Here is a 63,274-nt window from a genome sequence, read left to right as displayed (position 1 = left end):
CCAGACACATGGTTCATCAGGTGATATTCAAGGTGTGCTAGTCTTCAGTGCTGTAGAGTCTCATGTCAAGATCTCCTCCCACGCAGTAAAACTCAGGATCTCAGGATAGGATCCCCACAGGATGCAATAGAACAGTACCCATAGGAGCCAGCACATTACACGGGAACCCTCTTAAGCTACATGGTCACCATGACACGGTATATGGTTTTGGCACTGCTTTGTAAAGAAAATTGAAAGCCTGCACGGGTCATGACCATCACCTCTGTGCAGCACCAAATGAACCAGAACTCCCTCGAGAGCACCCCAGCCTTCTAACATCCCTCTAGCACAAGCCAGTGCATAACCACTCCGCATGTTTATGACTGAACATCCTGACACCTGATGGGAAGTGCTTTGAGGCCTACCAAGCATGGACTACAGAGCTCATAGCTGGCAAAGACTGCAGGAGTTGGAGTTGTTGGAGTAGGCAGGCTCCAGTACAATGAAAACTAGAAGGGGAGAGAGATGTAAACAGTGCAGAAAGCACATTCATCACACGCCAAACATTCCTGTGCAAGCCCTACCCCCACAGGCACCATCTCTATCAGTCTTCCCCTCACAGCTGCTCACAGAACTGCTGTGCTGTGGTGAGTGGGACTTCCTACCAGTGGGATGCAGCACCTTGCACAGGACCAGGACTTCCTCCCTCTATTCCTGTTTAAAATTTTACCTTCAAGGATGGCAAAACAAAGTTACTAGGGGCACAGTAAGGTAGCATGGATGGGAGCAATGAGGTCAAGCTGCTTAATCTGCATATTTTTGCAGGGACAGACGTGAGATTTGGCTGCTTGCAACATGTTCATGGCAGGTAACTGGCCAAGGAGAACAGGAAAAGGGAGGGGAATGTGAAATTTGGTTTCAGTTACTAATCCTCAGCAGCAATGATACAGAAACAGGCAGGGTCTTGCCAAGACAAGACATGTCTGCAGAGGTGTTTGCAGCACACACACCTTCTTGATGTGCAGTGAGTCTTCAGGGGAGCAAGCAATGCTGTGTTCAGAAGGCCTCCTTCTGCAGGTAGGGCTTTGCTTACACCCACTGTGAAGCTCCATGTTCAGCTGAAGGAACTGGCCACCACAAACTCTGAACCAACCAACTCTGATAATCAGGTTTTGACACTCCTAACCATTACTAACCACTTAAACTTCAGCTGAGCACCTCCTGTCCCTCTGCACAAATCCCAAAACAGAGATCAAAACCCAGAAAGGGAAAAAATTTTGCCATCCACGAAGGGCTTCTTTCAGGTCTACTGATCTTGTAGAAGAAGCCTTCTTATCTGTAGTCTGAGTTCCACAGCAGGACTCAGTTTACCAGTCTGCCTCAAATAGAGGTGACAGTTTTGATGGTAAAATTACATATCAAACCCCTCTAGGCTTTGTAATACAAAAAATCAAATTTCATAGCCTCCTCTTACATTGGACATTGCAGCTATAGGTCAGAGAGCAAATGCCTTTGGTCCATTATTCCTAGTTTTATAAAGAGGGAAATGCAAAAGACTTGAGGAGAGGGGATCATTGTGTCAAGGTCCCCTGGCTAGTAACAGTGGTAAGAAGAAAAGAGCAGTTTCCTGGGTGCCAGCCCTTTGCACTGACACAGTTCCACATATGCAAAAGGCTCCCTTGAGGCCTCAGCAGCTAAAATACTGTGAATTTGTAATTAAGAGCTAAAAGGAAAACAACCTGGCTGATCCCACTTCTGGGTCAAGAGTTCATTGTTTTCCAAGCTGTTGTTCTTTGTTTCCATCTGAATCAGAGTAAGCTCGCTTCTGCCCACGTCTGAAAGAAACAATGCAAGTGGTTAAAACTCTTCCAAAGCCAGAGTTGCCTTTCTACTGAGCAAACCCTCTGAACACCGTGCTAGTTCAGTAACTAAAGGATAACTAAAAGTTATCACAGTGGTTAACAGAACTCACTGCTGGCTGGTACTAGCTACAACCCTCTTAGGTAGGAAAACGTGTTACATTCATGTGCCATCTTTGGAGGTAGTGGAAATTGATCCTATGGCTGACCTTCTTTTCAATGAGTTTGAGGACTGCACTACTGAGATGTTCCTGGAAAGGAACCTGAATTGTGTTTTAACTTCGTCAGAATGGCATATAGCTGTTTTACTCTTCTTCCTTGTACTCCTGGTTTGGAGACTTGAGATAAATTAGGAGATTCTGTGCTTTCACACCAGTCGCTCTATTTCTTACAGCCCTGTTTATGAAAAGTACTTAGCTGCATCTTGAAGCTTTCAGTAACTGAAATTTTAAATCCAGATGGATCACATCTAATTTAATCTCCTCTTTGGAACAAAACTATTGATTGAACAAATATTGATAAAGAACTAAATCAGAAAAAAACTTATAGAACAATATGGGTACCAACTCCTGATGTTATTGCTAAAAGTCACAGCTGCAGCTGGCTCTTACAGAGAGGGGTGCACCTTCACTCCACCATGACTGACAACTTCACTGGTTTCTTGTTCCACATCTACACCAAGAAGACAGAGGGAAAGTGAGCAGGGCCAAAGCCAGAGCCACAGGGGTGCATGGACAGCCAGTTTTTCAGAGTCTGAGCACTGCGCTACTGAGACTCCTCTCAGTTAGACTGGGTCACCATCACTAAGGAAAGGATAAAATTAACTTAGCTATTAGAGATGTTTGGCTAATAAATAAAACAGTGGAACAGTTCTGCGTAACAGTGGATGCAACCGTAGACAGAGGTATGTTCTGGCTGCTTGCCTGGATGTAAATACTGCATGACTAAAATTATTTGCTTTGCCCAAGCTCAAAAACAATCAATTCAATAGAAACAAGAGAGATTCCATGGAGCTGAGCGTGTATTCAAAGCTGTGAGTCCAGGAAGCCTGAACTGTGTGTGTCTTGAGGCACCATTCCTTCCTCCAGCACCCTCCTTCCCCAGGTCCCTGAGTCCCTTTTGGTTGACATCACATCTCATGTTGAAAAAGCACTGGGATCTCAGTGGAGAGCCGTGTGCATCGGGAAGCAGACAGGGAAAAACACAATAAACAGAAGACTTATCCAAAACCAGCATGTCAGGCCTGCAGCACTGGTCCAGCTCGTTTAATGTCTGGCAAAGGAACCACAGTCTGTGGTGTCTGATGAATGTCATGACTGCCTTGGGTAGGATCCAGATCAGGTCCTCATCCTGTGTCTTTTTTTTGCAGAGAATTACTGCTGACTCCTGGGATTTTCCCTCTGTGGTGAATAGGTCACAATGTCTCTGTTACTGCAAAGTAGGAGTTCATAGCTGCTCAATCCACCCAGAACTGGAGCACTGAAGGCACAAAAACAAACAGCAGCCCAGGGGATGAGATGGAGCACAGAAGCAGAAAGTTGGAGAGACAATGCAGTGGGAGGTGTCAGGGAAGAGGTTAAGGGCCAGGATGACTTCGTCAGCAAAGAGAAGCAGCAGTAAAAGGTTTTTACTGTCCCATGGCAGCAGGGAAGGTGTGACGGAGAGCTAAAGAGCCAAGATGGCCTCATCGGAAAGCAACCCCTGCTGACTCACTGACTGAGTCACAGCCTTGCCCAGCCTCTGTTCTTTTTCCAATCAAGGAAACAGCAACTTCCCACAAACTTCTTTAAAGGCTGCCATTTGCTGAGCATTCCCGCACCAAGCTTCCACTCTTGAACAATCCCCTGTGCCCTTCCATGTCTGTTACCCAGCAGGAGGCACAGTCCTTCAAAGTACACAGCGTCCTGAGGGAGGAAATGGTGATGTGGCCTCTCCAAAGCAGAAAAGGGATTTTCTTCTGATCAGCCCATGCAAGCTGTGCCTCAGATGGCAAAAGACAGGCTCTCACAGGAAGGGAGGCAAGGGGAAAATTCAAGCTGGGAGATTTCCATTCTGACACTGAACCTCTGCCCTGCTGGGGAAAATGCTCACCTTCACAGTACCACATTGCTTTGAAAGAGGAGATTGCACACCCTGCTGCTGTTCTTTTAGGGTGGGCAGAAGATGGCCTACAGTAAGAGACACAAAAACTCAGGAATGAAAGTTGCCTCAAATAAATTCCTGTCTGGATTCAGAAAAAAATCTGTGAAAATCAACAAGTAAGAGTAATGTTACAGATGGAAGGGGAGCCAGACAGCAAAGACTACACATGAGAAGATTTCAAGAATAGGAAAATGACACAGGAAATAGGGAAAAATCTCTACACTGGCAAGGCTAAAAGGGAGTTTTTAAAGTCCATTAGGAACATAAGCAATCTTCATTACACTACAGGCCAAGAAGTAGATGAGAAAAACATTATTAAGGCTCCTAAGAGGCATGAGATCTTTATAAATGTTTTTGTTCTCTTTTAGTACGCAATGTCTTTTGGGATCTTGCCATAATCTCAGAGAATGACCAGCACTTAGGTGAGATCAACACCCTAGAGCACTAGGATAACCAAAGAATGTCAGTCTCCTGGTACAATCCACAAGCAGCTATAAAATTGCACTGAGAATATGTGTGGGTACCATAAAGAATATGGGACCATAACTAAGAGGCTATGCCAGTGACACCAGCAAGGGATTTATTTTTGAGACAGAAGCCTTTAACACAGCCAAATATGTTTGTCTCAGCTCAAAAACTACCTGGAATTTTCTAATCCAGAAAACAACAACCCTGAGAAGGACTCAAGGGTCACCATGGACATGTGTCTGGACTCAAGTACCCAAGGTAGTGGTGTGGGTAAAAATGCCAGTGTGGTCCTCAGACAAACAACCATGTAGAAAGCTGGGGGAGAAAAGCGGTTCTATCTCTCTAGTTCATGTTGATGGAGAAGATGCCGAAACTGTTCTTATATTTTTGTTGCTCATAAATTGGATAGGGAGCAAGAAAAAGCCCTCAAATAATTGGTTGGAGGAAGGAAACAATCATAAGACTAGAAGAACCCAGGCTGCCTACCTTATCCAAAGGCAGTGGCAAGCCTAGATTACAAAGTATGTCTGATGAGAAAACAGGCTTTTAAAATTGCCACAGAAAGGCATAACAGGCACCTATGGTTGGAAACGCAAAAATAAGGTGCAGTTTTAAACTGTGAGGGTAATTAATCACTGGAGGAAATGATCAAAGGAAGTGACTTCTTCTGCTTTTCATGTTTTCCATGCAGTACACAATACCTTTCTAGGGGCTGCTACAGCCAAATTGCTCAGCAAAGATTAGAGCAGACATGGGAAGAGGGATTTGTTATTGTCTGGTTGTTTACACTGTCTGATGACATTTTAATGCATCATCTGGAATACGGGAATTCACATTTGCCATCTTTGCCATTGAACTTGAGTGGTGTTCCCTTCTACATCCATGCTCTTTTTCTTGATGGATCTTTAATCCCTTCCCTTATGCTTGGCTAATCAACTTCAAAAACACAGGGAGAACATCCCTAAATGGCAAAGCAGCCTGGAGCTGGCCAGCCTGGTGGGGCAATAATTACCCACATGCGGAATCAGCCCTGCTTGGGAAAGAGCTACAGGATGTGCCCTGTAGGGACTGAGAGACTGATGGTGACATCGAAGAGTGCAGACATGATCTGAGAATCATTGCTGGATGAAGGCTCCCTGAGCACCTGAGTGGGAAAGAGATCTGTTAGGCCCCAGAGAAAGCATGATGCTAAACTTCTTAGACCTAAACTGAGTCCAAACAAGTTAAAGATTGGGCAAAAATCTGTATGTTCAGAGATCTTTAAACCCAAAAGTTGTGGGCCTGTGAAGGTTAGGTGCCTCTGCAACAAGACTTTCAGGAGTTAGGTCTCAGGCACCTCCACTCTACCAATATCCAACAACTACTTGTACTTCAGAGTGATACACACAAGGTGGGGGAAGGAAAGCTGCTTGGGGAACAATTTTGGCCAAAAACACTAGGCCGTTCCTTTGCTATTTAAAGAATCTTCCAATCTGTTCAGAGCAGGGACTGTGCCAGTTTTTAGCACACACAGAATGTTTGCCTTTTCTTCTAACACAACAGCAAGAGAAGTCCCTTTGTTTCTTGAGGTCTGTAATAGAGACTTGATACCTTCTTCCAGATAGCTGTTACAACTGAACAGTAGGCACTGCCTTCAGGACATGTTACTGAGAAAAATACAACATTCTGCAGTCAAATTAGTGAAACAGCTCCTCCACAGATTTGTAGTCTAGGAATAACACCCACTATCATAGGATGATGCACTGATTTCAGGCTTCTGTGATCTATAGCCCAACAGTACCAAATTCCCAAAGCCAGACTTCTCTGTGATCTTGTGTCTAAACTGCCTGTAGTGGAAGAAATCATAAACCCGTTTCACGGGGTGCAGATTGAGGCTTGCAGATGAGAAAGTGCGATGGTGGATACTTGGTTACTGACAGGGGTAGCTATTAGGAAATGACACCGTTGTTATTGTTACTATTTACCCGACTTCGGAGTGAAGCTAAACATTTTCGAAAAACTGCTTAAAATAATTGGTTTCTTTCTATGTTAAAGGCCCACTTCTTCCAAGTGCTTTCTCTGATGGCTTGCTGACCCAAAGGGTGCGCTTTCCACCGTTGCTGCTTTCCACCAGCTCCCGGGATGGCAATATCTGTGGGACCTCTTGTGGGCTCTGTTCTAAATTGCACGTTGGCTGCAGAGCGCTAGGGAAAAATGTTACCGTGTTAATTTGTAGACACATCAAAGAGCCTTTTACTTCACGTACCTTCGTGTGGATTCGCAGAAGTTTGATGGTAAAGTGCAATCTACAGGGAACGGTAAAAACAAGGAAGGAATTGCATTTTAAAGGGGAAATTTAATCCCCGACTGAAGCTCGTTCATGCTTTGGCTTCTTTACTGAGACAGCAGTGAATATAAAATCAAAGAATGGTTAAGGTTGGAAGGGGTTTTACAGACGGCCTAGTTTTTTCAAAAGGCCCCCTCCAAGCCCCCTTCCCAAGCCCTCCTGCCAGCGGGCAAAGTGGACACTCCCACTAGTGCAAGTCGCTCAGATGCCGCCATGGGGACGCGCTCCGGCCCTCTCTATGGCATCACTCACCGGCCCTCATCTATGGTCCGCTCCCCGCCGCGGTGCATTGTGGGCTCGTGGGGAACTAATGGCGCGGTGTAGGGGCTGGTGCGCAGCCGGGCGGAGGCGGCCGCGCTGTGAATGCCGAGGGAGGGTGGTGGGTGGGCGGCTCTGGGGGGGCTGGCGGGGAGCCGCTGAGGGGGGAAAGGTGTCCGTGAGGCAGGAGGTGCAGGGGGGAACTCCCCCAGCGAGGGGACGGGCTGCGGCCCGGCGCTGCGATTCGACCCCCACCCCCCGGGAGGGCGCAGCCCGGCGAGGCCGAGGCAGTTCAACTTCACTCTCTCTTGGCCCATAACTCCTGGTAGCGCTAAAGAGACTTTTTCAGGCCCGCGTTTCTGAAACCTCAGAGGTCGGTGTGGCCGTTCCCGAGTGGTTTCAGGTGGGGTTTGAGTCCTTTTAGGGCAAGGTGAACACAGACTGACTTAGTCCTACGAGGAGCGGCTGAGGGAGCTGGGGATGTTTAGCCTGGATTAAAGGTGGCTTAGGGGGATCCTTCTCACTGTCTGCAACCACCTGAAAGGAGGTTATAGCCAGGTGGGGGTCTTCTCCGAGGCAATTAGTGACAGGACGAGAGAACACAGTCTTAAGCCACAACAGCGGAGATTCAAGTTGGACATTAGGAGGAATTTCTTCACAGAAAGAGTGAGTAGACATTGAAGTGGGCTGCCCAGGGAGGTGGTGGAGTCACTGTCCCTGGAGATGTTTAAGGAAAGACTGAACATGGCATTTAGTGCCATGATTTGGTTGGCAAGGTGGTGATCAGTTGTGGCTTGGACTCCATGATCTCAGAGGTCATTTCCAACCTAATTGATTCTGTGATATAAGCGAACCAGGGGCACTTGCCAGACAATTTGTTAATGCTTCATGAAACTAATGCAGCCACATTGGATCCCATTCTTCACCTGAATTCATGGATCCATTGTGTTACATATAGTTAGCATAGATAAGTTACAAGAGCAAGTGACTTTCTTGCATCATGGGTCTGGCAGAGTGTGTACCAAGGCAGAGCTAAAATGTCTCGCTGAGCTTCAGCTGACTTGCAAAGCATCAGTGAAATGTATCAGCCATCCTTGATTAACAAGTCAAGCCTAGTTACCGTCTCACTTCTTTTTGAAGGTGTTTCCTTCTGCTAATTTTGTTTTCTCAGTGTGTGACCCACTCAGTGGGTCAGTGGCAGTAACTGTGTTCTACCTGATGGGATGTTACTTTCAGCCACAGGTTCTATTGTAATTTTGACACTGAAGTTGTGTGCTTTGTGCTCTCGTTAAGAGTGACTAAATAACAAATAATGTAAGTAGAGCATAAATATTTGTATACCACAAAAGCATACAAAGCAATGTCATGGGTTTTTTCTTTGCTTTTTAATATTTTTAGTAGGTTCTCTTGTCACCCTTCAATGTTCAACATTCTGGTTGGTAGGACTAGTGCCTTTATATTCTCTGCAGGTTTCTGTGTCCTAAATATCTTTAGGCTGTGGTTAGTGGATGTGTGTGTCTTGGTGAAGCAGAAATGAGAATCATTTCAGATAGATTTAAGATCACAGAATTATAGAATAACCCAAGTTGGAAGGGACCCACCCTCATCGAAGTCCATCTCCTGGCCCTGCTCAGGACAGCCCCAAGAGTCACACCATGTGCCTCAGAGCTTTGTCCAAATACTTCTTGAACTCTGTCAGGCTTGGTGCTGTGACCACTTCCCTGGGGAGCCTGTCCCAGTGCCCACCCACCCTCTGGGTGAAGAACATTTTCCTGATATCCAATGCAAACCTCCCCTGTCACACCTTCATGCTGTTACCTTAGTCCTGATGGTGCTGGTTGATCACACAGGGTTTTCTGGCATTGGTTAACCCCCTCCAACTCTTGGCTGGCATAGTGGTTTGGGATTACAGGGCCTCTGGGTCCCCTCCAGCAGCACTGAACACAGTGAGTGCTGACAGGGTGTCTGCATGGCTGAGGCTGGCTGAGTCTGTTTCACTCCTTTACCACAGAATAATTGATAGGAGCAATTTTGCAGCATCAGCCTGGTTGTTTTTTAGGACATGCTGGCAATATGTGAGTTCCTGCAGTTTCTCAGGGAGAGCTGGTTACAACTTCTCCATTTGCCCAAGCTTTTTTATTTACCTTTTGTTTACTAAGGGCGAAGTTGTCAGCCTTGTGCCACCAGGAAAACATTGACCCCAGCCCTTCAGAAGGTGCTGCTGGCCAGCTGGAGCTCTGCACAGGTTGGTCCCAAAGGACTGTGCCCCAGCATTCATACCAGGGTTGTGCCTGCACTGGAAAATGGAGCAGGGCCATGGCCAGGGCTGGAGCGCTCAGGTTGCGTGATCTTCATCAGTGTTTAACAACCAGCACCATCCTGGGCGTGCTGTGCTATGTGTCCACCAACATTTCTGGTGATGGTAACTAGATATGGTTTGTGGAATAATGAAGGGATCATTCCCTGCAGGCAGTCATTTTTGACTGCAATTTTTCAGGAGGAGAAAGAGTTCAGTTGCAAGACTGAGCCTCTTGTTTTAAGAATTGGAGACCAGCTCCTGGGCAGTTTTATTTACTTTACAAAGGTGTCTTCATATTCTTGTTAGAATCTGTGTGTTGTCTTTCAAGCACGTTGGCAAAGATTTTATTTTGAAAATCTAGATAAATTCTGTTCAATAAAAAGCTCCTTAAATTTCAAGGATCAGGAGTCAAGCGATAGCTGGTGTTCTGTGGTGGGACTTGTTACTGCTTTTATAGTTTAGGAGCAAAGTAGCTTCTGATGAATGTCTTTCACTACATGTTTAGTAACAACTGGGTTTATCCCTTGATTGTTTAGGAGTTAAAATGACGACAGCAGCAAGGCCAACGTTTGAACCTGCAAGAGGAGGAAGAGGAAAAGGTGAAGGAGATTTAAGCCAGCTATCCAAACAATATTCCAGCAGAGATCTTCCTTCTCATACTAAAATCAAATACAGGTCAGTATTGGTGTTTTGGGTCTTAGGGCAAAGCAGGCTGGGAAAGATATTTTTGTTATGAGTGGTACCTGAAATGTTCATGGTAGATGTTGATGTGTTCGACAGTGAGCAGGGTCCAGAGCTTGTGCAGCAATGCTGAACAAGTGGGCTGAAAGTGAAAGTCTCAAAAGCAGACCTAGGAGATCAAATGCAGTGCAGGTGATTGGAGAAGTTTAGTTTTAGTGGTATTTGTTACTGCTTGTGGGCGTGAAACATCAGAAGGAGAATATGAGCGTTGGAGACTGAGCACTTTGGGCAGTGGAGTGGAAAGGAAGCCACCGAAAGTGCTGTCACTTGCAGAGCAAGATGGGATGGGAGAAACCAGGTTGAGCATGTCTTAAAAGTGGGAAAACCACGTCATGTTCTTGGCAAAAGACCACTTGGTAATGGCATTAAGAGGAGGCAGGAAAATCACAGAATAGCACTCAGGCAGTAGTATGTATTGGAAGAGCTGATGTTAAACACTGCAGGTGATTCATGCAGGTCCTGTGAGAGGAAATTGCTTTAGCCACCGAGAAAGATAATGTGATCTTAGGAATATTTTCCTCTGTATGCATTGAAATGCATAAAAATCTTTGCTATCTTTTTGAAAGATTAAATAAAATCTGGAGTCAATGTGATACATACAATTTCTATTAAATGTGACAACCTAAAAATGTTTGTTTTATCTAACTGATGTTACTCTTTTCCATGAAATTACTGTTCTGTGCTTTTTTGTGTAGATGTTTATCCTGTCACCTCTTCCTTCCTGGCCCTTTGGTTTTTAAGAATACATATTCATAAGGGAGTTGGAGTGTTTTGGAGAATTCCAAAATCAACAGCACAAAAAGTCCTGTCAAATGTGTTTTACTGGTGCTTTGTTTTTTAAACAAAAATAGGATTTGGAACACCAGTCTGTTGCTTTGAAAGAAGTGTGTAGGGACAGGTATGTACAGAAATAAACAATGTGTGTTTTAACAAATCTATCTGTGTGAGAGGGAGAGATGGAGGGAGCATTAAGTGTCTTCTGTTCTTTCTTCCAAATACCTAATACAAAGTTGTCTTTGTTAAATTGCCAGGCCTGCATCATTGCAGGAAAAGTTCAGAGTTTCAGTCCCACTCATGTTCGCCTGAATGACACAGGGTTTGGGGGGATTTTGCAGCTCTAACAGGAATTCCAAGTTCAGGTTTTTAATTACAAAAGCAAATTAAATACTTCATCATAAAGACAGACTGTGCACACAATGTGTTTATAATGGCTCAAGTCTGGGTTTCATCCAGGCACTCTTATTTCCAGCACTAGGTTCACAGGGAGGTGAAAGGAATTGCTGCTTGTTTTTATCCCTTAGTTCTTTTCAAGATTTCCACAGTAATTTCAGCACTCTCTAGGTGGAACTTGGTGTGACTCAGATATACATAGTTCATTGCTTTTGGTCAATGTGTTATATAAAAGAGGGACAAACATGTTTCAAGACGTTTCACTAAAGCTCGTGTTTTACTTGTTCTCCCAACCTTTTTTTTAGTGGTCATGGTCTATGAAGGTTTATGAAAAGGATGTTCTAGTCTTGGTCTTGTCTGTAAGCTTCAGAGACTGGATTTGCAGCAGCAACTTCGGGGAAGAAAATGATGAAGAAAGGTCACCGTAGTGCTGTTCACCCCAGGATTTATTGGCCTCCTTGGAAAAATTGCTCCCAGATGCAGACTGTCAAAATTCAGACTTTCTTTCCCCCTTGTTTGTTATTTTAGACAGACCACTCAGGATGCTCCTGAAGAGGTGCGTAACCGTGATTTCAGAAGGGAGCTGGAGGAGAGAGAACGTGTCGCTGCAAGAGAGAAGAACAGAGACAGACCAACCAGAGGTAAAAAGAGAGAAACAAAAATCTGAAAGGCTTTGTGTGACACTGCTCTTGCATGAAGCTTAGTGTTGTAAGAAGTTTGCAGGTTACAGACAGCATGTCATGGGAGTAGAATTTAGGGTATTGGTCTGATAGTTCAGAGCTGTTGACCTGCAAGGGAATGTCTGCTGGCTTTTATTCTGGCTTCATGCTAGCAGGAATCTAGGCCAGCCAGTAGAAAAGCCTAGGCCATCATGCAGGCCAGCTGATACAGTGTGGTTGTAATGAATTGGCAACAAGTGTGTACAGCTAATAAAGGGCTTTTTCTTGTACTTGGACAAGCGAGACGGGAAGGAGAAGGGGGAGTGACTCATCTTCTGGTGTTCACAGCACCAGCGTAACAATAAATCTGTTTTGAAAGTACACAGTTCTGTTCAGATACAGGGAAGTAATAATTAAAATCAAAGAGCATCTTGAGAAATACTCATTTTTAGCACTAAGCTTGGCATACTTTAAGCACTTTAGGTGTAAAAGTATTGCACGGCTTTCAAATTTCAAGTTTTGGTTTGGGCAAAAGTAGCCAAGAGTAATGCTTTGGGGTGATCCTAAATGGGAATCCTCCAGTTGGATATATAGAATAAGGATATTTTTTCCACAGCTATTTCTTCTGCTATTCTTTCTGTCTCAAATAATGACTTAAAAAAATTCTGGAGGCCAGATTGTAAGTTTGGGATGTTATCACTTCTCTTGAGGATATCTACAGGGGAGGAATTAGCATGGGCATTAAGACTGAGAAGTGAGGGAAAAGTGAGCATAAGCTTGTTTCTCTTACTGTAATGCAAGACAAATATTTTGTGAAGATTTTTGCTTTCTGACATTAGATGCTGTTAAATGAAGTGACTTACTTTAAACTCTTCTGCCACAGAACATACAACATCATCTTCTGTGTCTAAGAAGCCTCGACTAGACCAGATTCCTGCAGCAAATCTTGATGCAGATGATCCACTCACAGATGTGTGTATCTTTTGTTTGTCTTCTTTCCTTTTATTGTCCTGCCTTCAGGATTTGCTCTTAATGGAATATGTAGTTTTACGTTTGCTAAAGATTTCAGACAGGTTCCGACGTATCTTCCTTTTACAGTTTTTGTACTGTGGTGAAAGTCCAGAGCGGTTCAGAGGATTCTGGTCCGTGCTGTTCTTGGAAAGCACACAAAAACTGGGGAACTGAAAATACCACTTAAAGTGTGGGTAATGGGTGACTTTTTTGTCCACTGCTGGGTTAGTTAGAATTCCTCAAAGGTAGAACTGCAAATGACTGTCTACATGAGCAAAAGATGCTTACCCTTGGCTCCTTTCCTCATGCTGACATCTAGGACCTAGGTCAAAGGTTTGACAATAAGCTCAGGGTTTTTTAATCCTGTGATCCTGGGTCCCAGCAGTATTGGACTGAGTATTCAGGCACAATGTTGTAATGACTGATGTCACAGGGATTAGAAAGTGTTTGAGGACGACCATTCTCTAGGGTCTGTCAGTTACACTGCATTTTTAATTGCAGTCATCCTGAAAGCACAAGCATATTTTTGTCTTGACTTTACTATACAAGAGCAAACACACCATTTGTGTTGTGTTTTCTGCTACTACAAGCATCCACGTGCTTCAGAAATCAGCAAATAACAGCCTTAGCTGGGCAGACCAGGATTGTTTTTATTAAATGAAATGAATGAGCTGATTCTTACTTCTATTTGTTGCTATTAGGAAGATGATGAAGATGAGGACTTGGAAGACAGTGATGATGATGACACTGCAGCTCTTTTGGCTGAACTGGAAAAAATCAAGAAAGAACGAGCTGAGGAACAGGCTCGAAAGGTAAAATCTCACCTGTTTAAGAGCACCTGTTTTTTTTTGCAAACTGGTGTTTATTAAAACTGGTGTGCCTTAAGTACTTAGGGCAACTAAGAACTGCTAAACACAGTGCCGTTCAAGTATGATGTATTTGTTCTTCTATCTAATAATTGTCAAGAATATAGATATACTGAATGTTTTACTCACTGAAATATTTTATTCTCTTCTCCTACAGTTTGTAGAGGCAGTCAGTCAAGATAATCTTGCTTTTCATATGCAAGTCATCTGAAGACAGCTATCCTGCCAAATTGTATAGGTGGCATTAGTGAGCTGCATACTATCCAGTGTAATTTAATTTGTTAATTAGCTTTTATGAAACAAAGAAGTTATTTCTGAAATAAAGATATGTGCTTTTTGATGCTGCTTCTTATGGCTGCAGGTTTTATATAGTAGTTGTTTTTCACAGAATTGGTGCTGTGTTGCCTTGACAAGGAGCACCAGTTTTAACTGTAAGACTGAAACTATTTCCATGTGGTTATACACAGGCAAATTCATTTGAAAAATGTCTCTGCAAAAACGAACAATAATACAGCAGTCTTTTCAGAACTGGGAAACTCAATGCACATGTAGCTTTCACACCTCCCTATAATCTCTGCCTACAGACAGAAACACCGTTTTCTGCCCTTTGAAGGGGAGTGAAGTCCCTGTAGTTACAGATGTTTTCCTGTGAGTGGGATTAAAACCTTTGCTTTTGGCTCCTTTGTGTAAGAGAGACTGTTGGGCTGGAGTGCATTAGCAAAATCCCTGATTGATTAATGGACTTCCTGGGACTGTTTCTGGGGATAGTCTGTGTTGTCAAATTGATCAGGATTTAGAATTGTATTGGGTACTGGCTATAACATTGTATTGCAATAGAGTTTAGAGTCCAGGTATTTAAACTTCACTGCTGAAACACTCTGTCTTTGGGGGTGCAACAGAAGTGGATACATGTAGCATTCCCTCATCTACTTTTACCAAGTGCTTTCTTTTTTTGAACAGGGCTTAAATCATCTTAGTGTATTTGTAAAATGTTACTTCCTTCAGCTGGAGTAGTTTTGTCCATTTTTTTAAGTATATTCTCCTTTAGAGTAAACCAAAATGAAACAAAGACCCCAAAGCAAACAAACAAAAAAAAAATCTGTCAGAAAACCTGCCACCTGTCACCTTTTTATAAAGTAATCTGAGATGTTTTTTAGAACATGCTGAATAAACACATTAAATGCTGAACAGGAGGCTAATCAAAGGCTGCTCTGTCAACTTAATGTTCTGAAGCCACTGAACTACCCCTGACCTTTCCTGTAGCTTAACACACATATTCATAGTTTAGTGTTTTTCATGAGTGCTTAGTTGGCAGTGAACAGGCATAGCTTCTAGCAGACACTAGAAAGAGCTAGGAGAGAATAATGTTTTAATTGCTGTAGGCAGCAATTAAAAATATAGAAATGTACCTTTAGAATCAACAAGGCCTGTAAAAACCAGTGCGCTCTGCAATTTTGGAGTTAAGTAGTACGGAAGGCTAAAAGCTGTACCATGCTGCTTCAGTGCAGAAATTTTGCTGTAGAAGACTGTTGATACTTGATTCTCCATCTGGCCTCTGAGTGGTCTCATGCATTAATGTCTGAAGACATGTCTCGTCTCTTTATCTGGGCATTTGAGGCACATCACGCAGAAATGAAATTGTCTTTTGCGGTAACAACATGGTGAAAATGACTTAAAAACACTGGTAACAATTCTTCCATGTATTCCTGTGTGAAATGTACAAAACTGCAAATAAGGTGTATCCATGTGTAGGGAAGACTTTGACTTCAGCTGTCCTTGCACAGTGCTTAAAATGAAAGCTTAGGTCCGTGTGGGTTTTTCATTTTGCCTGATAGTTGAAATTATATATCTCGATTAAACAGCATAACTTGTCACATTTCAATGTAGAGAACTTGCATTAGAAACATAATGGTAGTAAATTGCAGCTCAGACAACCAAGTGCGTGCTTCTCTTTTCATGTGTGGAAAGTAAGAATCAACATGAAATTCTAATTTTGTCACTAGAGGGTGCTAAAAGCCATGAAGTGTTTAGGATAGCACTTGTTTTATTTTCCTTTCTTAACTGGTATTATGTTTTACCATCATGGACATTCTCCTTCCCCCAGAAGCAGAGTTTGTAATGTCCAATGCTATGTGCTTACTCAATATTTGCATGTTTACATGAAATGAACATTTGTTTCTTCCTAAAAAGTACTATGTTATTTATTTGCAATAGTGCCCACTATTGCACACTCACTGTCTAGACCTACACTATTCATCCTTTCACTGGTTGGTGGCAGGTAGACTCTCTTTAAAACTGGCATCTTCAGTAAATAAAGGATGCTCTACAGATTCTTAGAATTTTATTTTATTGGGGTTTTTTGAGAGTAGGAAACTCTATGTTGATGAAAAAAGTAAAAACCAGGGTGGGGCTCAGTCTTGGAAAGAGTCTTTTAAAGGTAAGTAAGGGTCTCCTTCAGAAAGATTGCTTATGTGTGTTGGCTTTAAGTGGTACAGTCTCTTTAGATTATGCCTTGTTTTCCATGGCATTGAAATAAGGTGATATTGGCAAAGGATTTTATAGTAAAAATATATATATATAAGTATTGCCCATATGTTATGTAAATATTATTTACTATACTGATTTATTTAATACTATTTATATATTTATATATAAATATATATATAAATTCATTTTCCATTCAGATATGGGGGATTTCATACAGCTATGTATTGCAAGCCATAATTTAAACATAATTTTGTAAGTAACCTTGTATTAATCAGTCAGCTGACGTCAGGATAACATCTCATGTGAAGTCTTAATTGTGTACTTGCTGTTAATCCTAATCCATGTACAGGAATGCTTTATCTGCTGAAATGCTGCTGTCCATAACAGGCAGTGTGGGTAAACCGGTGTCCAAGCAGAGGGAAACTGCAGAATGAATGCCTGTTCTCTCTTCATTCTGCAGGTCATTCTTGAATCTCGTTGTTATATGGACAGATTAATGTATCTTTTCTTCTCATCTTCTTGGACCATTCCAGGGTCTTAATAAGATTAAGTGGGTAAAATAAGTAATATATCCCGAACCTGTGCGATATGTCATTTTCCCCAGATACTTTAGTTATTTTGATTTATTAAAATGCTAGTCCAGTTATTTCTGAGACTTCAGTTAAGAGTAAACTGTATTTTTGTTGACTCTTTTCACTCGTCACTTTGGTGTCCATTACTTACACTGCCGTGAAAGGAGGACTGCTCCTTTCAAAATGCATATCTGGTGAGACAGCAGTTAAAAAGAAAATATGAGAATCTGCTTTTTTCAGGTCATTGTGTTCTGTGTTAACTGCCCTTATGTGGTAATACCAATTTCCGTAGAAATCCTCTAAATCTAATTTTGACAATGTTAGTTGTAAGAGGTTGTAATAGTTTGCCAGCCAAAAAAGCAATTCTTCTCAAAGCTTGTTAACTTCTCAAAATGCTTAAATTCTCTTGTATTACGTAGAATCATTAAACAAATACCATGAATGTTTTTTAAAAACTGAGCATGGGAGTCCTGACTTTTTTCACACCATCCACAATTGTAATCTAAGGTTGTTTCTAGTAGACACTAAACTAACCAGGAAATTCTAGTTTTGAAAGCCTTTTCTGTGGAATAATTCTAGGTCTTTATAAAACTGTACAAATGCTGGGTCTGTGTCTGTGTTAACCGTCCATGGATAGGCTTCATGTAAGCATTTCAGTGTTCTAAATTCAGCTTTACAACACTCTTGATTTTCAATTTGCAAGTGCTTCCTTAAAAGGTAAATTGAAATAATTAAAAACAAACTTCAAATCAGTGAGCAGCTGAAGGTACAAGTGCAGTTCCAGCAAAGCTGTTTGAACATCCAGTCATTTTTTGCCTAGTTGAAGGCAGACTTAAAGTTTTTGATATGTTTTCTTAACAGTTTTATTTCACTAAATGTTTCTCTGTAACTAAATATATCACTTTACCAGTGGTCACAGTAGATCTTAGCTCTGCCCTGTGTCTTAACCATGTCACAGGCATTGGAATAAAACATCAGAAAATGAGTCTTGATAAATATTAACCTTTTCTCTTAAATCTTAAGGGTCTGACTAAAACTAGAGTATCAAATTGGTGATATAAGACAGAATTTCAGTAAAGAGGCAAAAGCAGTTTCATTCAGTTATTTGAATCGCTGTGTTGCACAGAGTTAGTAATTTGCACAGGATCAAATAACTGGGGTGAATCTCTGCATTACTGAGTTTCATTCCCTGCTGCTAAGGGCAGGGCTGTCACAGTGTGTCATTCGAAAATTAGCATTCAAATCAGGTTATGTGATTTATTTTTTTTTCAGCCTTCAGTGAAATGTGGGTATTTCAGGCTTCCTTTCAGCTACTCAACATCTATGAAAACAAAGTAGGGTAACTGACTTTATTACAATGGAGTAGTTTCAGGAATTTCAGCACTTTCTGTAAAAGTAATCTTGCTCTGTGCTAAGGGTAGGGACTATACTAAAAAAAAATAACCATAGTAACAATACTGTTTGTCTTTCCTTTGCTGTCAGAAACAAACATGCCCAGGGGCTGTTAAATCTTAAAGCAAGATAAGGAATAATTGTTTAGTTAAGGTTAATATAGTTCTGTCCACTTTTTTTCCCCCAGGTATGCTGCTGCATGGTGAGTGCAGTTGTGCAGCAAAGGCTTGCTGTGAGACCTAATTTACATAGCAGCATGCCTGTCTGCTTGCTCGGGGTATGGGGCTCCCCCTGCCAGTCCAGTTGTATTCCCCACCCCACAATATTCGTGTAATGTTGCCTCTGCCCCTAACACGGTGGTTACAACGTGGCTGATGTCTGATGGATCTCTGCAGAGAGTTGGTGCAGCACGCTGCCTCTGAACAGCACAGCGTTGCTGGCTGTAGTGAGGGAATAATCCATAGCATGTTTTTTGCTGAAATGGCTTAGGAAAAGCGTTATAAACCACCTCGTGTTGCGGAACAGAAAGGCAGGCAAAGAGGCATTATTTTAGAAAGGGTGAGTGAATACAGATGTATTGTTTTCCCCCTTAGGCTTTTCTTCTGTTGTGGGTTTGTTGTATTCATAGTGCTGTAGCTTAATAAGCCTTTGTTCCACCACACACAAGAACAACGGAGGCACTAGGAGCCGCTTATTTTGTGAACAGCTGTGCTAGATTGTGCCTCAGAGGTGTGAAGCTCAGACAGCTATGAAGGTTATGTCTGGTCTGTTTGATTTGATACAACCCATGCTCCAGCGCCTGCAGTGTCCCAGCTTTCGGTGGAGGAGTGGGCAGTGGAAGATTTATGTGGAAAATTATGAAACATAATGAAAACCTCTTTTGACTGGAAATGAGGGATTTTGTATCTCTGGCCAAAATATATCACTTAGCTTAAGTGTAAATGTCAACTTTACAACGCTGTGAATTACACCTAGTATTTTCTCCACGTCATGTCTCTTAAGATACAAAACTTAGTAAATTATCTTTTTTTTTTGTCTTGAATACCTTCTTTGGGAAATTTTAGTGAAGCTAAATAATGCAAAAAAGATCTTTGAGACCAGTCTTTAGAATTAACCTGTTTCCTGAAAATCGCAGCAAATATATTGAAATGTCATCCAACCTAGAACAGCTTTGAACAACTGAATTCCATAAATAAATTACCATATGGGCCGAGTCTTCTTTGTAAAGTGACTAAAACTGGCGATGCCTTAGTCAACAAATCTACTTCCTTCTGTTCTGAAAAATATATCTGTTTCTGCTATTATGAGCCTCAAAAATATCCCAGAGACAGAGGAGCTAACTAAAACTTTTATTTGAATAAAAGGGAGAGTTCACTAGACAATCCCCAGTGAGGTCTCTCCACTTGATAGAGGTCGCAGCATCTTTCATCCCCTTGCCTGAAACCCAGGTCCCTCTGTTTCCCCAGTAGCTGAGGTACTCCAGGGTTACAGGCTTTCTGACACCCCTGCAATGTGTCCCCCGTTCCATGGTCATTAGGGAAGAGGTCCCTAGCATTTTCAAAATGGAGGTTTACTGATCCTTTGCTGTTGATAGATCCCCTTGTTTCTGGGCAAACTGCACCTTTCTGTGACTGACAACTGAACAATCAGTAACTTGTTGCTCCCACCACCAAATGCGACCACACTACAAACTTTGCAAGAACACCTATTTATTCCTAATACTTCTTTGCTTTCACACTCTAAATCTGTTGATTTTTAATGACAAAGATAAGCTTATGCAGTTTGTTAGTACTTAGTTGTTCTGCCTCTGCAGGTCTAAAAGACAGCAGAACTGTGTTTGTTACCAGAGCTGAGAAGCAGTGAAGAGCCACACAAAGTGCCCATGGGCTTTGCAGCATCTCCTACTGCAAATACAGAAAACTTTTTTTTCTGTATTTTCTGAATTTTTTTTCTGTAATTGTTGTCACTATAAAATGACATTTGACAGTTTCTGTTAATGTTATGTTCATAATTGTTTTTATTAATTTAATAGGTGCAAAAGTAAAATGTAATCATATGAAATTCCCAAGATTGTCCCTAACGCTTCTTTCAATTATAAGGCAGTTTTTGCCACCCTCCAGTCCTCTGCAGTTGTAATTCACTTAAGTCAATGCAATATTTTGCTAGCAATAGCCAGCTTTAGACAGAATTCAGTTGAGCCTGAAAGGCCAAGTTGTTGGGGCCCATGCACAGGTTATGTATCCCAACCTCCACGGTGGTGCCATGGAGATGCAGTCAGTAGAGCCTGGAGTGTCGCTGCTCTCCTGTGTGAGTAGTTTAGTATGAACAGAAGGCCCATCTTGACTTCATATTGTATCCTCTTGACCTCTGCCGAGATGTGAGCTCAGGTGCCTATGGGCCCCTGTCTAGCTGTAGGTGTCTTAACCCAGACCTCAGTCCCTCTTTTGGTCTTATACAATTGCCTGTAGTGTAATAACTTCTTGAAAGTGTTATTTCAGTTTTGGTTGTTTATTTCTATCACCACATTTTATCACTTCAGTCTGATAATGCTTTTCTTTGTTGTCAGGAAGTAAGCTATGTCAGGCTAATTGAGGCTGAAGGATATTACATGGGTTATGTCAAGCAGATAGAAGTTAGGATGAAGTGTAACATGCCTTTTAAAAATCTTATTATAGGAAATTTGAGTGTGCATCTTTATGTAATAAGAACACTGGAGTACTATATGCATTTTTTTAATGATTCTTAATATTGGCTTTATAATTCCCTAGTGATTCTCAGTGTTTACAATTCAAATGACTGAGTGCTTTTCACTTCTCTTCATGCAGGGTAGAGAGTGCTGGAAGCATCAGCTTTGTATGAACTGTTAAGATTAAATCCAAAATGGGGGAAGGGAGGGAAGAAGAACTGTAATTCCCACCAAAAGGTGCTGGCTGACTCCAGTTGACCTTTGATCATTAAAAAACCACTGTGTGTGGAGAGCATTTTAGTTCTGTATTTGTCAGTGGTGTGTGGATGCATTTTTATGCATCATAAAAACCCAGTCTAAGATAGTAATGTCTGCCCCAGATAAAGTAATGGGTGATGCAGAAGTTTAGTAACTTTGGGTCACGGCTGAGGTTACTATCTTGGAAGTTTGAGGGCAAGACTGTGCTGTGCTCTACATGCCACCTTCAGAAGAGTTCACCTGGAGTTCAGTTCTGAAATGGAAAACTGCCGTGTCTGTTTGCATGTATAGGACTTGGAAGAAGTTCTTTCCACAGAAGCATTTTTCAACAGAGGACTATTATTTTCTTACAATGGTCTTATTAGTGCTACCTTCTCTTGAGTATGAATTTTTGGTATGCAGCTTTCTTATTTGCTTTCAAGGTTTGTCCCAGGCTGCTTGTGTTTTCAGTGTCTCACTTTTAATGGAGCATTGAAGATTAAAGTTAATGATGCAGAGCCCACCTCACTTTGGACAACACAGAGAAAACTTCACATGCTTGCATCCTGTTGTAAATTTGCTTAATGGTCTTAAAGAGAATGTGATCACCCCCCAGGAGACACCTGAAGATCAATACTGGGTTTTTCGCTCATACCAGTATCCTAGATTTTGCTTGGTTTCAAATCAGTGCTTTGCATGCATGAGCTGTACAATAGTCTGAGGGCTGCTGGACTTCTGGTGGGAAGACATGACACAGAGGGCAGTAAATTGTATTTCACTGCTGTTGGCTACTCCATGTTACACAGAAAGAAGATGTTAAATCAAAGGTTGACATGCTGTGCAGAGAAGCTGCATACATTTCTTGTCTCTTATCCACAGAGAAAAGTATAATATGAGTTTATATTTCAAATATGGGGAGAAATTGTTGTTCCATATAAAATATTTTTGCTCTCTGTGTTTCCTTATTTACTGTGGTGGTAATAACTGAAGTTGGAATGCAAATGTTGGATTTAGAGCTATGTTTGAAAATGAAAACTTTAGTTGATGTATGTTAATAACTTTAAACTGCTGTGGTTTGTGTTAAAGCTCCATGGATACAGCAGCAAAGGCAAGTTTTGCCTATGCATGTGGTTTAATAAGGGCATTACAGTGCTTGTCCTGAAGCTGTGCCCTGGTTTTAAGCAATATGCCGTTTTGGGGAGCTTTTGTCATCCCACTGGCAATTAATTGCAGCTGGTTCTACATTTTATTTGTGAGAAGCAGTGTAAAGGTGGGTGTTTTTTCATAACTAAAACTTGAGTAGATTTTGGAAGGTAAAATCTTTACTAGTGATCCTGCATCATCTGGTATTCATAAGTATGTGAAATCCGTGGTGTTCTTAGGACAGTTGAAGTATTTTAAAAGAAAATTTCATAGCATCATGAAATGGTTTGAGTTGTAAGGGACCTTAAAGATCATCTAGTTCCAACCCTTCTGCCATGGGCAGGGGCACCTTCCACCAGACCAGGTTGCTTACAACTCCATCCAGCCTGGCCTTGAACACTTCTAGGGATGGGGCATCCATCCAGAATTTCACATACCTGATCAATTTAATTGAAAAATATTGTAAGTTGTAGATAGTAATAAATCACTTAGTATTGATTAAATATTTAAAGCTAGAGAGCTCTGGCTAGCATCAACATTGAGTTCAGCACTTAAACCTAATAAATACTTGCATCAAGGAAATTGTTTCCTCTTTTGGGATCCCGTAAAAGTCCTCAGGCATGAATTTTCTGCAGTTCAGAAAAAAAACCCTCACCAATCTTATGATCTCTTTGCCTTTAATTTATATAATTTTTAAAAACCCTGGTTTGATTCTCCTGCAGTGCTAATGAGACTTCATTTTTTAACTAGAATGTCTTCAGACCTGGTTAGTCATCCAAATTTAAATTTTTCTTTTTCCTTCTGATTCTTTCATCCCAGCAGTATTTGTGAAAGCTTGTGGAAAAATACGGTGACATAAAATGAATATTACACATCAATTCTGAAGTCTGCGAACATTTAAGTCACTAGATATGTTAATAGAGCTTGGAAGCGTGGGCAGTGAAATTACTTTGTGTTGCTTGTAGTGCATTGCTTCACTTAGGCTTAAGTTACAAGCATTTGACAGTACAAGGAGAAGAAAATTTTTCTGCTCCTTAATATTGGAACTCTTAAATAGTCTTATGGCATCTTTTGTTCAGTTTCACCGAGGAATTCTCAATATCCTTTTTAATTGGTCCCAAGGGAAGTTTTAGTTGTGAAACCTAAACAGCTGCTGAAAACAGAGAAGTTTCAACATGTTGTAAGGTTTCTTCTACCTAGTGAATATTGTATGATGTACTCTCTTTTCTCATGAGGATAAAGAAAGTCTTTTAAGCTGTATACAATTTTTAATAAATATGTAAATGGTAAAGCTAGAATTTAAATGAATATTTGATGGGGCATCACAGCTAAGTAGAGCAGATATGAGTGTTTGACAGTTTATTAGCAAAGTTAGGCTCTTTAGAGTATCTCTGCTTATATCCTCATAAACAAATGCCAAACACTCTGAAAAGTCTGAGCTAGAAATTAAAGTTCCATCTGTGCAAGTGTTCACAATTAAATAATTATTATCTCTACCAACTAAAGGGGAAAAGCAGCGTAGAAAAGTAATATATCCTCTTCTGATTCTCAGGAACAAGAGCAAAAGGCTGAAGAAGAAAGAATTAGGATGGAGAACATTCTGAGTGGTAACCCACTGCTGAACCTTACTGGCCCAGCACAGCCTCAGGCAAACTTCAAAGTGAAGAGGAGGTACTGTGCAGTTTGTTTCCTGATACCCATCCCCTTGCTCCCTCTCTCTATTCAGTCAGAAAATGTTATCACTGCTACTAGTTTTTGTTTCCTTCCTCGAATCTTGTCACAAGCAGTGTAATGTAGGATTGGGATAGTGATGCAGGTAGTGATTGTTTTGTGCCTATTAAAATTAATAAATACCAGCCTTTTTCTCAACACAGTTCTTGTTTGCAGGTATTCCAGTTACTGTTGGGTTTATCAAAAATTAGGCCCATCAGATTAAAGGTTTTTTTTCTGCTCTGTTCAAATTGTCATTAATTTCTGTAAAGACAACCTTTAATCTGCTAATACTCACCTTGCTTCTAACTCATGAGTATGTAGGAGATGCCTTAGAATAGAAAAATATATCTTCTTTTCTGAAAGACTAAAATCTAGTCCTACGGACTAGTTGTTCTTTAAATAGGAGCATCAAACTCCATTTATGTGTTTTTTGTAAATTGCACCTAATTTTCATACAAACTTACTGAAGTTAAAAACTTTTGTTTTCAGGTGGGATGATGACGTTGTCTTCAAGAATTGTGCCAAGGGGATAGACGAAACAAAGAAGGACAAAAGATTCGTGAATGATACTCTGCGATCAGAATTTCACAAGAAGTTCATGGAAAAATATATCAAGTAGTACAGTTTTATGTGGAGTGGTGCAGAAGGACTTGGAAGGTCATGGTCGTTTCCTCCCTTTCCCTCAGAATTTAAGTCCGAATATTTGGTCATGGATTCCCAAATGATTTTCCAAGATCATCAGCATCTTCACAATTAGTAATTGCTATGTATCTAGAGTTTTTATTTCTACATTATGTGTTTTCATTTTCAGTTTTAATTAAACCAGTTTGTGTTTCATGAATGTTTTTATGTTCATGTGTGCTTACTTTTACTGGCCACCTTGTAAATGGTAGAAGAGAGAAGCTGGTTAGCAATAAACACTGCTGATCATTTAAATTGCTTTCCAAAATGCCCTGTATTTGTAGTGATGGTGTTTCCTAACTTGCACAATGTAGATAAATGTCAGTGTTATCAAAGATGGGGACAAGCCGAGTATGGTAAGCAGTGTGAACTGAAAAGAGCTATACTTGCTTTAGCAGACTAGACTTCCTCTTAATAGCAAGTTAGAAACTTAATCTTCGGGGTTTGTTTCTTCCTACAGTCAAGCGAGTTAAGATTTGGCAGGATAGCTCCAAGTTCTTAGCAGCTTTCCTGCTTTTTGGGCTCTCTTGTCTCAGTACATCTGGAGCAATGCTGTGTAATGCCAAGGGGAGCCTTGAGCAGGGAATGCTTTGTGGAACCATAGGTTTTTTTCCCTCCTTAATAAACCACTGCAGTGCTCAATCCCTCAGCCACAACCCCGTGGCCACAAGGTTCAGTCTGTGTGTGTGTCCTTCAGTGGTAATAACAGTGCTGACAGAAACTTGCAAGTGTTCTTATCAAACAAGTGATCTCAAGATGCCGTAGTACACTTTATTCCTTAAATGTCCATTTTAGCACTTAACTGGACAGTATAAAATATAAATGACTGCAAAAAAAATTTCAACTGTGAAGGGCTTTATTTTTTTCTACTCTTCTGTCATCTTCACTTGCGTTTGAAATCTTGGCCAAGTGATGCACTGGATATGAACATAACTTTTTCAAACCGTAGTAGTTACCTCTCTGCTTAGGGGGTTACAGTGGCAGAACTTGTGTGTTTATGGAAAATTCTAGCCCTTTTCCTTGCCTGTGTTATGCTCAGTCAAGTTCATTCTTACAGACACTGTGGTTTAGTATTTTCAAGCTCTTAATTTGAAAACATATTTGATTTTCTTTTTAAGAGAGTAAATGAGAGAGCACAACGTTTTAGATTTTTGTTGGGCATGACTCTGGTATCCTGTGAAAGCTTTCCTTAGCTTTAGCTGTATTTGCCACCCTTTCATTAAGCTATGCATAGCGTACTTATGCCAGCAGCTAATACCCATATTTACTTGGAAACGAGATTTTCAGCATGCTTAAGGTCATGTGAGCTTCCACAGCTACCAGAGAAATATGTGTTTGTGTTACTTCTGCTCCCTGCCTCATGATACAAACGATTCTTGGGAGGCAGAAAAATGGGTGTAGTTTGTAATTCTCTTTAAATTAAAGCTACTAAAATCTTGGTATATAGGCAACATACTTAGAAGGGGGGGTGTTGAAGTTCAGAGCCATACTTATCAGGGTCTGGAGAAGCCAGCTGCTGCTTTAGGTCTGACCTAACAGCATAGTTGTCATGGCAACAGCAAAAAAAATACATCGGTCTTGCAGTATTCCAAGATATAATCACTGTGCCGAAGTGAGCGAGTGAGCGTACGGTTTTATTGGAGGGGGAGACATAGTTGAAATGCCAGTTCAATACCCTCATGGAAATCATAAGTGCATAATGCCGTCATTTGTGTTCCTGAATGACGTAACTTTTCTTGGAGAAAATAATACTTCAGAGAAGTCGGGTGGCTGGGGCTGGATGAGGTCTTCCTCAGGCATGCAGGCAGTTTTCTCCACACCTGCAGGAACATCCCTTTCTTAAACTTCTGTATAACACATAAGTGTGCTTGATCATTTTTCCCAAAAGCTCGCTCTCCCTCCGTGGTTCTGGTGAAAGAGCCGTAGGGACAGTGTAGCTCCGGGCTGCGGCTTCGTTTGCGGTTTTTTGTCGGCATTGTTCTTCAGCTCCACCACAGAATTTGCAGATCCTATCTCTGACCTCCCCCCTCAAAGCTTTTGTATTTTAGCCTCCTGCAGTGTAAGCTGACCCACAATCTGAGAGTCAGCAATACACCAACACAATATGATAATAAAGGAGTCTCAAGCCTTATCTCTTGGTGGGTTTTGCATCATTAACTACTGAGTTTTCTTCACAGTCCTGGAAAATCTAAAGCAGCACTGTGCTTTTTGTTGGGGAACTGCTTTCAGTATGGATACTGTATTGATGCTTAATTTTCTACTGTGTTCCTTCTACTGATCTGAGAAAAAACAAAGCAGATAATTTGTTTTTGTAAAACTGCAGTGTGACTGAGTTCTTAGAAAAAAATTAGACTGATATTCTACACCTCCACTCCCAGCAGAGGTTTGGGTTGTTTTCCAGGAACCCCTGTTCGGTATGACAAATAGCTTTCAACAAGGACGGTGGACCTGGCAAAGGCAGCTTGTTTCAAGAGATGCAGTGAATGAAAGTTAACATTCAGCATTTCAAAGAAGGCAGTATTTTGCAGTTCCTAATGGTCAGGATTGTTTAATCCTGTGTTTTTGTAAGCAACACCTGGACTCACTGTAACTGGCAGCTTGAAACAAAGCCACTTGCTTTATTAACAGTTTTCCCGTTGTTTATGGCTGTCTTTGCACTAGCAGTGCAACTGAAAACCAGGATCTATTTTCCATAGGGACTAGCAGTTGACTTTTAAGGTTTTTTAAAAAGCTTTGTCTTTGAAAATTGTTCTTGGGATATGTTTTAGAATTCTGAAGGGATTGATAGTATGAGGAATAAAGCTTAATGATAGTCCTGCAGCTGGAAATAATTGTGCTGTGTGTATACAGGGTTCTGAAATGTTTAGCTCTTATTGTCTTCCTCGAGTAGATGGCTGAATATTACAGGCTTCACATTGCAACCAGCAGAATTATTACCTGCATTTTTCAGGATTCCACGTTGTTAAAGGTACCATGTAGGCCCCCTATGAATGCCTGGAAAGAGTTTTGGAGTTTTTTAATTTAAGAAAAAAAAAAAAAAAAAGAGAGCCTTTTTGGTGAGTTCCAGTTCCTCTGTTCACTTGTATTTTGTCTGAAGTAAAATCCCGGAGCAGGAGTGATCTCGTAAATGTTTGCCTTTGAGCGCCTCCTGGGCAGCCCAGCTGATGCCTACCTGGTGTCTCCTTTCAGCCGTGCAGGTATCAGTTCCCACTGAGCTGCTGAAATTTCTCTCTACAACTACAAATATCTGAAAGTCTTTTATGCTGGAGGAGAGATCTGAGCACAAGGTCAAACCATCAAATTGATGTTACCTTGAAGCACTTCACTTGAAAGAAGTTCTCTGAGATTCAAGCCTTGAAGGGATGTGCTGATGCTCAGAAGGTGCTTCAGATTCAAGTGTTTATTCGTATCTGCAGCTAGGGCTAGTTGGAGCTTGGAGCCTGAAGCCTTAATATTTTAAAGGAAAGTCAGAATCACGTGTAGGGGCTTCTCTGATTTTGTTTCTTTCTCGTTTCTTAGTGCTCTGGGATACGGATTCAGGGAAAGGAAATGCCCACAGAAATGTTTCCATCCGTGCAAGTCCTCATTTCATCTCCTGTCAACTTTTGGAATGAAGTTTAGTTAGTTGTTAGTCAAGAACAAAACTTCCTGTCTAATTTTGTCATGCTTGTTTGGGTGAAAAATTTTGGGATGCTTTTTCCAGAGAAATAAAGTCTGTGTTTTGGTGTAAGTTCAGCTACACCTTCCCTGGGAAGGCAGAGTGACACATCATATTTACCAATAAAAGCAAATTCAGCCTTACTACCACACTTTATGTCCCTTAAGATACACTGCAAGCAGACCATAAATAGGCACACTTGGGAAAGTCATGTTTCCTAAGAAAGGCTTCTTTGAACTCTCTTTTTGAACTGGGGATAAGCAGAAAGAAAAGTAATGTTTCCAGGGGTGTTCAAGTCACTCATTTGAAATAAATTTTAAAAAAACCCACAAAAACCAAACACAGTGAATTCTTATGTTGTTCAATCATAGATACACTTTACCATTGTGCTGCTTCCCTTCTATGACTGAGGCAATACAGGTTGGCCTTTATGAGTTTCAGACTGTGTTTTCTTGGCATAAGTGGGCATATCATGGGATGTAATTCAAGAATGACCATGGTATTGTGCCTGCTGGGGAAATAAAATTGAAGATGAAATAGTGACTATGTCTGTTTTTCAAATTGCTTTAGTTCAGAGAGTTGGAATATACCGAAGGGATGTGATAAAAATGTCTGTGCAGTATGTTTTTCTTTCCCCTTTGTAGCATCCAATCAGCAGTTCAGGAGCAGAAGCTTAATATCACCAATCTTACCAAAATTTGTCATTTCAAGTGGGAAACTGCAGCTTTGGTGATTTAAAAAAAAAAATAAAACACAAAAACACAAAACTAACTGAGCACAAAATTGCTTGTTGTGTGCAAGTACAGCTCTAATGAGAAGAAAGAGTCATCTAGATCTAAACAAATTATGTCTCCTAATCCAAATCCCAGTTTGCCACCAAGCCTGAGAAATACCTTCTGAAGTAGAGGGAAGCAGAACTGTATAGGAGGTGGAAAAATTCAACAGAGAAATCTGATTGCTCTCTGTTAAAATCAGTATCATCTAGATAGGAAAGCTTATTTCTAAACTGTACTAGGGTATCATTTTAAAGATCACAATGGAAATCTGTTATTTATGGAAACAGATTCAGAGTTCTTGTGAATACTCTTGCTGAATTTGTCCATCTGGTGCAGACCAACATCACGAAAATGTCAAAAATGTCGTGGTCCTTCTGAGGACAGCTATGGTCTTGAACAAAATCAGTTGTCGCCTAATTCACGACCTAGTTTGCAAAGGCTGATAGCCCTGTGTGCTGTTTGCCAGCCCTCAAGCTTAGTGCGTGGTAGTCTTGGTTTCCTCCCTTGCTCTGAAGAGGTACCGCAGCTGGAGGCTGCAGCTGGGGGTTGTCAGCATCAGGCAGAGAGTGGAAGAAGTTTGGGTCCTGTTGGGTTTCTTTCTTCTGGTGAAGTGAACTGTCCCTTGCACCTCTGGAAGGATTGTTAAACCAACTTCCCCCATTAAAACCTGCTCCTGCTAGCAATACATGGATTCATGACATTTATTACTGCAAGACTTGTTTAGGGCAGTGCAGCATTGTGATTTATTTTAGCAGATGAGACTTCACTGGAACTTCTTTCTGGTTTAAAATTTTAGGGCTGAATTCATTTCAGTTGGAGGCACAGATAAGCTGATGGTAATGACAATAAATCATGTTTTCTGAGAGCTTTAGAAATTATTCATAGATGTGGAAATCTATAGCTGTTTTATGCCCACCTCCTCTTTTAATTTATGCTTGCTTTTCAAACACCAGTTTTTTAAAAATGTAAGTTCTCTCAGTGCAGACAGCGAGAGAAGGAATAATTTTAGAAAATTCCAGAGCCAAATAATTAAAAAAGAATAAAAAGCAAATTAAAGTCCTTCTTTATGTAATATCCCTTTCTGCCATTTCTTCCAGTAAAGAATAAAAGCAAGATGGTGCTATGTAGGCGTTAGAATAGGGGATTGTAATCAGGACTCTGGAGTCTATTTCCAGCCACTAACCTAGGATGGTGGCCTGGATTTTATTCCCTCTGATGGACTTCTGCTGCAAAACTTGTTATATTTGTGGGGTCAGATGTGAAGCTAAGGGGTGAAGCACTGATTTCAGCCCTGCTCTGAGATGGAATGAAAGCAGGGTTCAGGTTTTTCTCTGCTTCAGTTTGAGTGAATTTACAGGAGTGGCTCAGGCATGTAAACCCCTCTAGTCCCAACCCTGGATCTGAGCAGAGATCAGGGTGCTGGCATCCCAGCTCTTACCAGCTCTGTTCTTGTTGGAAGTGGGTGTACGTACCCCTGCAGTGCTGGACTATGGGGAACAAGGCAAGGACCCACCTTAGAGCATAAGGTGGTCACAACAGAGATGTGATGGTCACAACAGGAGGTCTGAGGCAGGGGATAGAGAGAGAAGTGCTCAACTTTGGTCCCTTGGGTAAGTTCACACTTTCCAGATCAGACTCCTGCAGGAGGATGGAGCTTGGGATGTACCTTTGTCTGCTGAGATGCCTGTTAGCTCGGCCATAGCTGCAGAGGACAAAGATCGTGTCTGGATTTAGGCTGAGAATGCCTTTGGCATTAAAATTTTATTAAAATTACACATTGTCTAAGGCAACATTTTTGGTCAATTAGCAGTGATCTGTCTCAGAAACATATTTTTAATTTTACTCTTCCTTTTAATAGACAGCTACTAGCACCTGCTGATTGCAGATGGGAGCGTTTATGGATAAAGCCTTTCCTTTCCATAATGCTGCAGCCTGGCTGGCTCCTCTTCAGCATTTGTTGGTTTGGAGTGGATTTGTTATCTAATTTCATCCATTTTTTTCCACGATATTACTCCTTGCCAAGAATATCAAATCTGAGAACTGGAGCAAGGGTGTTGCAAGGAAATGGAAAAATGCCATGAAGCGCCTTGGTACAAGGGAATGCCAGGAGAGACTTGATAGAAGAGCTGGAGGGTGCTTGGATTGCACTCAACTGGAGGTGGATGCAGTGCAGAACTAGCAGATGCAGAAAGCTAAAGAAAAAACAATAAAATGATGAAATTAAGTGAAGGAAACAAGGAGATTGGAAGGAGTGTGATGGATGAACAGGAAAGATAAGCAGAGTAACACAAAGAAGCTCTTCCCACTCCTGTAACGGTGGCTTAGCTGCAAAGGTGATAACTCACTAAGTGGGACCAGATGGGCTCCTTTGTCTGCTCTGGACAGCTCAGCAGCACTTGTTTCAGCTGCCTCAAAGGATGAGTTTCAGAGTTTCAGACTGTTGTTCTTTTGACAACCAGTTCAGGGGCCTGTCAACAGGTTTTCCAAAGCACTCAGTGTCTTCGAGAAAATGCTGAGCAATGTCTGAGATTGTGATCAGTTAAGAGGCATCTGAAAGGGAGCTGGAAGCTTTTGAAGCTCTAATTTCTATCCCAGAATGCTCAAAATCCAGTGCTCTGACACATTAATCCTGTGACTGGCATGATTCTGGTTTTATCCCAGCGTTACAGCACTGGCTGTGGTGGAGTTATTCTTGGTCCTTGCTGCAGTAAATGGGAGAGCAAGACCAAGATGTTTCTAAATACTTGGAATTCCTTTTTTAGTGAAATGTGTTTTCTAAGTGGAAATAACAATAAACCAAAGACTTTTTTTGAGTATCCTGGCCATCCTAAGAGTCAGCCACATCTTGTCCTGCCAAGCATGGGGAGTCTGGTGAGATGAGCTGCCCCCACCAGCCACAGGGGCAGTGAATAACTGTGTCTGAGAGTACCAGCTGCAAATCAGAGGTGACAGGCTGAGCTTAGGAGGGGTGGGTTGCAGCCGAATAGCATCATTATGGACTAACCCAGCAGCTGCTCTTCCTGAGGAAAGAGATTTGTCAGCAAGTTGAAAACTCCCTGCAAGTTTTCTTCACTGATGCAGCAGAGAGGAGACATGGGGACAGTAGAGTGGGGACATGAAGGATGTAATGGGACCAGCACTGGATCTTCAACTAAGCCAGCTTCTGCCAGCAGGGGAGTGAGTCCAGGGCTTGCTGGGTTTTTTGGGGGTTTTTTGGTTCTTTAAATTCAGCATTCACTAGGACAGAATATATCTGATTTTTTTAAAGTAATATCCAGGAGAATCAGAAAGTATGAAGATGTTCCCAAGCATTCTCTTCCTTTTTATTGTGATCTGGGAAAGGGGAAAAGGTTGATATCTACAGGCGTTGCCTTGTGGGAGACAATGTGAATTGGCATTGGTCACCAAGGCTAGAACAACTGCTGTAACAACTAATGCCCATGAATCCAACACAACAAATGCAGCAGGAATGGCTGTTCCAGCTCATACCCATGCTCTCCTATATCCTTGGCCTCTGGTGTTTCCATGCTGGTATTTTTACAGGCACAGTTGTAGAGGAAAATGAGGAGGAAACGTGACACTCTTAATTTTGAGGTTATGAGCTTGTCCATGGAGTCACTGCCAAGCAGAGCACTGGTGTGGCAGGGTAGTGCATTTTGGATGTGACTTGGAGCAATGCTTGCCTTTTTGCATTGGAATTTGGTTGCTGCTATTCCAGGCTACCAGGTAAACAACAGCCTGATTGTGAGTTGCTTGTTCCTTGATGGAGTTTCTGCCTTTTATAGGCCTCTTCAACATTGTAGTTGTCTTTTAAGGCTGTTTTCAGGTTTACAGGGGTGGACGAGATTTTCTTGTTTGCCAGGATTATGCTGAAGTCTAATCCAGTCCTCTAAAACACTTGTAAGCACTCCCTCACTCATCCCAGTGAATGCAATGTGGAATTTTACAAGTGTGCTTTATTTTCCATCCTGGGGAAGCCCAAGACACGTCCCTCACCAGGACCTCTGTAGCTCCCCAGGAGCGTGACAGCACCACTGGCACACGAGTGAGTATCAGGTGGAACAAGGCAGCTGCGTTACCATGCAAACTTATGCCTCAGATATAGGAGTATTCACGCAGTGTGGGTCTGGTCCTAGTAGAGTCTCTGGAAACTGCTGGGACACCCACTGGTTTTGGTAGGGCAGCACTGCTGGCTTCACACCTCCTTGGAGATTTACCTTAATGCAGCATTCAAATCCAGTTCCAAGAGCTAGCTTTTCCTGAAAGGTAAATGGACTAGAAATAGAAATCCTCTCCTCCCAACTCTGAAAAAAGGTTCAGGCTAATTATAAAACTTCTCGACTGCCCTCAAATGCAAGAACTGTGTGATGGCTGTGTTGTGAAGGGATCAAGGTGTAGAGCAGGAAGTGGAGCTTACAGGCCTGGTGGTTGGTGGTTGTGTTCTCTGCCTGAGGAGCAAATGAAGGTGCCAATGGCAGCTGGCTTACTGGTGCCAGTAAGGCTGCAGGATGGGTACGGTTTGACTGCAGTGCTGTTGATTGAGTCAGGTCAAACACTTGGACCTCATGATAAATGGTGTATTGGAGCACTCTGGACAGTGAGCTGCTGTCGGCTCTCGTGGCTCTGCAGTTGGCACAGGTTGCTTTCACTCTCTGTCCCTGCCTACCAGTACAGCGATAATGCAGAGTGATGGAAAGCACTCACAGCTCTGAAAAACTTATTTACACTTGTTCTGAGAGGCAGTAAAAGGGGCAGCAGTTGTGATTTGGGTGCAGAATGAGAGTTTCAAATACTGCATCTCTGAGGAAGGAGGACAGCCCCCCCTCAGATATGACATGTGTGCTCTCCTCTGCTTCTTTTGAGGAGTTTCTTTTGGGGGAGCTAAGCAGCTCTCATGGGGCTGGAGATCTGAAGGCAACACCCAAAAAGGGGGATGTTGAAGGAGAAGAGGAAGTACAGCTGTGCTTCTCACCCCAGAGACCTTCACTTCAGCAAGTGAAGAGCTTTGAGTCATCACTTCAGCATCCAGAGGAGAGACCGATCAAGCCACTTTCCAGGACACCCTGTACCATAGGGAACACCATTCCCTGGGGATGTACACTGAAGCTCTTCAGCAGCAGTAGAGTGGTGATGGGGAAACCCAGAACATCGCAATCAAGTCTGTAGATCCTGCCTCCTCACCCATTTTAACAACTTTGGAGCTGCGGAGTTTGAATTCCCCCAAGTCCATGTGTTTGTTCTTTATTATGCCAACACCTTATTTCTTCTCCAAGCGTTTTCACCCAGGGCTACCCACTGGATGTCCATTAGCCAAAAGCTGGTCCCCACAAGGCTTCCACCAATGAGTGGGACTCACCAAGAGGGAGCTGCGGGAGAGAAAGCCCATGTGAAAGCCCTTCTCCTCAATATCAGGCACACAGAAGGAGCCCAGTGCTCGTGAAAACACTCCAACATTTTTTTTCTTGCTTTGAAGTATTCAGATCCCAAAGCCAAGCCTTGGCCTCGCTCGGCTGCATCTTTGCAATCTGTTAATGCTACCCCAGGATGACGTGGAGACCACAGTGAAGACAAAACAACCTCACTTGTCTATCAGTGGTATCTCTTGCAGCAGCCTCTTTGTTGTTCCAGACCAGGGAACTCTTCCACATTGCAGGCTGTGAGACACCGCATGACGGGTCAAGGCAAGGCCAGAGATCCCAAGAGAAAGAAATGAAAGCAATCTCCTTTAATATAAACTACATGTTTCCTTGTCCATGCTCAATTTACACTCTGCATTTCTGACTCCTCTCTGGCAACCAGTGTTTATTTGGCAGGGGACAGGTCTCATTAGCTACAAAGGACAACATCAGATTCTTCTGTGCCTTGTTTAAACTGTATTTTTGCTTGTGTTTTCCTTTTAAAATGATTGAGCAAATGACTCAAAAGTGGCAGCACCCTTCCCTCTTTCCATATGCCTCCAACTATTTTAAAAGTTCAAAGAAAAATAAAACATTGAGTCAGGTAAAGCATTTCAACTCACTGATTCAGAAGGGTAAAAGAAAACTCATCTCCAGAAGACAAAAAGAAGTGATCTTTCTGCTTCTGCTGAAACTGCTGGCTGGCATTTATTTAAAAAAAAAGTGGTTCATGGTAACACAGACTAATATTTTAATAATATTTATAATAATCTCTGTTTACACAGAAGTCATGTCTTATTTGAAGGTCACTTCTATTAATTCTGTATCTTTTCCAGGAATAGGACCTTCTTTCTTTGGAAAACCAAAAGAAAAGTGCAAAAGCTCTTATTTATATAAGACTGACCTGTTCGAGTACTCAAATGCAGGGTGGCTGAGGGCTGGAGAGACAGCAACAAGGTAACCATTGCCCCATTGCATTAACCCACGCTCAGTGCTAAACCTTCCTTTTACCTCCACAGGCCAAAGAAATGTTCTTTTTCCAACTAATTTCCTCTCTCTGCTTCTCTTTGATCACACTGTGGAGCCAAGCATCCCGCCTCATACCAGCTAACTGGAAGGAAGATTTACTCTGTTGGCTATTGGAAATGATGAACCATTTTCATAGCTGGCAGCCCTGGCCTCTCACCCAAGTACCACCACATCTGCCAGAGGCAACTGTCTGCCCCCTCAGACCCCATACCACAGTCACTCCTTGCCCACAGGAGATGGCTCCATCCCATGGCCTCCTCCCCTGTGCTGGGGTGCTCTGGCTCAGCATCCCCATTGGGAAGGCACAGTCTTCCTCCCACACAGCAGTGGCCATACTCCACCTTGGGCTCCAACCTTGAGGACCTTAGTTCAGTCTTTTCAGACTTCAGGAGCCTCCACCACTCCTATTTTTGGCACTGCATTTCCAGAATCACCTTGTGCATTTAGAGCACTGAAAAATGTTCAGTGAAAGTTCATCACAAGTGTCATGTCAGCCAGTGAGCAAGAAATCCCTCTCATGCTTACGAGGTGCTTAAATAGTGGCTTGCCCCCATTAACCAAAGGTTCCACAGTGCTGTTCCTCTTCCATCTTCCTCCTCCTGCTCCCCTGGTGTCCCCTGCGTGGGCTGGAGTCTTGGCTTCTCCCAAAGCTCCAATCTTCCTTGGCCTCCCACAGCTCCCACAGCCTGTTGCTTTGTGCTGGTCCTACTGCAGTCCTTACCTCCTCCACTTTGTTGGATCATTTTAATAGCTCAGTCAAATGCCAGCATGTGCTGGTGCTCCTGGATTTGGGGAGATGTGTCTTGAGCATGTATCTCCCAGGTCATGTTCAGCACCTGCTTCCCACCATATTTCCTGACCAGGATGGTATGGTTGGACTAGTGCTATGAGATGGATGGATCCTTCCAACCTAGCTTAACAGAACCTCATTCATCCCTGGGGACTGTGTCAGGTGAAGGTGTGTGACTGGGACCACTGGGTAAAGGCCAAGCAGGAGGGAGGCAGGTGCTATGGATGCCCCTGCTCCCAGGGTTGCTCTCTTCTGTAAAGCCATGTCCCCACAACTCAGCACTCAGGCCAGCTCTCTTCTACAGCACTACTGGGGCTCACAGACATTGTCAGTAGTTTGATGGTCAGGGTTTTTTTTATTTTATGAAGTTTCCACCATAAAGTGAGGATTGCACCTTAGCTGGCTGGGTTGGGGTTTTCCTAGCACATAGATGGGGGGGATGGGTGCCTAGGTGGTGGGGTCACAAGCATACGTGGGTGTTTGAGAGTATATTGGGTTTCTGTGGCAAGGTTTTGGTAGTGGGGAGTCTGCAAGGGTGGCTTCTGTGAGAAGCTGCTAGAAGCTTCCAACACATCTGACAGAACCAATGCCAGCCAGCTCCAAGATGGACTTGCTGCTGGCCGAGGCTGAGCCCTTCAGCAACAGTGGTAGCAACTCTGGGATAACATATTTAAGAAGGAAAAAAATTTATTGTGCAGAGGCAATTGCAACCAGAGAAGAGAAGAGGGAGAATAAGTGAGAGAAACAGCCCTGCAGACACCAAGGTCAGTGAAGAAAGAGGGGGAGGAGGTAATCCAGGCGCCACAGCAGAGATTCTTCTGCAGAGCTGGTAGGATCTCACTGCTCCGTGGAAGGCCAACAGGCAAATAATTTTGTGCTATGGGGAACTAAAGGTCCAGAGTCTGAGCTTATATCCTCAACCACTTCTTTTTGGGTGTAACATCCATGTAACACCCTAGGTGGGACTGTTTTAGCTTTTGCACCCAGCTGGTGGTTGGGTAAGTGCCTGCTTCTTTGGTGCAGAGGTACCTACTGCATCCTGGCATGGAGCTATTGGTGGGACAAGATCCCCCAGGCTACACTGGGTATGTGGTAGTGGGGGAACACCAAAGGGTGATGTGGTTGACAGTTAAAAGGAGGGTCGCAACCCTGGAACCTCTCCAGAACCTTCCAGCTCCTCTGCATGGATTATTTTTATGACTTTCTGGATGAAAAATGAAAGGTTTGTGATTTATGCACAGCCTCAGACAAGCTGATGTGCTAATCTCCACTGGTGCTTTGGGCCAGTCTCAAGGACAGCAAGTAAATCCATTGAAGTGGCGGGCTTGTTTCCAGGCTTGCAGGCTGCTCCGATATGTGTAGGTGTGCTAGCAGGAGCCAGGACCAATTTCGTGTCTCCAGGGGGACAGCATGGATTTCAGGGTCTGGCTCTGATCACCTTGCTCCTTGGGGATGACAGGGATCAGCCTCTTCAGGGTGCTGCAGGGCGAAGTCCCTTTGCTGTGGGGAAGTGGAGATTTCTGCTGTGAAAATATTAGATATCATGACACATTTCAGCCCCCTTTTCAATTCTTCTCCAGACAGCATATTGCATTGCCATGTTGCCCATAGCAACTTGATGATCTCAGGGGTCTTTTCCAACCCAGCTGATTTTATGATTCTGTGATCTTCTGGTTGAAAATAAGCAACCTGTGACAAATGCTGGTGGATATGTAAGAATGGTTTATATTATTACCATTACTATTACTATTATTATTACTATTATTATTGCTATTACTATTATTACCACTATTATTTATAACTTTGGAGGCCTTGCAGCAAATGTTTTTGGTTAGGAATGCAGAGATAGGCAATCCAAAACAATATCACCCAGCAGGTACTTCCACAAGCCTCAAGGCACAGCGGCCTGGGGCAAAGGGACCAAGGCCACAGCAAATCTGATTCTCTCTCCTTGATTTAACAACTGCTTTTCTTGGCAGGAATGTGGTGGGAGGAGGCCTATGGCATCACTAGGGAGTCCGTTTTCCAAGAAAAAAATACCTATGTGTCCATGTGTCCATGGAAGTTGGACAGTGGAGCGTGTCACACATGCTCAGGCTGTGTGATGTGCTGCCAGTCTCCAGGGATGGTGCTGCTTGAGGAGGTTCCCTCTCACCAGCTCATGACCACTGCTACGTGACACACAAGTCAGAGGTTTTTGGCAGAAGGTATCTTCAGATGGACTGAGCTGAGCAGAAGTGACTCAAGGCTTTGGATGCCTTGGTTCCTGGGTGACCCTGTTACTATACTGTAAGTTTTCATTTCGTGTTTCAGGGATCTTGTCAGAGCCTATGGCTCAGTGCTCCAGGTGTGTGGCGGGAGAGGAATCTTCTTGTGAGCTCTGCATCTAGGCCACAGTGAGCTGACAAATAACAATTAAGAACTTGTTTCAGAAGTTGTTTTTGAGGAACAGTGCCTAGTGAGTGGGGCATGGACTTTGACCTCATAAGCTTTCACTTTTGATCATTTTTCTGTTGTTCTTTAAGCAATTTACTTTGCACTTTGAGGCTGAGAAAGGCTATGACTCATACATGGCTACCCCTCTCTCCTCCTAAATGTTCAGCTGGCTCAGGCTTCCCAGGGTGGGCTCAGAAGTCATTACATCAATCTGCAGCTTTCCTGGGATTTCTGGTTAGCAGGACGTTTTGCCCCAGTTCCCCCAGAGCCTTCTGGAAGGAGTCTGGGAAAGCACCCTAATGTTCAGGGCACCATCTCCTGCTCTGCTGCCCTGGGGCCTGTTGACCCACAGAGGGTGGACACAAGCATCCCAAGGTGTGATTGTTCAAAGCACTTCCATTCCAAAGTAGGAAGGAAAAAGCAATTCCACCTAAACAGCCTTTTGGTGTTTTCATTTTTTTAGAGCTGGTTTCCATCATTTCAGTCCCCCACCCAGGATCCATGCTTGGTTATTTACTGACAGGTCCCCTCCAAACCCCAGGGACATCCTGACCAGGATGGTCCCAGGAGGGAGACAGGGTATTTACAGCTGAAAACACTGGGAGAAAATGCGCTGCCATGGTGTTTTCTCTAAGAGCAGCAAATCCCAGAGGTTTCTCCTGACCTTCCTACTAGAAACAAGGTGAAGAGATGCTTAAATGAAATGCTGCTGGCTACAGCAGTGGATGCTCCCGGTGGTTCTCTGTTGGAGAGCAGTGGCAGGGAAGCAGCTCCTGTCACCAGGACCTTCTGGGGCTGCACAGAGCACCACACGGTCCAAGCATGGTGCATCCTCCAGGCCACTGCAGCAGCTTGGGCAGCTCAGCCACACGAGAGGCTCAGCAGATACCTCGGGATCCAGTATGATGCAGGGTGGTAGCTGGGGGAATGCCTCAAGCCCTTGCAACCTCAAATTTCACTTAGTTCAGCATGTCTGGGCTTTAGTTGCTGCTATGTAACACACATATGACCAAATAAACTGGGGGACATACAGTAGTTCTACACAGGGGGACAGATCCATCCCACAGCTGCCAGGCACCCATCCCAAGGGCAGTCTGGTAGTTCAGCGTCTCTCCAACCTTCCCTGGTAGAAGGCAAGAGCATCAATCCAGCCCCTGTCCTGCAAGCTGGAAATGACAAGCTGCCGCTTTTAGAGCGCTCTGCATCACTTCACTCAGCCTGCGACCTGTCCAGGTTTAGGCTCATTTTCTGTCAAACATGGATGGGCCATGTTCCCCTCTCTTCATGGCTGTCTCCTGCAAAAGCAGGAGGCTGCTCTTAAATGCTTGATACTCTTGTGAGGGCACTTGGATTTTCCAGGACACCACTGTGTTGGTGGTTCAGCATTATCATCTCCCTTCAACATTTGAAACAAAGATACAGATATATAAAAATATATTTTTATATTATAATATTTATTATAATATATTTATATTTATAGGGGACATTGCCATAAATTCAGGCTTTTTGTCCTGTTAAACTTCATTGCATTTCTATTATTTTATTCTATAAGTTTGTTCAGTTCCTCCAAAGTGACATATAAATCCTTTTTTTTGGTGAAAACTTTTATGTGTTTATGTTACCAGAAATTCATCAGCACATTATTTTTTGTGCCACTGGCACTGCCAGAAATACTAGGTGGTCAAGACTGATCTTTGAGGATCCATCAGGAGTTATCTCTGTGCAGCCTGAATTAACTCTTAGTGAGACAGAGCACTGGTATCTCTCTTGGTTCCTTTGTTACCCATTTCACAGTTTCTTCACACCAAGTATTTTCTTCTGCATTTTAAGTAAAAATTTCACATGAGACACTGTAGAAAAAGGTACTAAAGTCCAGAAAAATGTGACTGAATGCCTTGTCTTTGACTAGAAAAATCAGTTACTCAGGAAAGCTTGAAGAATTTCCTAGCAAGGATTCCATTTGGCAGGCTTGCTGCAGACAGGCGGAGCTGCAGTTTCCCAGGGCATATTTCTTGCCTTCCTAAAATTACTATTTTCCAGTACCGCTTCTAAACCACTGTAGATTAATTTCAAATATTTGCTGCTGGACTTGCAATTTCACGTCCATTTTGTCTCCAGCTCTGGAGTGGAGCTGGTCCAGTTCCTCCAAATTGCACTTTCTTTCCCCCTTAGATGTGGTTGTTTCCATATTCCAATGTCCATCCATCTTCAGTTTGGCCTGAGATTCAGCATTTTCATTCTTCCCAAAGCCTGACACCAAACAGCCACCTCGTTTGAGGGATGTAGTATTAGGAGGGATTTAGTATCTTTAGCCACACCCTGGGCATGCAAAAGCCACGTTTCTTTCTGGGTTTATGATTCAGGAACTTTTTGTTATTTGTTTTAATTTCTTTGTGAAGATCTAGCACAGCTTGACTTTGGCAGTTCTCATGTTACCGTTGCACTGCCTGAACTTTAACATAAACCTCTCTTGGCTGGTTAATCCCTTTTTCTGTCCATTACAGGCTTGTGGTTATTCCTAATACTATTTTTTTTTGTGGTAATTTAAGGATTTAGCCTTTCCCCTGAGAGGTCTCTTCTTCTTGCCTGGGATTGCACTCCAGATTGTTTTAAGTTAGTTGATTTCCCTGATTAATTCCCTTAATTTCTCAAAATTCCCTCTCTGAAAAAGTTAGCAGCAAGCTAACAACTCATTTTTAGTTTAAATTGAAATACCATGGAGGCATTCAATCCAAGATATTTTCTATGACAAATTCCTTTGGTTCTTATCAAATGCCCTTAGTTTTTATCAAAGCCAAGCAAAAAAGTCTTCCTTCCTGTTGGATTAATTACACTTCATCAAAGAAACCAGATTGTTGTGTCCAGGAGTAGCCACATCTCATCATTACTAGCAGTGTGATGGGAAATTAAGGTCTTCATTAAACACACCACTCCCACGCTTGACAGTCTCAACTCTATGACAAGACAGAAATCCTTGTCCATACCCAAATCTGACCCTAATGATCATAGAATCAAAGAATGGTTTGGGTTGGCAAAGGACTTTAAAGATCATAGGTTTGAAAAGAGCTTTAAGATCATCAAGCCCACCTGTCAACCCAGCATCACCACCATGTTCACCATTAAACATGTGTCATGTCCTCAAGTGTCATATCCACATATCTTTTTAACACTTCTGGGGATGGTGACTCCACCAGTTCCCTAGGAAGCCTGTTCCTGTGCTTTACAACTGTTCTTTCTGAACTGAACTTCTTTCTGTAAAGATATTTTCCCCAATATCCAATCTAAACCTCCCCAGGTGCAACTTCAGTCCATTTCCTCTCATCCTGTCACTTGTTACCTGGGAGAAGAGACTGACACCCACCTGGTTTCACCCTTCTTTCAGGTTGTTGTAGAGAGAGATAAGCTTCCTTTTCTCCAGACTAAACACTCCCAGCTCCCTCTGCTGCTCCTCATAAGACTTGTGCTCCAGACCCTTCCCCAGCTCCGCTGCCTTTCTCTGGATATGCTAAAGCACCTCAATATCTTTCTTACAGTAAGGGGCCCAAAACCGAACACAGGATTCGAAGTGCAGCCTCACCAGTGCCGAGTACAGGGGCAGAATCACTGCCCTGGTCCTGCTGGTCACACTATTCCTGAAGGTCAGGATGCCATTGACCTTCCTGACCATGTGGGCACACTGCTGCCTCATGTTCAGCCGCTGTGGACCAGCACTCTCCCAGGTCCTTTTCCATCAGGCAGCTTCCAGCCACTCTTCCCCCCAGCCTGTAGCACTGCCTGGGGTTGTTGTGATCCAAGTGCAGGACCCAGCACTTGGCCTTGTTGAACCTCATACAGCTGGCCTCAGCCCATCGATCCAGTCTGTCCAGATCCTTCTGCTCTGTTGGCTTTCTGGAGATAAGATCAGGTTCATAGACCATCTCTATCCCATGTCTTAAAATCTGTAGGAATGTGCTTTGCCTCCACCACAGCAGGGCTGACTCCCCAGTCCCTTGTCTCTCTTTACAGCTAAGGGGTACACTGCTAACTTGAGGCCCAAACAAGTATCAATATGACTGAGAACAATTTGCTTCACAGGTCTGGAAGGAAAGGTTTAGAAAAGACTGGAAGGGTTTGACAGAGATGTTTCACCAGCATGAGGAGGAATGGCTACAGTGCTCACCCCAGGAATGCTGCCCAACAGACAATGCACAGTCAAATGTGTTCCTTCCAATTATCCCTCTTTTTATAATGGTCTACTAAGAGAAACCTTTGACACATACAGCAGCCAGCGGGATAATCCACGCAAATGCCTTTGGTGATGGGTAGAGACTCCACAGTTCTTCCCTGATGGTCCCCCACAGGGGAGATGTGGAGCTGGTGGGGTGAGGAGGAGATTGCCAAAAGGACTCCCAGCTGCTGGTCAGTGCCCAAGCAGCCCTTACAATGTCCCACCAACAAATGTCCAGGGCAGCACAACTCTAGAGCTGCTCCTGAGGGAGGCCTCAAAACAGTGTTCCCCTCTCCAGTGAGCCGGGTGTGAGTTCCTCCATTTAAAAAAGTCTCTTTTACTTTGGACTTCAAGCACATTTTTCACATGGGAAAAATTTTGCCACTGGTGAAAGATCCAAGGAGAAAGCCGACATGTGCTGGGTGAAGGCTGTCAAGTGCTGAGAAATGTTTGCTCTTGAGAGGTGTATGAAATTCCTCTCTAAAACTGAAATGAACCTGGCCTGTTATAGCTGTTTTGGGTCTGAAGAGTTCAACTGGATGATGATGCAAGGAGGATTTTAAACCCAGGGGCTATGTAATAAAGAGTTTTCAAGTGCAACCCAGTTCCCAGGAGCACACAATTCCATTTTCTCCACAAAAACTCAAAGACCTGTGCTTAGAGCTTTTTACCTGGAGAGGCCTATATTTGAACTGGCCTGGCCACTGTCAACAGACAATTTTCCTCTAGCATGAATGTGTAGTTCACTGTACAATCAAATTCTTCACACTCAAACCTTTCTTTTGCCACTTGCAAATTTCTTTTTCTTCTTCTTCTTCCTCTTCTTCTTCTCTTCCTAATTTTCTTGTTCCCCATGATTAATTGAATTTTTTATTATGCTTTTTCCTATTACTATTCTTTTTTATTTTCTTATTTTCTTGTTCCAATTCCTATTCTTATTCTTATTTATATTTTTATCATAGGATAAGAGAATGGTTTGGGTTCCAGTGGACCTCTGAAATTCACCTAGTCCAACCCACATGTAATGATGGAGGACATCAACTAGATCAGGTTCCTCCTGGTCTTAAATCTTATTTCTCTTGCTCCATCTCTTCCTCTACTATTGCTGTTGCTATAGTTACTATTACTATAACACTTGATATTAGCATCATCATTACGGGCTGGAGTGACCCTTCAGAACAAAATCCATCTGTGCTGTATGCTGCACAAACACATGATGTCCGTGACCCCCATCCCAGAGCCTTCCTAGTTTAAGTGCCATGGAAGAGCAGGCAGGACAGGGCAGCAGGGTAAGTGGCTCCCATACTGTTCAAGCACAGAGGCAGACACCTTGCTGCCAGCTTGGTTTTGCCCAGGAGTTGGCACATGGCTGCTGGAGAATGGCACTGGGGACCTGTTGGTGGTAGATGGTGACAGGGACAAAGGATGCTGGTGCAGCCCCAGCAGGGTCAAGTGAGGCTTCAGGGCCCTGCAGGCAGAAGAGCCATCTGGGTAACACAATAAGGCACTCATGGCTTATCCATCTAAAAAAAGCCCTGTCATGGGGATAAGGCATTATTTAACACCTAAGTGAAAGGGCTCTGACTTGTGCACCAGATTTAGGCTTGGGGAACTTGTACAATGATTTCATGTTAAAAGCAAAGGTGCACCAAGCTGGTGTGCAGATAATAATAATCATAATAATCAGCAACAAATACAATTATTTACAGCTTGAGACAAGAATTAGGGGCCACCACACATGGCCTCACTGTGCAAGGCACTGTACAAACACCTAGATAAGGGCATTCCCTTCCTACCAGCTGTTCAGTCTTAAAACTTAACACTGAAACATGGGGAACTGGTGGCACGAGAACCTGATTTTCCTGGGCTTTCCCTGCCTGTTTCTGGCAGGGTTGAGTTGGGAAAAGATGTTGGAGGCAGAAGAGTGAGAGGGGGGCAGTAAAAAGTCAGGGGGGGATGTGTACTCTGAAGATGAAAGCAGGAGCTAGAAGAGGGATGCTACAAGAAAGTCAGAGGGACTTTTTAGAAGGGTATGTAGTGATAGGGCAAAGGGGAGTGGCTTTAACTTAAACTGAAAGAGGGTGGGTTTAGGTTGGGTATGAGGAAGATATTCTTTACTATGAGGGTGTTGAGGCACTGGAACAGGTTGCACAGTGATGTTGTGGATGCTCCATCCCTGGCAATGTTCAAGGCCAGGTTGGATGGGGCTCTGAGCAACCTGGCCTAGTGGAAAGTGTCCCTGCCATGGCAGGGGAGTTGAAACTAGATGATTTTTAAGGTCTCTTCCAACCCAAACCATTTTATGATTCTATGATGAGCCTGCCAGCTCTGCAGCAGGGGTGATCAGGGCCAGGAGTGGGAATGCATCCCTACAAGGAAACAGGGCACGGATAAGGATGTATCTTTGCAAGAAAACAGGTCGTGGCTGGGGGTGTTTCCCTGCAGAGGAGCAAGGCATGGATGATGATGTGTCCCTGTGGAGGAGCATGGATGGGGACAGGCTGCTCTGCTCACCCACTCTCCCCTATGGAGGGAGCAGACAGGTTACTGCTGCCCCTGGCATCATGCCCACCCCAGACATGGGTTTGTGCAGGTGGTGCTTCAGTTCTCTAACTCGTGTCAGTCCCAAACCTAATTAAGGCCAAACCCACACAACATAGGTTCCCTGTGGGGTTGTGGTGAGCATGCCCTATAAATAGACCCCTCTCCAGCCCCTGTGAGAGGTGGCTGGACCCACAGGCTGCCCCATCCCTACATCCTGCTTCACCCAGCAGCAAGGAAGAGAGGGGCTTCCCCATGACAGGGCTCTGTCCGAACCTGGATGATGGGCTGTTTCTGCTCCTTCAACAGTCCTGGGGCAACTCATTTGGGTGCTCCATGGGCTTACCAGGTCCCACCTTTGATGGGCTTGGGATTTAGCATCACAGCAAAGACATGGTGGCCACCAATCCTCCAGTAAGTGCAGAAAGCCACTGGATTTGGGTACTTGGCCAGTCATTTCTGGGTGTGCTATGAATTCAGGTGGAATTCACATAAACTGATTTTTTTTGAGCACCAAATTGCAGTGTGATTTTAAGAGCAAGCCTACCAGAATGGGTTGTCTTAAAAATGCTCTGAATAACCTGCCAAGGGAGAGGACCTCCATCTCCTCACACCTTATTACACCTTTCTCCCTCCTGGAGCTTCCTCCCAGCAAGTTTTCCTACTTGGGTTAATCAAGTCCCAAACCAGGGACTGGCAGACGGATGTCAAATGCCATCACAGTCTCTTGTCCTCATTCTGAGCCCAGCTGTCCTGCAGGAAGCTTTGCATGCCTGGAGGGTCACTGGCTGCCCACCCTGCTTCTGCTGGGGCCTGAGGGCACTCCCAGGGCATGCAGGAACTGGGGGAGCTATAAATGTGGAGTCAAAGACTCCACCGAGCAACCAGGAAAGCCACTGGTCAGTTGTGGGTATGATCTCCTGAGAGCTCCATCACTGCCTCATCATGTGGTACCTGGGAAAACAAAACCCCATCCAGCACTGAGTTTTGCCACAGGTCCTCAGCCCCCCACAAGATGGGGGGGCCAACATGGACCTGGGTCTCATCTCTTACTACTGCCCTGCTTTGTGTCAAAGTGGAGGTCACTGGAATAGGACCGAGATCTGGGCTACAGTAGGGCCACACAGGGTTACTCTGGAAAATATGCGCACTGATATTTTATTCATCTAAAGCTGAAGTGGTCGGTATGAAAGAAAATAGCTCGTGGTCTTCATACCTTGAGTCAATGAATTCCTGGGCCTTTTATAGCTCAGGAATGCTGGGCACTGGAGGGTGGTTTTACAAGGCTGTGAAACCACGGCTTAAGGTCTGGATGAACATTAATCACAGCGGGACAACAACAGCTGCTTGTGTTTTACCCATCTCTCAGGTGGTATTGCACTTTGCACATTGTGCCCTGTTTTACCCATTTGCTTTGGTCAGCAGAGAGGGGGGTTACTACCTTCAGGCTTGTGGGGCCACTGCAATCACCAGTTTTAGTACTGGCATTCAAGGGGTGGGCCCATAACCAGCACATTGATGCAGTGCCAGCACTGGCTTGGCACCCGCCTCAGGCACTTCCCTGCACTTTGCTTTCCCCCCAGGCTGCTGTTTGAACAACACTCTTGCACTATGGGGAAGAGGAGGAGTGTTTCTCAAATTTCCACAATCTCTGTGTAGTAAGAGCTACCAATCTGTAAGAAGAGGGTTTTGGGGTTCATGTGTAGTTGGCCTCCCAAGCCCCCATCATTGCAGACTGATGGTTGGGAGGGGCAGCCCAGCACCAAACTCACCAGGTACCACCGATCCACTGCAGCTCTCCCATGCCCATGCTGCCCTCTTTCTGGATGAGCAGCTCGTCTGCCACAGGGTATCCAAAAACCTAACTAAGGAACACAGCACAGTGCTCAGGCCCAGTCCAGATTGTTGGGTTGCATCTAGACCGCGGACTGGGGATTCTGATGACAAGCAGACAGCTGGCAGCGTCCTTCCTGCTGGAAACTGATGTCTGCACTTGTGCACATTTCCCTGCAGCATACCCTAAGTCCTACCCCAAGAGGCATTTAGCGACATGAGGAATCTTTTCCCCAAGAAGGCACCTCACTGCTGTTTGTACACTTGCTCCTCTAAAACTTAGGGAGGAGAAGGTCTTGAACATGGTCTTGAAACCAGCACAGAAGAGACATCGCAGCTGCACAGTGCACTGAATCCCAGTGAATACTGGAAAGGTCTCGTCATTTTGGATGGGGCTTGATTTTTGAATGCTTCTAAATGTCAATTTTATTAATGTTTTTGGCTCTTCTGCGCTCTCTCCCTCTATGTGGCAAGTAAGGAGATCCCTGTCCATTACTTACTTTTGGGATCATGGATTTTAATTTTAAACAAACTGACTGTGGAATTTGCTTCTTTGCATGTCTATGCCTGAGGTTAATATGCAAAATATACTTAACCTGCAGATTGTGTTACAGTGATATTCTATTTTTGGCTGGAGCATCTGTGGTGAAGACACAACCCAAAAATGGAATAAGCCCCCTCTTTGTCATACCTGAACACAGATGGCCATGAGACTTTTCCCACCCTCTGTTAGTTTCTTTTCTCCCGTGACCTTCACAAAAACAAGCCCCAAATTTTGCTGTCAAATCTCAACAATCACCAAATTTTTGTTCTTGTTGGTAAAGAGCCAGGGCACAACAAATACTTTCAGCTGCCATGTCTTGAAAATGGAGTGATCAGATGGGTCAGGCTGACCTGTGCTCACACAGGGAATATGAGGTGCTGGGATGGGGGTGAAGCAAAACCACTGCTCGAGTTTCTGCAACCCCCCCAGACCCTTGTTGACAACATGTGCAAGGATCTGGGGAGAGGAGGTTGGGACAGGCAGAGGAGAACTCATACAAGAGAGATGCCCTTAGTGGCATTCATGCCTTTCATGCCTGCAGCTCCCTGGGACCTGATTCAGGAATTTTCTAATAGATACTTTCAAGTGCATGTGAGAGCCTGCTGAGCAAATCTCCATTACTCAAAGCTAGACACTTGGGTAACTTTTTCACCCCTCTCCCTATTTATTTCAATTGCATAAACAAACAATACTTCCACCAGGCTGGAGCATTTCCTTTGCCCGCACAACAGCTTCAAATGAGATCTGATCTTTATTCCTTACTGAAGACATTATAGTTAGATACTTCAAGAATATCTAGGTCTACAAGGTGTTCAGGTACCTCACTCACACTGACCAAACACCTGTCAAAAAAGAAGCCCCAGACCCTGAAGAACATACTAAAAAAATCAGTGGGAGTTCTATGCTTAGCAGGAATGCAGGGCTGAAGCATATTCAGATCTTCACCAAACTGTCTCATTAAGTTTCCACCCTCATTTTCTTCAGGTGAAGATAATCTCACTAAAATCCTACTTTTCTTGCTTGACCAAGCTCCCAGTTTGATTCTCTGCTTTGGAGACCCACTGATTTCATGCCCACATACACCCACTGGTGGCACTTGCTGTGGGGCCTTCCATTAAAAATGGTGAAAAACAGGAGATGCAACCTTTAAGTCCCCACGGTATCCTCGCTTTGTCTTAGCACATTGTGTGCAAAGCTTAGAGAATTGTTTTAAAAGGTCTTTCTTCTTGTAGTCTGAATATATTCACACTGGAAAAGTGAGAAAATAAACATGTTTATACATTTATTATATACAATAGTAAGGCACAAGTTTAAACAGCAAAGAATAAGAAATCTTTGGCTGACCAACAATATCAACATTTGCTGGGGGTGACACATAACGTTCTTCATTTCCCCCCCTATGTACAAATAACCCTCCAGCTGTACAACACTGTACACAAACTTCTCTATACAACCAATGACAATAAAAAATGACAGTATTTTACAACTAGTTACCAATGTCACCTGGAATGGCTACAGCACAGTTTCCCAAAACAACAAAACAGTTCAAAGAGCTGGGAAAATCAGCACAAACGGAACTGTACCGCTCTGCTGAGAGGGGCTGACCTATGGCAGTAGTACTCCACACAAGTCCTGCTAGTGCTCAGGCTGGGAGGCAACCTGCTGGTCCTCCAGACCTTCCCTCCAGGAAAACTGACATCTCTTGAGTTCAACACAATTGAGGAGAATGAACCTTTGGGTCATTTAAGCTGTTGCCTACAACAAGAGTTGCCTACACCACAGTATCCAACAGTTTCCTATATGTAACCATGAATCTGGGGCACCATCAATTGTAAACACAGCTTTGGAAATTGGAGGTACTGTGGTCTCCACAAGGAGAAGGAGGAATTCTGTACTCTAGCTGACTTGGAGAAGCTGAGCAGAACCACTACCAAACATAACTGAAAGCCTTATCACGCATGCTGATCCAACAGTGTTTCTGCTGGACACCTCCCTGTCCGCCTGCACACAACTTATTGAACAGTTTCATCAAAAGAAATAATACAGCTGGCAATAAAACACTTAGGGACTTACAAGCACGTGGGTATCCTTATTTCTTGTTTAAAAACTGATGAAATTAAATATTCACCAAAACTTTACTTGTATTCCCTTGCTTTGTCTTCCTCCCACCCCAGTCCTACCACAGACACTTGAGGAAGGGCCACAGAGGTGGGTCAGCAGTGATGTCACGTGCAGGCCTGGCTTTGATGCAAACAATTACAACGTTTAAATTAACTTTAGGGAAAAAAATAAAATTATCTTACAAGGCATATATTAAGCTGCATAACATCTTCCAAGGGTTTTACACATTTGGTTTCACAATGCAAAGCTGCTAATACTTAAAACACGCAGTTCGCTTGCCCACACAACCTACCTACCACTACTGCATTTAACAAGTGCAAAAATCAGAAAGAGGGTGACAACAACATGTGTCTAATTCTATGTACACACAAAAATAAGTGCATAGCTTTAACATAGCAGTTTTTTTCTTTAAAAAAGGAAGGTATCAGCCAGGCAGTATTGACCACAAGGCTCTTGCCTGAGCAGGCTTTGAGTTCGCAAGGTCTTCAGTTTTCAGCAAAAGCAGAGTTTAAAATGCCTGGTGTTCTCATGGTCAAGGGCTATGATTTGATACCTACAGGAAGGGGTGATTTTGAGCCAGCCCTGAGCACACAATTACTTCTAGCATCCATCACTCTTCCACTCTAGGCAGCTTCACATTAAATCCCATCACCCTTTTTCCCAAAGCCAAGTTCTTCTTAAAGTCATTACGGTGCACCACAAGGTTCAGGAACTGCAAAGCCAATACAAAAATACCTCACAGAGGAAAATTTCCCTATCAGCATGTGCAATGCACAAAGCAAATGGTATGCCATGATTAACACAGCTGGTGAGTTGACTGCCTTACAGTCAGTCACCATCTCTTACTAAATTCAGAGACAAAGCTGAAAATGAGAAATGTTCCATCCTAGGTAAAATAAGGTGAAAAGAAACCTCACCTCAGCACAAAAAATACATGATGCTCACATACTGCTTTGCAGTTAAAGCCTTCCCGGCCTGATTCCACACCTCTTAATGCCCAGTCCCACATCAGCTTGAACAGCAGGTTTGTATGGTCAAGAAAAGTAGGATTTGGCTGTAGGCATTGAAAATAAGGAAAAATCTTGTTCTTACCACAAGCACACTGGTTCTTCTAATACTATGAACCAGTACACATTAAGAGGTATCTTCTGATCTCATGGACTTAACACCTCTGAAAACACAACCATGCAGCCCCCCTCTGAAGGAACTCTGTACTGCACAGCCCTTTAGGGAGCTGTTGGAATCCTCCCTTAACTTTCCCTCCTGAAACCTTCCTATGGTTACAACAGGGATTGCTTCAGCACCCTCCCCCTCCCCCCCCACATTTATCCTCCATGAGAATTCCAGCCAACAACTGCTCCTACCAAAAAAAGAAGTCTCAGCAAGCTCTGAGGTTGCAAGACACGAATATTTGCACTGTAAATCCAGCTACAAGAGCAACACTTGTCCAGCCAGGAAAGAGGCACCTGACCTGCCTGCCCAGGAAAACCATACCACGCCACTTCAAATAAATACTTACAAGAACCTGCCGTGTACACCTACAGACCAATTATTCACAAAAACTAGGCAGTGAAATTTTTGAGACTTTGAAACTTTTTGAGAAACGCACTTATACTGAGGAAGATGCAAGTTTTTCCTGCGTTACTCAGAAACTCCCTCTGGCCTCAAAGGAGACAGGATTTCACTCCCTGTCCTGGCTGCAGAGAGGTAGGAAAACAGAGTGGCAGTGTGCAACCAGTCTTTAACTTCACTACTTTCTCTTTATGCCAGAAAACCCAGTTTCTTTTTGCCTCAATGATCCCCTTCTCACACCATCTTCCATTTTCAATGCCCCCCTCTGTTTAGAAAATCCCAGACATTCATTTCATCGCTCCTCTTCAGCGCTCTTGACTTCTCGCCTGGTCCAAAGTCTACACATAACAGACTCAAGCTTCATTTTGGGCAAAAACTTTATCTTCCTTCAAACTGTAAGGGTTAGTTTTCAAGGCTGGCACACTGAGGACCATCTTGGATCTGGCTGTACACACACAAAACCCCAGAGACGCTGTCCCCTGCTCAGATGAGGACTTCCATCATGTCCTGATCTGGAAACTCAGGCTTGTGGAGCAAGCTGCTCACTCTGCCTTTGCTGTCAGGCAGCTTCGTGTGGCTGGAGCTCTCTGAAATGGAAAGAAGGGAAAGTTGGTCTTCAGCTCAAATTCAACAGCAAGTTGTTCAAAGCAAGTATCAACCCATTTTTGGGGAAGCAAAGGTGGGGCATGTCCTAACTGTACATCCTACATCCTGAAACCCAATTTGTTCAGGACACTGAGAATATGTAATGCTTAATTCCCTGCACAACGAGAGCAGGTGTGTCAGTGTACGCAGACCTCAAGGGTAGGCACAAAGATGATATTTAAGAGATACAGACCAAAGTACCTCTTTAATTAAAATCATAGAATGGTCTGGGTTGGAAGGAACCTTAAAGATCATCTAGTTCAGTGACAGTCAGCCCTCTAATGATACATGGCATGTTCTTAGATCAAAAGCTTGCTTTTCAGAGGAGATGAATGTGTAGGAAATGGGTATTTTCAAAATAACATGCACAAAAGACATATCTCCTTCGTTAGGGTAGCAAACCAGCAGTTCCCACCTTTCAAAAATAATTAAAATTTTATTTTTTTATCCTCCCTAAAACAAGATCTCCACTTTCTCCATACTTTTCCCTCCAGTTTCCCTTTAAAAATTAGGGAGAAAATGGTACTTTCACTAACTGTGATTTAGTTGAAAAAAAAGAGAAGAGTCTGAGTATGTGAGCAGGTGTGGAGTGTTTTCCAGGCGTGAAACTCGGCAATTTTATATCTGGCAGCATGAATAATTGCATTTGCTGCAAACTGCCTGCCACATGTGAGTGGAGCTTTACAGAAGCTGTTGAGCATGAAGCTCTGCAAAGCCAGACTGGGCAGCCTTGGAAAGTTCTCTCTATACAATTTTAGTTTCCCTGGAGAAACCTCCACTCCGCCTAACAAACTGTAATAGCATCACACACATACACACACCATCAATACTAGGGTGTCTCTGGGGATCTGCTGACAGCCTGGGGGGTGCTGACATTTTGCACTGACATGGGGATCTGGCAGAGCTCACCCAGCTTCTCGCAGGCCACTCGTGTCCCCGGGGCCCGTGGAGCTGGGCTGTGTGACGGGGTGGTACCCAGCCGTCCCCGGCCGGGGAAGGAGGCAGTGCCGGGCCAGAAGAGCTCGGCAGCTTTGTCCGTCTGGGTGCTGCTGTCTTTGCTGGCTGTCTTCGCGTGGGAGGCTGCCGGCACTGGGACAGGCATGCACGACAAGGAGGGCAGAGGAGGAGGCAGTGAGGGGCCTGGTGGGTGGTCGTGGTGCTCCTTCCCCAAGAGCAGCCCTGAAAACACATAAAGGTCAGTCACATGCTGGCTCAAATGCAAGTGCTGTCCCTTTGCCCCACCCCTTAGCTACAAGGTGCTGGTCTGGGTATGTCTCCAGGCCCTTAGCTTGGATTAGCTTTTACCCTTGATGCTATCTGTTGCTCTTTTTCTAACATACATATAGTACTTCCCTACAAATAGATTTTGAAAGCGGGTTCCCCTTCCTGTGTTCCCTTCTGCACACTCATCCCAGTGGCACTTACTCCTGGCACATCCTTGCACACCTCCACACACCGATCCTATGCAGCCCCAAACCACAGGCAGTCCTGCACTCATTTTCCCATTTAGCTGACACATCATGCAGTCCTACGCACATGGATGCTCACCCTCTGGATTAACTTTAATCAGGCTTTTTTTAATAGCCCAAACTTGTTATTTACTCCCAAAAAGTTGTAAACATTATGGTTTTGTATCTGGGAGGACTTCTTTCAACTCTGGCTTTCTATTATCAATGCAGAATTATTTAATATGATTAAAAGTATAATTAATGCAAGGTTTAAAACTGACTAATTTTTTACATAAGCACAAGGACACACGTTCTACCATGGAAAGTAATCTGGAAACGAGCTGTCAGGGCAATGCGTGCCAAGGCACTTTTGCTAAGTTCAAGCAGAAGGATCAGGATGAAGAGATGGATGAGCCAAAACTTAAACAAAAGCTGGACTCGCCTATGCTTCCCTTCCAGAGCTTCTCTTCCTTCCTCTCCTCAGCTATCTGGTTGCTGGTGAGCGAGGTCTGGCGTGAGTGCACCCCCGTAGCAGCGGCGATGGAGGGGACAGACCGAGCTGGTCGCAGGCTGGCACTGTCAGCTTTCCCTGGATCTTTTCGTGACCGTTGCTGAAGGACCTTGATCATGGCATCCTTCTCAATTATTTTGGCATGGAGATTCTTTATTCTGGCAAAATATGAACGCTCTGCTTACAGGAATGGAAAAGGCATTTATATGAGCAAGGCTCCACACTCTGGGGCAGCAGGGAGGTCCCAAGGTACGTGCCCTGCTGCTCTGTCCCATCTGCTTTTGAGCTACTTGGACAAGGCAGCTCCCAGCAGTTCCTCCAAGGATAACTATGCACTTCGAAACAGACAGCATTTCTAACTATTAAGGCAAAACTTTTCTGCAAGGTTAACTGAACCCATCTATGCTGTCGCTTTATCAATGCTCCAGCAGGAGCAATGAGGGTAGTATCCTAAATGGGCTGCAGGTTGCTACCACAATTGTTGTCAGCTGGAGTAAAGGCCTGCTGAAGTCAGGGGAAAGGTTCCCTTTGATTTATCTAACAGCTGGGCTGGGCTCTTGCTTCTCCCTCACTGCTGCAGAAACAATCAGCACGTGGTGTGCAGAGCCAAGCAAAGCTCACTACTTCTCTCATACAGACCCTGAAGACTCAAATCACTCAAAAACAGGATTATTTGAGACTTTTCTCCAGGAATGATTAGCACCAAATCATACTGAACGACTACAAAACTATATTTAAAAAAACTCCTGTACACTATGATAGTCAGATGACTATAGCTTGACCGTGCTGTACAATATATAGTACAATGCATCTGCATAGCTTTTGTGCAGCAGTGAAAGCTAAAATGCCACATTTGGAACACCTATATATACAAAGGAGACAGATAGTAACTTCATGTTGGCATTAGTTTTCATAATCAGATGTCTAATTTGCAATGAAAACACAAGATGCTAATCTATCTTTAATTAAGTCAATGGCAAAACTCCACTACTTCCCTGGAAGCAGGATTATCTTACATCTGTGAGTGGAAAACAAAAACCAAACCCAGTAAAAACAATCACTGACATTTTCCACAAGCAACAAATACACCTTTTTTATTAAAGTGTCTGCAGACTTGTGTTTTTGTGGGGAAGCCAACACTGAAGAAATAACTTGAATGTGGAAAACTGAGTGTATCTAGAAAGAGCAATAAGCAGGCAAGGAGCGAAGAGCAAGGCAAAGGAATGCCCTCATGTTGCTGATTACATACAAGTGGGATTACAACTTCAGCTTTTATGGCCAGATGTTCCTGCTTCCAGAGGGGGATTTTCACAGAGATTAAACAAGCACTCAGTTGCCTTATATGCCAACCTGCTTTTAATTGTAGAACAGCCTCTGTTTGGTAAGAATGTCAGTTTTGTCACAGGAAGTTAGGAAGGAAGTTATCTAACGACAACAACCCTTTAATCCCTGCTTTAACGCTGAAGAGCAAAACTAAGTCAACATAAAGCTAAGCCCATCCCTTCCAGGCATGCAAGAAGAAACATAAGGGCATCCTGGTTTATCCGAACCCAGCCCAAACACCACAACAAGCAGGTATGGCACAAGGTCCCCTTACGTGTACTCCATGTCCTGGCAGCGCCGGTTGGCTTGCACGATCTCCTCCTCCTCCTGCCAGCCCCGCATCTCCAACGCCATCTCGCCGTAGCTGCCATTGCGTGAGTGGCTTGGGGCCGAGGCATCCCTGGCAAAGAGGGTCACCACAGTGAGTCAGGCTCCTGAGACTGTGAGGGTGGCTTTTGCAAGTGAGATTGGCACTTGCAAAGAAAACCCCAAACCCACGTTCAAAGAGCAAGCTAGCGATGGCTGCCTGTCAAGTGGAGGGCTATCTGGCATTGGGTCATCCTGCTGCAGGCTACTCTTGGCTTGGGTTTGGTCATTAATGACATTAACTTAACTGGGATGAAGGAAGAGAGAGCACGCTGAAACCATGGGTGACCCATGCAAGGCTAACAACCATCCTGAGGGACACGGTCAGACATCAGAGGGACTCACTCACTGGGTCCCAAGACAGCAAGAGTACGTTGCAAACTAGCAACAAAGCTCTACACTTTGCCAGTTGAAAAAAAGCATGGGAATTGCTGCCTAAACTGAAGTGCAAAAGGAAAGGACCATTCTGAGTCATGCATCTAAAACTTATTTCAAAGGAAAAACTCTTTTTAGGATAATTTCTGAGGATCTGGTTTCTAAGAAACTGGGGGCAGAAGTTAATTATTCCATCCTCCTGATTGCTGGAAAGTCTCACTGCCTTTTGTGCTTTTGGGCACCATGCTTTGACACAGACAAACTGGAGACAGATAGTCCAGACAAATGCAATGTGAATGGGAAAGGGTTTACACTAGGACATGTCAGGAATGGCTGAAGGAAGTAAGTTAGTTCAGACCAGGGAAGACACAAGAAGGAATATCTGTTTTCCAATATTTACAGGGCTCTTTGAACATCAACAGTGACCCGTTTGTTATCGTGTATACCTGGGAAGGACAAGAATCAATGGAGGTAATTTGCAGTATCGAAGTTTAGCTTAGCTATCAGGAAAACCATTTTAGTTTGAAGATAAATGAAGCAGTGAAAGAGGGGATTTAGGCCACAAAATTTCCCTCATAACAGGTTAAACAACTGCATTGCAGGCCGTGGAACGGATGCAGCCATATACCAACAGTCCCTTCTCACTCCATTGATGTGTTGGGAGGAGCTGCCTTACCTGTCCTGTGTAATTTGGCACCCTGAGACTTTACCATTGAGGCTATTGCTTGAATCAGGTGCTTAGACCTGATAAACTTTTGGACCTAGTCAGAAGAATAAATCCTGTCTTAACCAAATATTGTATCTCACTGGCATGATACCACAGAGAGGTGCATTAACCCTGGTGGCGCAACTCAGCAGGGAAAGGCAAGCAACATCCAGCCTTAAGAAAATATCCATGTATTGTTTCCCCATGCTTTCCATGGTGAAGAGAGTTGCCTGCTTACAGAAAAGTCATCTTACCTCTCCGTTGCAGCTGTGGCTGCAGCATTCATGGCAAAGTGCCGGATCGTACTCTCCTCCAGGTACTTCTGCTCCCACTTGGTCATGTCAGCTTCCAGGGCCAGGATCCTCTCCTCCTTCTCCCGCACCAGCTCCATCAGGGCTGGGGCATTGTGCTCTGGGAGGCTGCTTGCCTGGTAGCTGCCCTGCCTCTGCCATTGGAAAGAGCAACAGACATTCATCCCCTGCCAAGCATGGGAGTTGCTAACCTGTTTTTCCCCAGTTCCATGGAGCATGCAAAGACATCCCCATGTCTTTTGACTGGGGCAGGTGGAAACCCCAGGCTAAACCCCTTAGCCTGCAGGAAAACAGGAAAGTTGACCATATGTGCAACCCCAGCACATGGCTCCCCAGACCACGCTGACAGGCTGCTCCCTGGATCTCAGGGATTTACGGAATACCCCACACCAAGGAAAAAACAGGAAAAGAAGCTGGTTGTAAAAAGAAGCAATGAAGCTTTGAAAGATATTTTTCTTGCTGCGACTTCATCCCATGGCTGAGCAGTGCTCACTATGGACAGTCAGTTACTACTTATATATAAAAGCTGAAAGAAAGCGACATGTAACCCATTTACAACAGCAGCTGGGAAAATGCCCCAGACATGCATTTACACCAGCCTCTTCTGGCGCATTAGTTTCTCATGTGCCCTCAAGAGATGCTTTCTGCGGTGTAGCAGCTAAGTTTCTGATCGGAGGCACTGTAGGGATGCTGACAAGAAGCAGTGGCTGAGTAACTCTTTGCATCTACGCTGAAAGGAAAGCGCTTACCCAGGCAGGATTTATCCCACTCAGTTACAGCACTTAATTAAGTCACCTAAGCAGCATGGGTAGCTGCCCTGAGCTCCTCTCACTGCAGAGAGAGAGTGGAGGCAGATGGAGATTAGGTCCTCAGCTCAGCAGAGGGATGAGCACATGCCAAGGGGAAAGGTGTGAAGCTCTGGGAGAACTCAGCAGAAATAAATGAACTTTTAAATAAAAAATACAAGAGATTTGTTACACTGCATGGTGCACAGTATTGTGCTAAACTGGAAATGGTGTCTCAGGAGCACTGGTTTCTCATCCATGCTACATCATGAATGTGCACTGGTGGAGCTGTACCATCACACTGCACTGAGGGCTGCAGCAACCATTTCCGTTTTCCAAGCTACATTTCCTTCTTCTAGACACTTATCTCCTGCTTACAAGAAACTAGAGATACTAGGGAAAGGCTGCAGCCTTTGCCTCTGGTGCATTAACAATCTGTTTGGAAGGTACTTTCTGGAAATGCAATATGGTGTGGCCCTTGGGAGCAACGGCTGTGACTCTGCTCCTGCAAAAATATTGTCAAATCTCTAGCAGAAAGGTAATATTTTAGAAGCATGGTCCTGGTCTACAAATGTCAGCTTGGGACATCATGGATGCCTGTCGTCTTCTGAGTCAAAAGCTCTGCCAGCCCTGTGTGCTCAGCCTCAAAGGGATTGTTTTTTGGGTCCAACTCTTTCATCAGTGATAATGAAGATTTGCCATTTGGACTCAGATACCAGCAAGCTAGGGATAGAATATATTCTGCCTCAGTGTCTCCTTGTATCTCTTCTGCTGACTCCATTAAAAGTGAGAAAAAAATCACCTTTTTTTCTCTGCAATGAGAACATGTCTCAGTGCCTATAATTTTAATAGCTCAGAGAAGATAGCTCTTCAGCAAAGAGCTGGGTATTTTTATGCCACATGATTCATTGCAGCATTGTGGCTCATAAACGAAAAGTATAAATAACAATAGTAAAAAAAACCCCAAAGTCCCCTCTCAAAGCTGACAGGTGAGATAAGAAGTTAGAGTATCTTTCCTCTTAAAACTTACTAGACAGAATGGGTACAGGCATTTGAGAGCTGTGTCAACCCAAAATCCAAATGCTAGTTACAGTGCCAAAAAAATTTAAAAATTAAGGAATCTGTAAGTTACAGAGGAATTTTCTGCCAAAATGAACAGATGTAGCCTGAACTCCCAAGACAAGGACTGCAGCAACAGTCCATCCCAAGTTACTTTAGGTATCAACTTGTCCCTATATTCCAGCCTTTCTTAGTTCTAGTTTTATCTTCACTTGAATTTTAATTGCATGTTTCTCAAGTGTTCTTTCATCTACACCAGCATCAGCATGTCATACCCCAAGTAATTCCTTTGTTAAACTGGAGGAAAGCTGGCTAAGGGGGAACTGAGAAGACCCACTGGAACAAGACCTGAACAGCAAGCCCATGGTGGACAGGGTAAGAAAGACTTAACACACTTAGCAGCATGGAAGAGTTGAGACGAATGAGAAGGGTCTCCAGGGACCCGCAGTGAGAGCAGAAGGGTTCTGGGGGGATCTGCCCTGGCCTGGGGCTGCTGGCAAGAAGGGGATGCTCTCAGGTCTGGCCATCTGATGACTCTGCAAACCACTGACACTCACTGTAGAGCTATTTCCCAACCCCATCCTGTCGGCAGGATCAGCCCCTCTGTTTTCTGGCAGCATAAGCTCTGTGTAACAGCTGCTTTGGTTTCCACTAATGCCTTATAAATAAGGAAAGGTTATAGCAGCAGATGCCTGCGATGACAGATATGAGTGAGCCCTTCAGAATTGCAAGAGCATCATGCTTTGCTTATGTTGCTGGTTCTTCCCCAAGTTGTAGTTTGATACATTTAGCACATCTGCTCACTCTCCTCCTGAGCCAGTGCCCATGTATTTGGCACTCAGTGTGGGCTGCAGCCTGGCAATTCTTCCTGCAACCTCCCTATGCTTTTTTTATTTTCCTTTTCACAGGTGACTGGAATTTGGGACTTAGGGATGGAGGAGTTATAACAAAGGAATGATTGTACATAAAATACAAGCATAACACTACCCCTCTAAGGACACAGGGCTGCCAAAAACCAAGGGGGTACACAGAGAAATGCAAATCTACACTTATAGCCCATTCTGGACTGGACTGATAAATAAATTTATTGTCTGAAGATTATACCATTTGCCTCCAGATCTGTCATGGACTGAGGTTTCTGTGAACCACATACATCAAGCTTTGCACAGAACAAACATGGCCCAAGGTCCTGCTCCTACCAAATCCCACATCATCCCACCTTGCTTTTTCAATGAAAGACCAGCCAAAATCTGTGGGCTAAATCTCACACCCACGTGTACTGCACCCTTCCTCTCCTTCTTCTGTGGGGAGCTGATTTTGCACAATATGTCATTGCTGGAGAGAAACCTGGAAGGATGTTTTCCCTATGCAAGGGTAGAGCCCTGCCTGCCCTTGGGCAGGGGAACCAGGACCTCTCAGCCCTGCAGCAGGCAGGGCTCGGCCGTGTCCAGGAGCCCCACAGCAGAGCTGCCCCATCCTCTGCTGAAGATCAGGAGTAAGAATCATAGAGTGGTTGGGGTTGGAAGGGACCTTCAAAGATCTTCTAAATCCAGTCCCTTCATCATGGGCAGGCAAAACTTCACGAGATCAAGTGTCTCAAAGCCCCCTGCAACATGATCTTGAACACTTGATCCACAACCCCATCCAAAGGAATGGTTTGGGAGGAAAGCCCAACAACCTGAACCCAAAAGCAAGGTGGCAGCTAGCAGGCCTGCAAGTGACCATCCCTCTTTAAAACCAACATCGAAGGCCCTGTGCTGGGGTACTGCACAGACCACTCCGTCCTCACCTGCTGCATCCTCAGTGAGTCCAGCTCCCGCTCCAGGCGTGTGCGCAGCCGCCGCTCCATCTGCTCCCTCTTCTCGCAGGCTGCCTGCAGCTGTGTCAGCGCCTGCTGCAGCTTTTCCACCTTCTCCACATAGGCCTGTTTCCTGCGCAGCTGTGGGGTACAGGGGGTCAGCAGTGCTGGAGGGCCCTGCACCCCCACCCTGGGCTGCTGGGACCCCTGTGCACTTGCAGGCATGCACTGGGCTCAAGCCATTTGCTTCTGAGAGTTTCCCTAGGGGAAGCATGGTGCCTCTTTGGTGAATGGGGAATATGCACAGCAGGCATTGCTGAGGCAGTGCCACCCCTTTAGGAGGGAATGCTGCCCAGACCTTTCAACTACTGGGAATCTGTTAACCATGAACCCCCCTGGCCATTTGTAAGCAAGAGATATCACATTGGTGGATACTCTTTGGGCAAACACAGAGGTTGGACCCAGTTAAGAGAAATCCTGGTGGGTTTAACTGCTGGTGACACTTGGCACATTGCCTGAGTCTGAACAGAGAGGGGTTTTTTTTCAGTTCTGCATATTTGTTCAACACATGTGGAACAAACAGAGTGCCAGCAGTCAGAAGTGCTCCATCTGCTCTACCCTGCTCACAGTCTTGTCCATACTGATCTGTAGATGTCTTGGCAGCTGAAGCTGGGCCCTTGTTACATATATAATGCAATTACTGAAGGAGTAAACATGACACAAGGATTTTCCAATATAGGGTTTTACAGCCAGAGATTGCTCAAGAAGCATACCCCAAAAGAGGTATGAATTTCTCTTCTGCCACCCTAAATCCATCCATGTCACAGGTGAAATGAAATACAGGCTTGTTTGCAGCAAAAGCAAAGCTTGGCCCAAACAAACCTCACCAGGCAGAGCCAACAACTGGCAGTGTGACCTCTCTAGCTCTGTTGCAATCCAGGCCAATGCTTACAGCTCCCTGGGCGTTCCATGAAAATTAATGAGATTATAATCCCCCCTAGTCTCTGGCAGCAGCACGAAGACTGCATTCCTCAGGAGCTCACGACTTGGCAAGACAGACACAGCAGTGGCTTCTTGCTGAATGTGCAATTTTGGCAGTAGGAAGGTGTTTGTGTCGCCTCCCAGCCACACCAGCAGGGATTGGAGGGGGGTAGGGAGCTCCTCAGTGTCCCTCATCTGCTCTCCCATGTCCTGCCAGAAGCTGTAGGGTCCATCTGTATCACAGCAGCCACAATTTGGCTTTGGAGCAGCCCTCTGAGCCCCAGGGTTCACAAAGTCGCACATGAGTGCACCTCTGCCCATGTGGGTGAAGTGATGCTCATGTGTCCTCTGCTTTCAAAAACAATTTTGTAGGAGATAGGCAACAAGACAGTTCTCACATTCATAAATTTACAGGGAGATTTTTTAGCCAATTCTTGACTTTTCTATCCTGCATGTAGATTTATAAACAAAACAATCACCCATGCATTAAAAAAATTAAGTACAAAATGTTGCTATTTGAATTAATGGGTTGTCAGTGAAGTGTGTATCCATAAGGAAAGAGGGACTACAATCAGAGATTTGTGATACTAAGCTCTAACGCCTCACAGACACACAGACTCCAACAAAAAAAAGCTGGATGGCACCTGGAGAGGTACCAGTCCATCTTCCTGCTGCAAGGCAGGATCAACTGTACCTAAACCCTGGCACATGTCTATACAATCAGTTTACAAAACCCCCCAGGGGTAGGGACTCCACAACCTATCTTGCCAGAAAACTTTTACCCTAATGCCTAATCTGGATTTCTCTTATGCAATTTAAGCAAATTACTTCTTGTTCTGTTTCCAAACTGTGATCTGCTAGAGTGAGAAGCATTTAATTAAACAATTCTCTTATTCACAAGATCAGCAAACTTGCCTGAACAGTGCCCTTGTCCCAGGGATTAGAAAAATCAAGATGAGGAAGAGCTAAGGCTAAAAAAGGATGACCCAAGCAAATAAATCTGAGTAAAGATGAGTAGGTCTTGGAAAATATCTACACTAGAAATGTGACTCCAGTTTGAGCAATAGAATTCTATAGTACGAGATTTGAGTGAAAGACTCTTACAGAGATGGAGAACCCACTATCACCTAAGTAGGTTGTTTCAGTGTTCATTACTCTAACTCTTTATTTCAAGCCTGATTTGCTCAGCTGCAGCCCCCAAACACTGCATCTCGTTATTTCTTTTTATGTAGTTATATAGCAAAGTTTAATCTGTCTGGGGACGGCGCGGCCCGGCCCCGGGCGCTGCCCCGAGCACTGGGCCTGGCCCCGGGTGCGGAAAAGAGCAAGAAAATGGGAGCTTCGCCTGTGCGGACAGTGCCATCGTGGGAGATG

The 63,274-nt window shown here is 43.8% G+C and overlaps 2 protein-coding genes across 2 annotated transcripts in view; one reads left to right on the top strand and one right to left on the bottom strand.

Annotated features, from left to right (window-relative positions):
- Window positions 1-7,084: 7,084 nt before the first annotated feature.
- On the top strand, window positions 7,085-24,957 carry CWC15 (CWC15 spliceosome associated protein homolog). Its single transcript, XM_029960931.1, has 7 exons — window positions 7,085-7,133; window positions 9,868-10,006; window positions 11,771-11,883; window positions 12,785-12,873; window positions 13,614-13,724; window positions 23,848-23,966; window positions 24,498-24,957. Exons 2-7 carry the CDS (start codon window positions 9,876-9,878, stop codon window positions 24,625-24,627), a joined length of 693 nt encoding a protein of 230 aa, XP_029816791.1. The 5' UTR covers window positions 7,085-7,133; window positions 9,868-9,875; the 3' UTR covers window positions 24,628-24,957.
- Window positions 24,958-49,171: 24,214 nt separating this feature from the next.
- AMOTL1 (angiomotin like 1) overlaps window positions 49,172-63,274 on the bottom strand; it is an 84,200-nt gene continuing 70,097 nt past the window's right edge. Inside the window, exons 10-15 of the mRNA XM_029960962.1 lie at window positions 60,911-61,060; window positions 57,221-57,411; window positions 55,794-55,919; window positions 54,128-54,354; window positions 53,147-53,416; window positions 49,172-52,179 (exon numbers count right to left, since the gene is read on the bottom strand). Coding sequence (XP_029816822.1) covers window positions 52,076-52,179; window positions 53,147-53,416; window positions 54,128-54,354; window positions 55,794-55,919; window positions 57,221-57,411; window positions 60,911-61,060 — 1,068 coding nt within the window. The 3' untranslated portion in view covers window positions 49,172-52,075. The remainder of the gene's footprint in view (window positions 52,180-53,146; window positions 53,417-54,127; window positions 54,355-55,793; window positions 55,920-57,220; window positions 57,412-60,910; window positions 61,061-63,274) is intronic.

Source organism: Manacus vitellinus, unplaced genomic scaffold (assembly GCF_001715985.3).
Source record: "Manacus vitellinus isolate BGI_N305 unplaced genomic scaffold, ASM171598v3 scaffold_2_pilon, whole genome shotgun sequence".
In the NCBI taxonomy this organism is placed as follows: Eukaryota; Metazoa; Chordata; class Aves; order Passeriformes; family Pipridae; genus Manacus; species Manacus vitellinus.
This window is presented reverse-complemented; position numbering and strand designations above follow the sequence as displayed.

What these genes read in the sequence shown, in the direction of transcription:
- CWC15 (XM_029960931.1), top strand. Translation starts at nt 9,876, where the DNA reads ATGACGACAGCAGCAAGGCCAACGTTTGAACCTGCAAGAGGAGGAAGA. An exon ending in CATACTAAAATCAAATACAG is followed by an intron (nt 10,007 to 11,770) that starts GTCAGTATTGGT and finishes TTGTTATTTTAG; the next exon opens with ACAGACCACTCAGGATGCTC. An exon ending in CAGAGACAGACCAACCAGAG is followed by an intron (nt 11,884 to 12,784) that starts GTAAAAAGAGAG and finishes CTTCTGCCACAG; the next exon opens with AACATACAACATCATCTTCT.